Raw genomic sequence first — 65,674 nt, 5'->3', positions numbered from 1 at the left:
CCATGTTCTTACAACTTTGGATGCCCCAAATCGCACCCACTATGTCCTCAGATGAATGCATATCACCTAAGAACATCAAGTGTATCTGAGAATCAAAGGGCAGAATTTCCTATTGAAAGCAAGAAAAGAAGCAACGTCTCATGGCCTCTTGTTCTATTGCAGAAAAATGACACTGACTTTCACCTACTCAGGAGCATACTGAAATTGCTGCTGTCTGATAATTTACTGTAAGGAGATTAGCTTTTGGGGGGGGGGGGGTAATTATTAATTATGGAATTGATTCTTGTCTCAGTTTTTTTGCATAAATACGTCTTTGGGTGCACCAAACTGATGTAACTAAGGGGAGAAATACAAACATTTCCAACCTTAACTCTCATACCTAGTTTTTCTCTGGAGACTTAGGTTTTTTAAAACAGAAAGGGGAGGTGTTATTTTGTATCATCAATTGTCAGAGCTGGCATTATATATGTATACACTTTTACAATTTTGGGTGTGGTTGGGATCTTCAGGGGCCATGGTCATTAAAGCAATAATTCGCCAGGTAAAGGGATGGATGGGTCTCTTTCCACAATACCCCAACACTTGTTTGTGGTGAGAGCTGTAGGATTTTGTCCTTTGATAGCTGAATATGTGTAGTCTAATGTTGGAAATAACTTGACTGAGCTGCAATGCTTGAAAGGTGACTTGCAAAGGCTTTTTTAAATAAAATGGCTTGCACCCTTTGTTCCCTATAATATATAAAGGAAGCCTCAAAGGCTGCCTTAAAATATTTTAATTTTTGATATCCGGAATATCAAGTCTGATCTCCCCTGGTTTTGCAGGAGCCTGTTTGGGGGAAGGGGCCTGTGGATATTAGGTTCTCTCACCTGAAGGGGCTAGGGATGTTAAATATTTAACACTATATTTGGAGTTAGAGATGTCAAAAAATGCCAAACTTCAAAACAGGCCCCTTCCCAATTATCATTTTATAAGCTCTTGTCATATCCTAATTCCACTAGTTCTCCAGCACTCCATGGAGTTCCAGGGTAGACAATGCCTGCATTTCTAATGTTTAAAAAAAAAAGCAAGCAGGAAAAAACAGTAACTGAATGGGTGAGGTGCTTAATCCTCAAGAAAAGAATTTTCCTCCAATTTTGTGTTTAAATCTGTTTAGGTGTAGTTATTTAACAGTCCACAGAAAAATCCCCTCACATCTGATTGCTGAACACTGTGATGTCATCCTGCTTGTTTGCGTTCCACTGGTCCACAAAATCTTAAAGGAAAAACAAGGCAGCAGTTTTGGGCAAGGACTCTGTGTGTACGTGTACATGTACATACACCACCTAGTATGAGGAGTGACAAATACAAATTATCTGAATTTCTAATGTACAAAACAGAAATGTGTCCCTCTTAAAAAACAAAACCAACTTTGAAGAGGGGACAAATCTATTTTTACCCTTTGCTAGTCCCCTTAAAAGAAATAATTTCCTACCCTGATCCTACCTCCCAAGCATGCACTGGTCATTCTCATTTTACCATAAAAGACAGTATTCATGTGGATATGAAGTTTCCTATCCATTTTTTGTGTGTAGTCAATATTTTTGAGTAAATTCAAAAGAAAACCCATTGATAAACAGAGGGATCCAGTTCCAGTAAGAAGTTAAGGATTGGCTATCCTAAAGCAGTGCTTAATTTGTGCCAGGGCTTGCCAGGGTTGGGCCCCGGCACCTCTAGGCTTGGCAGTTCATATCCCCAGCACCCCAGGGTTTGGTGTGTCAGGTATGAAAGTAAAAAAATTGCTTGAGTCCCGGCCCCTAATTACTTGAGCTCCGGCACCTCTCTCGTTACAAATTAAGTGCTGTCCTAAAATACATAATAGACCCTGCATCTGAATGCCTGAATCATTCTTTGCATCAAGACTTTCTACCACCTCAAAGGATTCCAAAACTTATTCCAGCTTTGGTGTAAGCAAGCAGGTGTAACTTTATTAGCCCAATAACAAATAAGAGCTAAGGTTGCCAATTTTGGTTGGACATATTCCTGTAGGTTTCATAACATGATGTTATCTTCAATTCAAGATTAATCTTTAATTCCTGGAGACTCCAGGACAATCCTGATGGTTCATCTGAAAGCTGTTTCTCAACAGGATGGTAAGCACTGAAATGAAACACTGCAAAATCTAAAATGAGCCAAGGTTTCCAAAGGCCTACAAATCACTTAAGTGCATGGGAAAGAATTATAAGGTCTGATTGGTCAATGACACCCTTAAGCCACCTTTTTCCTTCCAATTATTACATGTAGTGCCTGAATGTTTTTCTCTCTCTCTTTCTCATGAGTGTCTGTGCACAGACCTGTCAGCTTTCAACTTTACCTCTGACATTATTTCAATTATACAAAAATCTCCTTCCAACATAAAGGAAAAGATGCTTATGTCAGGAAGGACACAATGGAAGTAGGTTCAGCTTCAAACATTATTCTCTCTGGACCATGTCACCTCTAGACTTGGTGCAAAATGACCTGACTATGCTGCCCTTCAGCGCATGCTGCAAAATCTCCCCCAGACCAATTTTTTGGTCACATTTGGTGGGGGGGTGGACTATACAGAGAACTAGGGAGTCCAGGATAAAATGGAGAATTTGTTTGCTCTTTGTCTGACTCTGGCTGGATTTTGTTAAGGGATAAGGACTGACCGGAGACTGTATCAGTTGTTTTTTATTGAAACTAAATTAAATAAAATGGAGCCAGAATTCAAAAGCTCAATGGCTTGACTCATAGACTCATAGACTCTAAGGTCAGAAGGAACCATTATGATCATCTAGTCTGACCTCCCGCATGATGCGGGCCACAAAAGCTGACCCACTCCATTTACATGGAGGTATCTGTAAGACTCAACTCCCAGTTATTTTGAGCAGATATTCAACCCCCCCAATGTCTAGTAACAGAAAAAAATTAGCTTTCAGCCTTCCTCCAGGGGCCTGATTCTCCACTGCCCTTGCATATGGTGTAGTCATTTACACCTGTGAAAAGTCAGTGTAGAATGCTACCTTTCTCTGACCTGGTAGGGTCTTGCATTCACTTTGCACTCGTGTAAATGGCTGCATAAGATTTAGTTCTGCCAGGGAAGCTCTTCAAAGGCACAAAGAGGAGTTTGGGGCTTAACTGCTCTTTGTGATGTTGAAAATCTGCCCTTGAGTGTTTCAAAGCACATTACAAAGTAGTCAGTTAAATCCTGGTGATGCTGTGACTGTGCAGGCCAAGGGACTGCCCATGCACTCTGAACTGAATACAGTACCACCAGGGGGAAATATTGGCCAGGGCAACACTTGTGCCAGTCCAGAAACACACACAGTGTCATGGGATAGCTAGTGTGCAGCCAGCAAACACAGGGATGGATCAAAGTGACCTATATGTAAAGTCTAATCTGAAGGATAGCATGCCAAGATACATTAGCTAGAATCTTCCAGTAGCTTCATATTGTTACCAAAAAGTTTGTAAGGATTTCTAGGGGAAAGATGCATGACTGTAGCTACGGACTAAATATCTCCTTGCAACGGATAGCTATCAATTTAGTGTGCACAGTACAATTCTACTTCACGAGGTCTGTGGCACATGGACAGTAACATAAACAATGTAAAACTGGTGTTGGAAAAGAAGCTTTACTCCCCTCCCCCCACCAACCCATTTACAGACAACTGCTAATCAACTTCATAATGACTTTCAATGTGCAGTGGTGAAACAATAGCTAAACATCTCTTGCCTTTGTGACTCAGCCCTGGTCTACACTACAAACTTACGTCGGTATAACTGTTGCTCAGGAGCGTGGAAAATCTACTCATCTGAGTGATGCAGTTATACTGACCTAAACCCTGGTGTAGACAGCGCTCAGGGAGGTGGCACGTCTTCACTAAGCACTACACTACTGCCGCTGCAGTGCTGTAAGAGTAGACAAGCCCTCATGCCCAGTAGAAGCAATGGCTTAGACCCAGGGCTATGGCTGAGGAGTACCCAGAGCCAACTCAGAAGGGGGCTGCAAAGGTGGCCTTTGTGCTCCCAAAGCTGAAACAGTTTTTTTTTCTTTCGAGGGACAACTAATGAAATAACAGGGACAGGAGTGCAGTCAAAGGGTCAAAAGAAGGGAGCCTGACGGGGACACCGAGCAGAGAACCCCTGACCACGCCCACTGCTCCTTGAAGGCTTCAAGGGAGCGAGTGGACGTCGCCCAGAGGAACTCTGCCCAGATACGTGAACAGACAGAGGATCGGATCGGTTGTATGCTGGTCAGTCCGCAGTGCATCTGAGCAGCCTAAAGACCCAATCTAAGGACTGGTCAGGTCTGGAATAACTTAGAGCCCTGGAGGATTGCCAGAGTGCAGTATCACTTTTGCTCTGCCCTCTTTCCCCACCTGTGGCTTCTACACCATGGCTATGAGGGGCAGGTGCTCCACCATAGACTGCCTATGTGACTTCGGGCAAGTCCCTTAGGCCCTGTCTACACTACTACAATCCAAGTTACATGAATAACGTAAGTGGAGTTGATGTAGCGCAGGTCGACTTACTGCGCTGTGTCGACGGGAAATGCTCTCCCGTCGACTTACCTTACTCTTCTTGGTCCAGTGGAGTACTGGAGTTGACCGGAGAGCACTCTGCGGGCGATTTAGCGGGTCTTGTAGACCCACTGCATCGATCACAGCAGTATTGATCCCTGGTAAGTGTAGACATGGCCTTAGTCTCTCTGTGCCTGTGAATTGGGATAACACCACCTCCCTACCTCACCGGGGTATTGTGAGTATAAATCCATCAAAGATTGTGAGGCATTCAGATACTATGGTAATGGAAGCCATACAAGTACCTTAGATTTTCCATGAGAACTAAAAAAAAAAAAAAAAAATCATTTTAACTCTCTTTAGATTTGTCTACATCTGTTTTGTGTGTCTGTTTGTTTACCTCAGTCTTGAGCCTTGTTAATGTCCTGAATGATTCTACAGAGAACAGGACTAACCTCCCAATCTTGGAAGATATCAGGCGGTCATCCTTCCCTTTTATCTTCCAGCTTCTCAAAGAATGGGTTGTTCCCAATGAGTTTTCCTCCAGTGTACAAGCTGATCTGTTAATGTACACCTGAATGCTGGGAGGCACAGTGGTTGAAGCTAAATAATTTCAGCTACTCGGTAATTTATTAACCAGTAAATGCTCTTTAAATTTTAGACTTATTATGCAAATTTGCTTGTGTGTATTACCTTAATTTACTTTAGACAAGCTTTCTTTGGGAGTGTGTGTGTGTGTATGTATGTGTGTGTGTGTGTGTGTATATATATATATATATATATATATATGTGTGTGTGTGTATAGTTGAGAATACCACTAGAGTTACTGGGGATCAATACCAGAAGGCAAGAGACAATCAAATGGCCAGTCAGATACTGTTTTGGACTATAACATTAAATAATGGAACAATACATGCTAGGGAGAATCAAGAAACTGCTTTTCAATATTGTTTAAGAATAGTGCTGCTTGAACAATTTGTCAGCACTACTCAACAATAAAACCTATTGTTTTAGTAAATCTGATCTTATGCAGTCTTGTTGATAGTGTGCCATTCATTATAGAACTCCAGAGGCAATGAAAAAACTGAAGTAAAGCCAAAGCTCTTGTGAAACTCCATGAAGTGGAGCGTCAGCTGGGTCAGATACCGTTTGAGGTTAACAAACACTGCAGAATGTGACATGACCTTGAGTGTAGTAAAACTGATACCATAATTAGGGGATTTTTATCTCCAGTGTTCAGTATTTTAGTTCGTTTTACAAAACAAATTATTATAAGAGTTCTATGCTAATATGCATTTATTTGAAAATGACATAATTATAAATATTTGCACAAATTCTGCCCATCAAAATGGACTGCATCAGCAACAGGAGATGAATTTAAAAGTTAGTTATATCCAAACCAAAACAGGGAAGAGCACCATTCACACAAAGAGAACAAAGTTCTGTAAGAATTCTCATTTCAGTGTTTGCCATTGAATTTCAGGCTTGTAAGCTGTTTGGGGCAAGGATCAATGCCCCTTTTTTGAGACTCTACTGTACTTAGCATACTTTGGGCACTGCCAAATGCAAACGATAAATACTATAAAAGTAATGGTAAGCTAAGATGATCTGCCTAAAGCAATTTAGTGTAATGGCTATATATTTTCTTCCTAATGTTCAACTGCCAGCAAAGAGAGCTCTTAGCAAATATTTTGGCCTTAAACTGTGCTCGTATGCTACTGAGCCACTCATTTGATGTACATCATTGCAGGTTCCTAACCTGAGATTTCCCAGAAATAGTTTTGTGCCTATAAATGTAGGGCCAAATCCTGCTCATCCTCCTCTAGCACGATTCTCCTTTTGGTGTCAATGGGATTACTGAAAATAAAGCAGGCAGGATTTGGCTCCTACTGCTTAGATTGCATAGCTATGGATATGACTTATGGCTCTACGGCTAGCTAAACAGTGACTTCTATAAAAGGGATTATTGAAAAAGATATAAATTCTGTTTTCATGGTTAAATATATTTCAGTGCAAAGAACCATGCCTCTAGTGAGGATTGTACCATTACTATCACACCCAGGTGATGTGTGTGGTATATGCCGCTGGGATAGCTGAAACAGTGTATTATGAACCCAAACACTATACCGTTGACTGATACGTGGCAAACTGATTTGGATAAATGAGGTTCCTCTCTCCATTTCTTTATTCCCTGACGTTTTGCTAGGTAGGACATGCAAACATGTATTATAGGGTGGTGTTGTTTTTTAAGTGAGAAGACATAGCTGCTCTAAAACTAAAGGACTATAGCTTTACAGGAAAATCCAAGAAGCTGAAGCATATCCTTCAGTTGAAGGCCCAGCGAACAAACAACTGGTACTGCATTTTATAACAACTTCTGCCTGAAACAGACTAAGCTCTGCAGGTGGATTCTTAAACTTCAATGCTTCAGTTGAAACACTAGGTGACCCATGGCAAAGGATTAAGAAAAAATAAAGTGCTTGATTTATTTCTATTTGGTTGCTAAACATAGGTCAATATTAAAGAAACTCGCATGCTTTTATTTTTTAACATGTTGGGCTCAAATCTGCCTCCATTTATAGTGAGTGGAAAAACTTTTGATGACTGCAATGGGAATAGGGTCCAGGTCCTTTCTGGTTCTTGATGAGATATATAGCTTATCTAGGCCTAGAATGCATTATCTAAGCTACAGAGGATCAGCTGTGATCTAAGTAGTTTCAATACTCTTGTTTTTACATGCACATGAATTTTTACCAGCATGGTTTTAAGTATGTAAGTTGGCACCAGTCCTGCAAATAATGGGACTGTGGATTGATGTAAAGATCCATGTGTGGGCACACCAAATTGTTGGATTTGGGCCTATAGATGTACACTAAAACATATGATGACAAAACGCAAGTATTCTCTGGTTTAAGACCTTGTCAGTTTTTCTACTGTGAGCACTTCAGAAATGGACAGAATAACTCTATCCAGCCTATTCAGGCTGATCAACAAACAGAAGAGGATCTTAAATATATTTGCTATGGTACCTTTTCACTAGAAAAAAGATTTCAGGACTGAATTTTAGTTTTTAATCAGACCTCTTTTCTAGATTAAACTGACTTTTACCCCCTTTTTGGGGATAGAGTAGGGGGTTTGCTGTTTACTAACCGATACTAAGTTAATTGCCTGGAGTTTTGGAAAAACTCCATCTCTAGTGTTTATTTTCTTCTGGGCACTTGGTGCCTCTTATCTTTGGATGTAGGAGACCCTGGAGTATCCTGGAAAACTGCCCTATTTAAAACCAAAAACCATATTTGTGCCTCACCCTGCATTTCCATATAAAATAGAAATGTGAAAACTAAACTAACTAAATGTTTTAAGGCCCCTTTATTCTTACAACTATAAAATTTGAAGTCAAGTTTATCTTAAATTACAAGCAAACAGTCTACAAAACATACATAATTCTTTAGTCAACTACTTCAGTAGAAAATAGTTCAACATTTTCTGCAGGAAAATGATTTTTCTGATGAATCAACATTTAAAACAGGGTCCATGATATTAGCCCTTTCCTAGTTTCTTGGCTTTCATGCTATGTGTAGAATGGCCATAAACTGTATTCCTGGTAATAACAATAATCCAAATACACCCTATCCTTTTAGGTTAAGACTTTCAAAAATGACGACTGATTTTGGGTGCCTTCATTTTTTTTCTATAGATGCAGCATCCTGAAACACCTTAAGGGGACCTGATTTTTGAGGGTGGGTAATCAGCACTTCTGAAAATCAGGATCTTTTAAAATATCTAGAGTCGGGCACCCAAAATCACCATTCTGAAAACCTTGGCTTTAAACTGCAGATTTAAAAAATCCAGCTTCTGTTCCTTTTGTAAATCCCTGTTTGTAAGGTGCTTGAGGGAGTAAATCCAGGGATAGTTGCTGGCGTCAGCACTTTCTAATGGCAGACACAACATAAGCTCCTAATAAAGAGCTACATCTTTAAGCCAACTACTTAGCTGGGTTATTAAATCAATTTAATTAATAATGCAGACTTTTGGTCAATAGTAAAAAGATTTTTCTTGCTGAAGATCTGCAAGAAATGAAAATCAACTGGCAACTTATATTTGTGAGAGAGGGAATCCGAGAGATCTCAATATTTTCCTATAGCCAAGAAATCATGTTTCATACAGTCCTCAGCTAATTTGAAGTTCACTGTCCCATCAAATGCCCAGGCTGTAGTTAAAGAATGGGACAGTCACAGTCACTTGTGCAATGAAACCTCTGGCAACAAAAACTAATGCTAATCACATGTGATTAGAATTAATGTTCTATGTGACCAGTTAGGCATACTACAGCACTCCAAAGTCAGTCATGGCTAGCAAAGTCTGTTCAAGGCTTCTCCAGTTCTTATTTCCAGTGGTGCTGTTCTTGAGTTATTGAATGAAATGAATAAAGCTGAGGGTAAAAACTCCATGACACCAAGTTGGAAAAGGAACTATTCACTGTGCAAATAAGTAACAAAATAATCAAACCCCTCCTTCTCCAAGAGTGAATTTGAGTCAGTACATTTAATGTTTATCTTGGTAAACAAGCAGGCAACCGGTATTGCTCAGACTGATTTCACTATTTGAATGATGATTTTTTAAAAATCAGCATGACAGCCCACTTGGGCTTGTACCAACAATATTTAGCAGTCCATGTGCCACATTTTACTTTCAAGGAGAGAGCTTCCATGGTGGTCCAGTGTCTTGGACAGGTGACTGCTGCTTGGTCCCATGTTTAAAACATTCAAGCATTTTGATACTTGAAACACCTTTGCCACAGCCACTGTCTAAACTGTCTGGTGTATGTGGTCATTGGTGGAATGCTGAGAATTTAAAAAGACTCTATCAAGGTTGACTGACCTAAAAGCAAAAATAGTTACACCTTTGACAGCTATTCCATACTGAAGGGTTTAGAACTTCAGGTATGTGGTGGTTTCTTGTCTAGTTACCTTCCCCTGCCCTCCAACAAACAGATCCATGCTGCTTCACTCAGATTCATAACTTACTGAGAAGGTTGCAGCAAAGAAAATAATGGGGGCAAATACAGAGTAAATGTCAAGGAAGGTTGAACTTTTAGGTCTAAACCTCAACAAAGTCCCTTTTTTAAAAGTAAAAGACAAAATCTTGATTGCATTGGTGTCTAATGTCTACAAAAATGCTGGTCTCTCAGGAGGAGGATACAGCTACTGTGCTACTCAGCCTTAGGGGGAGACATCCCTCTAAATTCCAGTAAAGTCAGGGATACTACCTAGCTTGTATCAGCAACTGCATGGCCCCCAGCCTTCTACTATGTCTTTGCTGTCAAGTTTGATGCTGTCTGTGTTTTTCTCATTGAACATGGGGCCTCCATGCCTTATCATGAGCTCCGTTGCCATCTTCACAAAAGCTTCCTCCACATTGCTGGAGTCTTTCGCAGACGTTTCTATGGCACAGATGATATCATAGTGTTCAGCCAGATTCTGAGCCTCCTCCAGCTGAACCTCTCGAAGGTCACTTAAGTCAGACTTGTTTCCTGGCAGAAGAAAGTGGAATTGTTTACAGATTAACTTTTTTATAATTACTGATGTCTGTGCAAATGTTCAGGAGGGGGCGTGAAGGAGAAAAGAGACAATAGCAGGAACCATGGGAGTGGGTCAGGAGTTCAGCAGCAAGAGCCTTTGGTGAGGCAGGGAAAATGGGCTGGAGGTCAAAGCCAAAACCGTTGCAGGGGCGGGGAATAGGGAACAGAAGGTAAAAGTGAGAGCGAGTGCAAGCTGTTGGTCAGCCTGCAGGAGCTGGATGCAGAACTCTGACCCATGCCATTATATAAAATTAAACTAACAATCACTCTTTGGACTCTAAGACTACCATTTAGTCTTCTGGTGCTTGTATAGCAGGCATGATGACACAGTCGTTGCCCCTGAGAAATGAAATTACACACACGGACTGGCTTTTCAAAGATCAGGGGTGCAACTGTGTGCCTAACATTCAACTTGCACATACAATTGCGATAACTGACCGTACAAATCAAGTGCACAATGGTGCATGCATTTTCACCCCTGCCTGACTTTGAAATTCAGATCTACAAGAACGACACTGAACAATGAGTGAAGTTAGAGAACGCAAGCTCTAGCAGGGTTAATAAAAAGTGAAGAGCAAAGAAAACCTCCTATCTAACATAATATGAACTCAATAAATTTTAAACTTCCAGGAACTGTCGTTTGGTGTGTCTGTACCTTGCCTAGCACAATGGGGTCCTGGTCCATGACTAGGGATGCCAGATGGTATGTAATACAAGTAATAAATAATAACACAATGTGGTGTAAATGGTATATGCTGGACTGAAGCTATGACTGGTAATTGAATCAGTATTTCTATTTCTTCAATGTACTCACCAGAAAGTAAAGTATTTAAAGGACAGAATGGTAGGTTGGCAGTCTCAAAACTAGCTCCTTAGAAGTTGGGACTAAACATGTATGCTGAGGCAGTGATGTCTAATCAGGAGAGTGGAACCCAGAAACCTCTGCGTTAGAACCTTGTCTCTGACAGTGGCTCCCCATAAACAAATAATTTAACTTTATTACATCTGTTCTGACTTCTGTAAAAGGAGGATAAAACTCTTACCTGCCTCACAGAGGTGGTCTGAGTGGTTAGTGTTTGCACAGTGCTTTGATGCTGTATAGTTTTATTTGAGTTCCTCACTCATCCAGAAAGGGATTAATTTTCCAAACTCACCAATCAGTAACTGTACTATGTTGGAACCAGCATACTTTCTCACATCCTCAATCCAGCGAGGAATGGACTGGAAAGAGCTTCTCTTGCTGATGTCGTAGGCTAGGATTGCTCCATTGGCGCTTCGGTAGTAGCTCTGTGTGATGGTTCGGAATCTCTCCTGGCCTGCTGTGTCCCAGATCTGCAACTAAACAAAATAAAACATGCAGTGAGATACTGGCTATTCACACATAGGGAACTGGTCTTGCTTTTCAGGTTAAGTCCTTTCCTCCTGAATGAAATGTGGCAGGATCAGGATTTAAACACACACTTGGCTCTGCTGGTTAACAAGACAGGAGTTGGTTCAGTGACCTTATAGAAAATCTATGCACAAATGTAGTGCTTTTAAAAATTTCTCTTAAAAAAAAAAATCCTGTGTTCCTCAGCTGAGATGAGAATTATGTACTCGGTAACATTTTCATACTTGGCTGCCTAAAGTTAGCACCAAAGCCATAATTAGGCACTTATGCAAAAGTGACCTCATTTTTAGGGGTGCTAGTATTTCCAACGCCCAGTGAAGTCATAAGGAGCTCAGACTGCTCGGTACTTTGAAAAATCAGGCTAATTTTGCTTGGATATTTAAATATTTTACCTAAAAATCTTCCTTCTACACAACTAGGAAGATAAAGAGTGTCACAGAACTGAATGTCTGTCAGCCATCCTCTTCATTTAGGAAGCTGAACAGACATTATGCACAGGTAGTAATAGGCCTGTCTAAACTGTAATGCTCTCACTTAAATCCAGTAACATAGGAACTGCCATCCTAGATCAGATTGATGGTCCATCTAGACTAGTACAGTGTCTGAGTAGTCAGCATGGGGTGCGTCAGAAGAAAGTACAATAAAACGGATGGTGGACAGTATAGAATAACCTGCTCATGGAGAAAGTTTCTTCTTAAACCCTGTTACGTATTGGTTGTCTTACCTCCTGAAGCATGAGAATTTATCCCATACTGTTTTTTAATTTAAAGTAACTGAATATTCTCATTCACTATATCAATTTCTAATCCTTTTTGAATGTTATCAAGCTCAATATATAGTAGCAATGACTTCCACAGTATTTTCTTTTCAGTTTTAAATCTTTTGCCTTTCAATTTCACTGAATGTTTGTTTCCTTTTCCTTGTATTCTGAGGGGGTAAATGGGAGTGTCTAGTTTACTTTCTTTGTACTATTCATTATATTATGTACCTCTATCATGACTTCTCTTTTTTTTTAAATCCCCTCTCTAAGGTAAACAGTCTCAATCTTTTCAATCTCCCCAGGCATGAAAGTCTTTCAATTTCTGAGCCCTTCTATTTCTTTTAGATTCTTTTTGAGATGACATGACCAGAACGTAACACAGAAATCCTAGTCGGGATATACCCTGGATCAGTATTGTTTTCCATCCCATTTCTTATGCATCCTAACATTGTGGATGTATTTTTTTTTTTTTTAACCACTGCTGCATACCTGAGCAGAGGTTTTGTTTTTGCTGTCTAGGATGCCCTGGTCTTTTTCCTAAGTGGTAACAGTTTATTTAGAATCCAGTAATATGTATATTAGTTAAAATTAATCCTTCAAATTAACAGGTTATTAGAAATCTTGGTTAGAGAGCATTTTCAGACGAGTGGAGAAGGGCAGAAGGTATATTAGAACACATCCAGGATGGAGAAGAACTCCAGGCAATGGTTGTAAATGATCTGGAAATGATGGATGCTATGTATGTGAGGCAGTAACTGGAGAGTTGTAGGTTATGTAGGTAGTTTGTGACTTATTGAGTGTCCAGGGAGATTGAAGTGTTCTCTGACTGGTTTTTGAATGTTATAATTCTCGATGTCTGATTTATGTCCTTTTATTCAAAATTGTAACATTCAAAAACCAGTCGGAGAACACTTCAATCTCTCTGGACACTCAACAACAGACTTTAAAGTGGCAATTCTTCAACAAAAAACCTTCAAAAACAGACTCCAATGAGAAACTGCAGAACTGGAATTAATTTGCAAACTGGACACCATCAAATTAGGCCTGAATAAAGACTGGGAAACTAATTTCCCCCTACTGTTACTCACACCTTCTTGTCAACAGTTTGAAATGTGCCACCCTAATTACATTGCCCTCATTACCACTACAAAAGTGATTTTTCCTCCCTTGGTATTCTACTGTTGAGAATAGCCCACTTCCACTTTAATTCAATTGTCTCGTTAGCAATGACCCCCCACTTGGTAAGGCAACTCCCATCTTTTCATGTACTGTGTATATATACCTGTCTACTGTATTTTCCACTCCATGCATCTGATGAAGTGGGTTTTAGCCCACGAAAGCTTATTCCCAAATAAATTTGTTAGTCTCTAAAGTGCCACAAGTACTCCTCGTTGTTTTTGCTGATACAGACTAACACAGCTACCACTCTGAAACCTCCCTAAATTGGGTTGTTTCCTTCTAGAACAGGGGTGGGCAAACTTTTTGGCCCAAGGGCCACATCTGGGTATGGAAATTGTATGGCCATGAATGCTCACGAAATTGGGGGTTGGGGTGCAAGAGGGCGTGAGGGCTCCGGCTGTGGGTGCGGGCTCTCAGGTGGGCCTGGGGATGAGGAGTTGGGGACGCAGGAGGGTGCTCCAGGCTGGGACCGAGGGGTTCCGAGGGCGGGAGGGGGATCAGGGCTGGAGTACGGGGGTGGGGCACGGAAGGGGTCAGGCTCCGGGCGGCACTTACCTCAAGCAGCTCCCAGAAACAGTGGCATGTCTCTCCTCCAGCTCCTATGCGGAGGCACGGCCAGGCGGCTCTGCGCGCTGCCCTGTGCGCAGGTGCTGCCCCTGCAGCTCCCATTGGCTCTGGTTCCCGGCCAATGGGAGGGGCGGGGGCAGCGCTTGAGGTGGGGGCGGTGTGTTGTGTCCCGTGACTGCTCCTACACGTAGGAGCCGGAGGGGGGACATGCCGCTGCTTCTGGGAGCCGTGCGGAGTGGGGCAAGACCCCAACCCCGCTCCCCGGCTGGAGCGCCGTAGCGGGGTGTCATAACTATAAAGGGAAGGGTAACAGCTGTCCTGTGTACAGTACTATAAAATCCCTCCTGGCCAGAGACTCCAAAATCCTTTTCCCTGTAAAGGGTTAAGAAGCTCAGGTAACCTGGCTGGCATCTGACCTAAAGGACCAATAAGGGGACAAGATACTTTCAAATCTTGGGGGGGGGAGAAGGCTTTTGTGCGTGTTCTTTGTTTGGGAGTGTGTTCGTTCTCGGGACTGAGAGGGACCAGACATCAATCCAGGTTCTCCACATCTTTCTAAACAAGTCTCTCCTATTTCAAACTTGTAAGTAAACATCCAGGCAAGGCGTGTTAGTTTTCCTTTGTTTTCTCAACTTGTAAATGTACCTTTTACTAGAGTGTTTATCTTTGTTTGCTGTACTTTGAACCTAAGACTAGAGGGGAGTCCTCTGAGCTCTTTAAGTTTGATTACCCTGTAAGGTTAATTTCCATATTGATTTTACAGAGATGATTTTTACCTTTTTCTTTAATTAAAAGCCTTCTTTTTAAGAACCTGATTGATTTTTCCTTGTTTTTAGATCCAAGGGGGTTGGATCTGTATTCACCAGGAGTTGGTAAAAGGAAGGAGGGGGAAAGGTTAATTTCTCCTTGTTTTAAGATCCAAGGGGTTTGGATCTGTATTCACCAGGGAATTGGTGAAGGTTTTTCAAGGCTTTCCAGGAAGGGAATTCATTGAAATGGTGGCAGCGGAACCAGAGCTAAGCTGGTAGTTAAGCTTAGAAGTTTTCATGCAGGCCCCTACATTTGTACCCTAAAGTTCAAAGTGGGGATCCAGCCTTGACATGGTGGTAGAGGGGTGGGATCATTTTAAACCCAAAAGCCAGTGAGATTTTTTTTTTCCTTCTAGCTGTTTGGAAAGCCGAGCTGGAGGTAGATAGATGCATATCTTATCTCTCCTTGCCTGAAGGCAGAGGTGTTAAGTTTTTTTAACAAGTCCTTTGTTAAGAGAAGTGTTCAAATGGGCAAACAAAGGTAAAGGGAATTTACAAGCTGAATTGTTTTTTTTTTCTTTTTACATCCTCGGGAGTAGCTAGTTAGAAAGTCTCTGTTAACTCAGCAGCAGCCAGAGCTGAGAGCTTCCCAGTTTCAGTCAACTGCAGAGGGGGTGACCCAGCACAAGAAAACAGGAAAATGACTACAAAAGAAGAAAAAGCCAAAGAGGAGGCCCACAAGAGAGCTATGGAGCTGAAAGAAAAAGAGAGAGAGCTGAGAGAGAAGAAAAAGCCAAAGAGGAGGCCCACAAGAGAGAGATGGAGATGAAAGAAAAAGAGATGGAGGAGAGAGAAAAAGAAAGGAAGCATGAACTGGAAGTAGCAAAGTCTAAGCAGAATGCACCAGGCAATCATAACAACCCCCCTCCAGGTACCACATCCCATCCCAGAAAATTCCCCACCTACAAGGCAGGCGATGATACTGAGGCCTTCTTAGAAAATTTTGAAAGGGCCTGCCTTGGATACAGCATCGCTGCAGACCAGTACATGGTAGAGCTGAGGCCGCAGCTCAGTGGACCCTTAGCAGAGGTGGCGGCTGAAATGCCTAAGGAACACATGAACAGTTATGAACTTTTTAAAAACAAGGTCAGACTCAGAATGGGGCTAACACCCGAGCATGCCCGTCGGCGGTTCAGAGCCCTCAAGTGGAAACCCGATGTGTCATTTACCCGGCATGCCTACCACATTGACAAAAACTGTGATGCCTGGGTATCAGGAGCAAATGTTAAATCTCTGGAAGATCTGCTTTCCCTAGTAAAAATGGAGCAGTTTTTAGAGGGTGTTCCTGAGGAAATAGAAAGGTACATCCTAGATAGGAAGCCCAAAACTGTAACTGAGGCGGGGGAGATTGGAGCCAAATGGGTGGAGGTGGCAGAAAAGAAAAAAACTAGTAGCAGTTGGAGCGAATATCAGAAGGGGCAAGCCGAAACAAAACCTTACCACCGGGGACAACCCAAGGCCCCACCCACATCCCAAGGGAAACCCCAGACGCCTTCTCAACCCACCACACCAGTCTCCACCAACCAACATCGCCCCGGTGATACCTTAGCAGGGCGATGTTTTAAATGTAATGAACTGGGACACATAAAGGCTCACTGCCCCAAGAACCCCAACCGATTACAGTTCATTACACCCCAATCACCCCAAAGATCCCCAAACCCAGATGCCTCTCTCATACCCTCGGAGCGAAGGGAAACCTTGAGAGTGGGCGGAAAGAAGGTTACCGCCTGGAGGGACACTGGGGCTCAAGTGTCAACTATCCACCAATCCCTAGTGGACCCCAAACTCATCAACCCAGAGGCTACAGTGACAATTCAACCCTTCGTGTCACAGTCTGTAACCTTGCCTACAGCCACGTTGCATGTCCAGTACAAGGGCTGGTCAGGAATGTGGACTTTTGCAGTCTATGACAATTATCCCATTCCCATGCTGCTGGGGGAAGATTTGGCCAACCATGTGAAGCTAGCCAAGAGGGTGGGAATAGTCACCCGCAGCCAGGCTAAGCAAGCTTTCACCCCCATCCCTGTTCCTGAGCCGTCCACCAGGGCCCCGTCTGTGTTACCGGAGACACAGACAAAGGTGGTGGAACTGGATCCCCTGCCAACGACTGCAACAGCCGTAGTGGATCCAATCCCAGAGACTCAGCCAAAGCCAGTCCCAGAACCGGAACTGGCAACGCAACCAGCACCAGAACCATTGCCAGCACTGAGTCCAGCGCTTGCAAACCCATCTACAACTCCAATGCCAGAGGGCACCAGCGAGCCTGACCTGGCAGAAGCAGCAGATAACCCTACCCAAGAGGCTCAGCCAGAGCCTGAGATACCACATAGTGCACCAGCGGACAGCGGTTCACAGTCAATGGAAACAGCCCCAGCACCTGCATCGCTTCCAGAGGGACCAAGCCCCAGTCCACAGTCCAAGGAGGAACTGATGTCTCCAGCATCAAGGGAACAGTTCCAGGCCGAGCAGGAAGCAGATGACAGCCTTCAGAAAGCTTGGGCGGCGGCGCGGAGCACCCCACCGCCTCTCAGCTCTTCTAACCGATCCCGGTTTGTTGTAGAACAAGGACTTTTATACAAGGAGACTCTTTCTGGTGGGCACCAGGAAGACTGGCATCCTCAAAGACAGTTGGTAGTTCCCACTAAGTATCGGGTAAAGCTCTTGAGCTTAGCTCATGATCATCCCAGTGGCCATTCTGGGGTGAACAGGACCAAAGACCGGTTGGGGAAGTCCTTCCACTGGGAGGGAATGGGCAAGGACGTTGCTAAATATGTCCAGTCTTGTGAGGTGTGCCAACGAGTGGGAAAGCCCCAAGACCAGGTTAAAGCCCCTCTCCAGCCACTACCCATAATTGAGGTCCCATTTCAGCGCGTAGCTGTGGATATTCTGGGTCCTTTCCCAAAGAAGACACCCAGAGGAAAGCAGTACATACTGACTTTCATGGATTTTGCTACCCGATGGCCGGAAGCAGTACCCTTAAGCAACACCAGGGCTAAAAGTGTGTGCCAGGCATTAGCAGACATTTTTGCCAGGGTAGGTTGGCCCTCCGACATCCTTACAGATTCGGGAACTAATTTCCTGGCAGGGACCATGGAAAACCTGTGGGAAGCTCATGGGGTGAATCACTTGGTTGCCACCCCTTACCACCATGAAACCAATGGCCTGGTGGAGAGGTTTAATGGAACTTTGGGGGCCATGATACGTAAATTTGTAAATGAACACTCCAATGATTGGGACCTAGTGTTGCAGCAGTTGCTTTTTGCCTACAGGGCTGTACCACATCCCAGTTTAGGGTTTTCACCATTTGAACTTGTGTATGGCTGCGAGGTTAAGGGGCCATTACAGTTGGTGAAGCAGCAATGGGAGGGGTTTACGCCTTCTCCAGGAACTAACATTCTAGACTTTGTAAGCAACCTACAAAGCACCCTCCGACACTCTTTAGCCCTTGCTAAAGAAAACCTAAAGAATGCTCAGGAAGAGCAAAAGGCCTGGTATGATAAACATTCCAGAGAACGGTCCTTCAAAGTAGGAGACCAAGTCATGGTCTTAAAGGCGCCCCAGGCCCATAAAATGGAAGCGTCGTGGGAAGGACCATTCACAGTCCAGGAGCGCCTAGGAGCTGTTAACTATCTCATAGCCTCCCCCACCTCCAACATAAAGCCTAAGGTATACCATGTTAATTCTCTTAAGCCCTTTTATTCCAGAGAATTAAACGTTTGCCAGTTTACAGCCCAGGAAACAGATGACACGGAGTGGCCTGAAGGTGTCTACTATGAAGGAAAAAGGGATGGTGGCGTGGAAGAGGTGAACCTCTCCACGACCCTTGGACGTCTGCAGTGACAGCAGATCAAGGAGCTGTGCACAAGCTTTGCACCAATTTTCTCAGCCACTCCAGGATGGACCGAATGGGCATACCACTCCATTGACACAGGTAATGCTCACCCTATTAGAACCCCACCCTACCGGGAGTCACCTCATGCCAAAACTGCTATACAAAGGGAGATCCAGGACATGCTACAGATGGGTATAATCCGCCCCTCTAAGAGTGCATGGGCATCTCCAGTGGTTCTAGTTCCCAAACCAGATGGGGAAATACGCTTTTGCGTGGACTACCGTAAGCTAAATGCTGTAACTCGTCCTGACAACTATCCAATGCCACGCACAGATGAGCTATTGGAGAAATTGGGACATGCCCAATTCATCTCTACTTTAGACTTAACCAAGGGGTACTGGCAAGTACCACTAGATGAACCCGCTAAGGAAAGGTCAGCCTTCGTCACCCAGGCAGGGGTGTATGAATTCAATGTACTCCCTTTCGGGTTGCGAAATGCACCCGCCACCTTCCAAAGACTTGTAGATGGTCTCCTAGCAGGATTGGGAGAATCTGCAGTTGCCTACCTCGATGATGTGGCCATTTTTTCTGATTCATGGGCAGAGCACCTGGAGCACCTGGAAAAAGTTTTCGAGCGCATCCAGCAGGCAGGACTAACTGTTAAGGCTAAAAAGTGTCAAATAGGCCAAATCAGAGTGACTTACCTGGGGCACCAGGTGGGTCAAGGAACTATAAATCCCCTACAGGCCAAAGTGGATGCTATCCAAAAGTGGCCGGTTCCAAAGTCTAAGAAACAGGTCCAATCCTTCTTAGGCTTGGCTGGATATTATAGGCGATTTGTACCCCACTACAGCCAAATCGCCGCCCCGCTGACAGACCTAACCAGAAAGAAACAGCCAAATGCAGTTCAGTGGACTGATGAGTGTCAAAAGGCCTTTAACCAGCTTAAGGCAACACTCATGTCTGACCCTGTGCTAAGGGCCCCAGACTTTGACAAACCGTTTCTAGTAACCACAGATGCGTCCGAGCGAGGCGTGGGAGCAGTTTTAATGCAGGAAGGACCGGATCAAGAATTCCATCCTGTCGTGTTTCTCAGTAAGAAACTGTCTGAGAGGGAAAGCCATTGGTCAATTAGCGAAAAGGAATGCTATGCCATTGTGTACGCGCTGGAAAAGCTACGCCCATATGTTTGGGGACGGCGTTTCCAACTACAAACAGACCATGCTGCGCTACAGTGGCTTCATACCGCCAAGGGAAATAACAAAAAACTTCTTCGGTGGAGTTTAGCTCTCCAAGATTTTGATTTTGAAATACAACACATTTCGGGAGCTTCTAACAAAGTGGCTGATGCACTCTCCCGGGAAAGTTTCCCAGAGTTAACTGGTTAACAATTGTTCTTGGAATGAAACATATTGTTAGTTTTTATATAATCAGTAGTATGTCTAAAGGTACATGTGTCTTATTAACTCTGTTTTCTCCTAGAACTCCAGGAAGAAATCACAGCCAGTGTGGAACCGAACATCCAACACTATCTGTGATTTGGGGTGTGTGTCATAACTATAAAGGGAAGGGTAACAGCTGTCCTGTGTACAGTACTATAAAATCCCTCCTGGCCAGAGACTCCAAAATCCTTTTCCCTGTAAAGGGTTAAGAAGCTCAGGTAACCTGGCTGGCATCTGACCTAAAGGACCAATAAGGGGACAAGATACTTTCAAATCTTGGGGGGGGGGGAAGGCTTTTGTGCGTGTTCTTTGTTTGGGAGTGTGTTCGTTCTCGGGACTGAGAGGGACCAGACATCAATCCAGGTTCTCCACATCTTTCTAAACAAGTCTCTCCTATTTCAAACTTGTAAGTAAACAGCCAGGCAAGGCGTGTTAGTTTTCCTTTGTTTTCTCAACTTGTAAATGTACCTTTTACTAGAGTGTTTATCTTTGTTTGCTGTACTTTGAACCTAAGACTAGAGGGGAGTCCTCTGAGCTCTTTAAGTTTGATTACCCTGTAAGGTTAATTTCCATACTGATTTTACAGAGATGATTTTTACCTTTTTCTTTAATTAAAAGCCTTCTTTTTAAGAACCTGATTGATTTTTCCTTGTTTTTAGATCCAAGGGGGTTGGATCTGTATTCACCAGGAGTTGGTGGAAGGAAGGAGGGGGAAAGGTTAATTTCTCCTTGTTTTAGATCCAAGGGGATTGGATCTGTGTTCACCAGGAGTTGGTGGGAGGAAGGAGGGGGGATGGTTAATTTCTCCTTGTTTTAAGATCCAAGGGGTTTGGATCTGTAGTCACCAGGGAATTGGTGAAGGTTTTTCAAGGCTTCCCAGGAAGGGAATTCATTGAAATGGTGGCAGCGGAACCAGAGCTAAGCTGGTAGTTAAGCTTAGAAGTTTTCATGCAGGCCCCTACATTTGTACCCTAAAGTTCAAAGTGGGGATCCAGCCTTGACATGGGGCAAGCCCCAGATCCTGCTTCCTGGTGGGAGCTCGAGGGTCGTATTAAAACATCTGGAGGGCCGGATGTGGCCCCCGGGCCGCAGTTTGCCCACCTCTGTTCTAGAACCTCTTGGTCTTACTTCCCTAAATCCCTCTACAGTCCTATACAAGGACTTAGGTAGCCTCTTGCAGGACACTTACATTGCTAACTTTTTACCAATATTACAATGACTATAGGCTGTGCTGTGCATACATGTGTGACTAATTTACCTTCCTTGGGATCTTGTATCTTGTCAGCTGTATGCTGAATGAGGAAGGCTATTATTTTGACCAGCACAACTCACCTCTTTTAATTTAGAAAAAAAAAATATTAAGGAAAAACTCACCTTGAAAATTCTAAAAATCAAACGACTTCATTTAAAAAAGTTAAGGTTGCTAAGTGGCAAGACTGTTTTGTTAAGACAGAATCAATAAAAAACCCAAGCACTTCAAATCAAGGAAATTAATCGTTGATCCAAACCAAATGCAATTCTTTCCAATAGTCTCAAATACATACATGTCACAAAATCCTATTGAAAAAGAAACACGAATACTCGCTATATGTACACATTAGTCAGCCTCAAATGCAAGTCATATTTATAATTTTATGAGGAACTGACAGTTACACATTCTCCCATTAAATTACATATGCAACATTATTGGCAAGAAACAGCAATTACAATTTCTTTACCAAAAATTCTACTCTTAATAATGACTGCTTCTCATTAAAAGTATCCTTGACATTTTTTTTTAACACTAAAATCAAAATAAATACATAAAGGAACTGTACAATCCAGAGATCAGTGTTAAGGATGTGATAAAATATTTTTATATTTCATAACAATGTTGTGTTCACACAGGCAGTATAGGATATGAAGCTCTTAACTATTTCCTTTTAAAGTGCTTAGGTTTTGTAAATGATGTGATAAGAAAGTGCAGTTGTCACTTAGCAACCTTAACTGTTGTTTAAACAATTTTTGTTTTTGTAATTACATTGGCAACAACTCACATTAAGACAGTGAAATAGAGAGGTTGGTGAATAAGGGTTCAATTCAACTGAATACATCGAGAAGTCCAAAACAGCTATATATTGAGAGACTGGCAGGACGTTTTTAAGCAATTATCACCAGGAGCAAGTGGGTACAGGGTAAAGGAGGGAGGATAAATACTCACTGTTCTCAGGAAGTGTGACAGGATATTCTCATTGAACAAAGCAGAGGAGCTGCCCTTGTCACCAGTCTTGTGATAGTAATTTTGCTACTGAATGTCTATTTATTACATGAGTTGGTTATTTTGGTCTGTTTTTTGCTTTGAGTTTTGTGGCCACCACAGGCTTTAGCATTGGCTGGCACTGGGCTACATTGTGCTAAACAGAGTGTACTACTTTGACACACAACCACCTACTTGTACAGGAGTTACTCCTATTGCACAAATAATGAGCATACTGCACACAAACAACAGAGGTTCCTCCGGTTCTTTATTGCTGCATAAAGTTTAATGGCTTGAATGCTGAATAACTAGCAGATAAACTGGGTAAAATGCACATCCAATGCTGTGTATGTACGTAGGTATGTTACTTTGAATATCCAACCGTGATGCTAAAGCAGCAGTGAAAGAGACCCTTTTAAAGATCAGTGCAGAACCTTTCCCCCTCAAACCCCTCTTTTTTTCCTTTCCTCCTTTAACATTTTGAGAGCAGATGGATCAAAATGTTACAAAGAATTTTGCCAGCTGCAATTACAAACCACACAATCCAAAAGATGGCGGCAGTGGCGTAGCCAGGTTCTAAGAGCAGGGGGAGCAAACATTAAAAAGGTGCCCCCCTTTGGCTCCTCCTCTGGCCATGTTCCCCCATGGCTCCTCCTCCAGCTGCTCTGCCCCCCCCATGGCTCCTCCGGCCACGCTGCAACTATGCTGCGCCTCCCCTTCACGCCTGGGGTGCAGCAGCCCCCCCCCCAGTTCCAGCCCCATGTGTGTGCAGGGACCAGAGGGGATTACCGCCTAGATCAGGGTTATAGGGCCTGGCTCTGCTCAGGGGTTCTGACCCCTCACGGCTGGCCGGGAACGCAGCTCCTGGCGGGTCTGGGCCCCTTGGGCAGTGGGGCAGTTTGGGGGAGACTCCGCGCTCCAGGCTGAGTGCCGGCCGCCCCGAACTCATCCCCTGCTTGCCCGGCTCAGGCCGGGAGGCAAAGAGCCAGAGGCTCCCGCCTAGGTTGACATTCTCGCAGCAGCCCCTTGCCCCTCGCACCCCCGTTTAGCCGAGCTCCTCTTCTCCACCCCCTCACCCAGCCTGTCCCTCGCTCTCCCCCCGCACAGGAAGCTGAGCCGGGGCGGCGGCAGCGGCCACTACCGGGTAGGAGCTGCAGGTGATTCCCCATGTTGTTGGGCTCTCCGCCTACTTCCTCCACAGCCTTCGCTGTTTACCCGGACAGGAGTCTGGGAAGCCGCCGGGCGGGAGGAGGAGCCACCGGGGAATTGCTCTGACCTGCAGCCATGGTGAGCCGCGACACAGCGACCCCTAGCGTCCAGCAGGGCGAGAGCTACCGGGAGAGCCGCGGGCCGGGCTGGGCACCCCTCACCGTGTCACGTCCCGGGGCGGGACGTGAGGAACCTTCTTTGTGCTACCGGCAGCAGTGGGGTCTGGTGCAAGGCCGGCGCATGGATCCCGCTCAGAGCGCGGGGCCACCGGTGCCACTTCCCGACAGCCGGGGCGGGGGACGGGGAGGCTAATGGCGTCCCCCGGCCAGCGCAGCCCGGGACCAGTAGAGGCCGCCTATGGTGGTGAAGTGGCCTGCCCGGGCGCGCTTCAGGCAGCAGCTGATCGCTCCCCCCAGGGCTGCGGGTTCCCTGTGACCCCTTCATCTCCCCGCACCAGCCTGGACTTGGGAAGAGAGATGGACGGAGGCAGCCTGCAGCGAGCACAACAAGCCGTTACTAACTAAGGCACCGCTTTTAGAAAATGTGCTGCAGGGAAGCGGCTGCTTCCCCTGCACCCCACTAGCTACGCTACTGGATGGCAGCACATCAGGTATCCCTCAGGGATCGATGTATTATCACCACTTAATATTACACAAGAAAACAGAAGTGATTGTAAAGAAAGCCTGAGAATGGAAAAATACGAACAAATACATGCCATACCATCCACATATTTCAATTTGGATTTAGCAATTCCATACACATTACCAATATTTAATAGAATCCATCAATAGTCTCTTGTTCTCTACAGCAAACTCTCTTCTAAGTAGTTATAGCTAAAAATTCAGCAGTTTGTTGTTTTCAGCATAAATTCTTAGTTTTTTCAATACCCATGTACTCATCAAATCTAAAACTATTTTTATTTCTTACCAACACACACACTGAAAATTCCCCTGCTAATATTCACATGGGGTTTCCAGTTCCTACCAGTTTCCATCTCCCAGTATGGTGAACTATGTGCCTATTATAATGTAAAAAACATTCAGAAGGGCGTTTTTTACTTTTTTTTTGTTGCAATCTTGCAAAACAGTAAATTATTTATCCCAGGTGAGCTGGCAAGTTAGGAAGTTTTTCCTAATGTCCAACCTAAACCTCCTTTGCTGCAATTTAAGCCCATTGCTTCTTGTCCTATCCTCTGAGGTTAAGAAGAACAATTCTTCTCCCTCCTCCTTGTAACAATCTTTTATGTACTTGAAAACTGTTATCATGTCCCCTCTCAGTCTTCTCTTTTCTAGACTAAACAAACCCAATTTTTTCAATCTTCCCTCATAGCTCATGTTTTCCAGACCTTTAATCATTTTTGTTGTTCTTCTCTGGACATTCTCCAATTTGTCCACATCTTCCACCTAAAATGTGGTGCCCAAAACTGGACACAATACTCCAGTTGAGGCCTAATCAGCGCAAAGTATAGCAAAAGAATTACTTCTCATGTCCAGCTTACAACACTCCTGCTAATACGTCCCAGAATGATGTTCGCTTTTTTTGCAACAGTGTTACACTGTTGACTCATATTTAATTGTGGTCCACTATGACCCCCAGATCCCTTTCTGCAGTACTCCTTCCTAGGCAGTCATTTCCCATTTTGTATGTATGCAACTGATTGTTCCTTCCTAAGTGGAGTACTTTCCATTTGTCCTTATTGAATTTCATCCTATTTACTTCAGACCATTTCTCCAGTTTGTCCAGATCATTTTGAATTTTAATCCTATCCTCCAAAGCATTTGCAACCCCTCCCAGCTTGATATCGTCCGCAAACTTTGTAAGTGTACTCTCTATGCCATTATCTAAATCACTGATGAAGATATTGAACAGAACTGGACCCAGAACTGATCCCTGCGGGACCTCACTCATTATGCCCTTCCAGCATGTCTGAGAACCACTGATAACTACTCTCTGGGAACGTTTTTTCAACCAGTTTTGCACCCACCTTATAGTAGCTCCATCTAGCTTGCATTTCCCTAGTTTGTTGTGTTGCTGTAGCAGTTTAAATGTAGACATAGCCTTACATCTGTTTGTCCTCTCCTCTTCTCCCCAGGGCTAGAAGTGTGTTCAGGGGAGTGTTCTGTTTTGGATTTTATATACATTACAAACACATTGCTATATCTTTGTTAGAAAAGGCAAGGTCAAAGAAATGTGCCTTGCACTTAGAGTGAAAGATGGTGAGGCTTCTAATGATCCTTTGTTCCTTTGGGACATAACTCCACACTCTTGAGCCAGTGTCACATTCCAGGGAGTAATCCAGACTAGTGAGGGGTTGTGTCACCACCTGCCCTGCAACTTTGGGTGCCTCACAATGCTTTGCTGCTTTAGCTCCCAACCTGAACCAGTCATAAACAGCCAAACAGATGCAGGCCACACGCTGAGTGTCTGTATACCTGCAGCCTGCCAGCAACACTCCAGTCACACTCTGGCTTCCACCAACATTGGTTACCACTTGCAGGGTGACCCCAACACACTTCCAGTCCTGGATTTCCCCAAAAACGTGTGTTCTACTTTGTCCAGCTCTCTCCTGGACAGTTCAGATATTAGAAGTCTGTTACACTGGTAAGGGGTCAATAAGCAACAGTTTGCTACTTTAACTGGAGTTACCCAAACAGTTCAGTTAAATCAAACCGAATTCAGTATTGTGTGTAAGAATAAAACAAATTTATTTAACTACAAATCCTTACCATATGTTCCCAGCAACAGGGCTGACCAAATTCTCAGGTCAGAACCCCTCCCCGAAGTCCAAAGCCTGGTTCTTTCATCATCTTGAGGCAGGGGGGAGAGCACAAATACCTAGAGTGTTTTCCCCCCACCCCCACTTTTATACTCCAGTCACCCTTTGAAAAGCATTTTCCTGGGGGTTACCTCTAGATAAAGTTCCTTCCCACTGTGAGGACAAAGATATGGAGTCTCGTGGTGAATGAGCTTCCATGTTGTTTGTTAAAATGCAGATCGATCTGTTCCTGCCCCCTTTCATTGCCAAGAAATGGTTACTTGACTGGTGATTGCCAGTCAAGGTTGAATCCACTTGGCTTGAGTCATTAGCTTGTCTTTTGTACTTGAGAAACAGGTTTAACCCCTCCCAAGACTTGTCTGGTAAATACATTTCAGTCATAATTTTATCTTATGTTCATAACTTTATATATAGTGTCACTGCACACATTTCACCATGATATTATTGACCAGTGAATTATTAGTTTTCAAATGATACCTCTCAAGGCATATTTTGTACGAAGATTATTACAATGCTGTATAGGGTATAATTACATGGTGCACCCGTGATTACTGGTCACAGATAGCCTCCAAGAAAGTTCCTATTCAACTAACCGAAAATGGACAACGTTTACATAATCTTGTCATTGCAGAAAATGGTAAGTTTCTCATTGGCCATAACAATACAAGATTAGGTCAACATATGTCATGCAATGTACATTTAGAAGAGAATTTTATTTGTGAAATCAGATAGCAAACTAAGCAAAATGAATATTTTTCAAGTTGTCAAGGACAGATTTTTTAGCACCGAGAAATATGTTGCGTAGCAAAGGTGCATGTTGAACAAACACACACAAAAAACCTGAAAATAAAGTTGTCTTGCCTCCCCTGCTCCCTATATAATTTACTAAGCACTGGCTTCCTTTCCACTTTGTATTCCTGTGATATCCCCACTCTGGCACTTTGAGTGTAGAAGGTGGGGGCCCGCAAGGATTTTAAAAATTAATATTTGCCACTCCAGGCTTGTATTAAACTCCCAAGGTTACAGCTTTTCTCTGACCTTGGCTTGGTAAACGCTGCCACCACCCAAGTGCAAAACCCCCTTTGGAACCCAGGAAGACGCACTTGGGAATTCCTTCCTGTGGGGTACCCTCAAGCCCTTTCACTCCCCCTCCGGGGAAGAGCTGAGAAAGAAAACAAAGGAAATTAGCTGTTGCCACCAGCTAATTCAGGGATTCTCAAACTAGGGGTTGGGACCCCCTCAAGGGGTCACAAGGTTATTACAAGGGGGGTTGTGAGCTGTCAGCCTCCACCCCAAACCCTGCTTTGCCTCTAGTATTTATAATGGAGTTAAATATATAAAAAAGTGTTCTTAATTTATAAGGGGGGGGGTCGCACTCAGAGGCTTGCTATGTAAAAGGGGTCACCAGTAAAAAAGTTTGAGAGCCACTGAGCTAATTAAACAACATGCACAAACCTCTTAGGAAACCAAAAATCCAATCCTGTTCTTTAAAAAAAAAAAAAAAAAAGAAATCTGGAACTTAGGCTTTTGGTAGATTTTAAAAGAGCAATTCCAAAAATTAAGCACCCAAAACAGCTTTCTTGGGGGTTCAGCTTAAAGGTTACAAGCAAACAAAAGCATGTGGGGTGAGCACAGAGGAGTCCATTAGCCATAAGAAATAACAGAAATAAACCTAATCGTGTCTTTCTAAACATTCCTGATCTACTTACACATTTGGGAGTTCCAAATAAGTAGTTCTAGGTATGATCTGATGATTTATCATCATACCTGGCTTAAAGCTTCTCATAGCATAACTGCTCCCTGTTCCCTTCTTTCCCGGAGAAAAAAAAACAGAGCAAAGGGGAAGTTGTTTCCCATTTTAAAATGTTCTAGCCTTCCCATTAGCTCTTTTGGTCAGGTGCCCACTCCCTTTCCTTCACCTGGGGGACTTTTTAAAACCCTTTACAGGTAAAGCAAGCAGCCAACTGCCACCAAGAGGGACTTTATAGCTAACTTGCTTGCTGGGTGTCCATAAAAGGGAGCTACGCTCCCCCCCCCCCACTTTCATTTATCACAATTCCTAAAGAAGTTGGAGATAGTGGGGGTGCATGTTCACTTTGTTTGTGCAACAGCATCAGTGATATTTCATCTCTAGGAAGTATTTAATTGTTTAGCACTACAAACACAGCAGGGGAGTTTGCATGTTATGAATCCCGCAGAGAGTAGAAACTTTCATATAATTTCTTTGGTAATGGATGCAAAGGGTATTTCCTCCTAAGTGATTCTAAGCCAGCTTACCATGTTTAAGCCCTTTCATATCAAATGGCAAACAACAGTATAGATTTCAGTACACCAGCAAATTCCTGTATGTACTTGGAAAAAGCTTTACCAAAACAATTTTTGTAACTTAATCTGTATGATCTTTCCCAACAAGAACAAAATCAAGGTTTGATCAGGCAAGACCTCCTTTCCACTAATGCATTTCAATTTAAAATTCTATTAATATACAGAACAGCGAGGGGAAATAAATGAATGGCTCATCCTGTCATGTGACATTCTAAAAGAAAAGAGGTGCCAGGCTGAATTCCAGTTTGCTGGGAACGTTGCACTCCTGTTTGCTTCAATACCAGGGGTGTCAATTTCATTGAGGAGAGGGCCAAATTCTACCTTTGTTTATGGTCTGTGGGCTGGGGTAAAAAGAGATCCAGGGGAGAATATGGCCTATATATAGTAACTCAGGCTGAGATCCACAAAAGGACTTAGGTGCCTAAGATCAAAATTTAGGCACCACTGATAGTCAAGACCCTGATCAGCTGCTGCCTAACTTTGGAAGTGCCTAAAATCCAGCAGCACCTACATTTTTGCCATAAAAGTCCCCTAAGTTTCTGCTACTGGGCATGCACACAAGGTACACAGGCGCCTAGCTCATGCTGAAGCCCCAAACCACCTCAGCATCCTAAAACCAGGTGAAAACAAGCATTGCCTGGCCTACGTTGCCTGCAGAGTCGGATCTGGTAGGCATCCTCAAGCACGCCTGACTCTACACAAAATGGTCAGGGGTGAGAAAGAGGGCCTCCCTGATAACCTTTAGTTCAGTGGTCAGAGCACTCATGCAGGAGGTGGGAGACCCCAGTTCAATTTCCCCCTCTGCTTGAGGTGGAGAAGGAATTTGAACATGGGTTTCTCACCTCTCAGGTGAGTACCCTAACCATTGGTCTGTACAGTTATGCTAACTTTCTCTCTGGCCCAATGCACAATTAATGTTCCATGTGGAATGGCTTCAACAGGAGAGACTGAGAGGGCCCCACACCAGACTATCCCAGAGCTCAGGACATATGGGAGATCCCCTCCGCCGTGCAACCCTGCTTTTGTGTGGAGTTGGGTATGCTTTGCTGCCATTCTAATAAGAAACGGCGTAGGCGCCTGACTCCAGAAGAGGGTTCCTGGCTGTGGATCCCAAGCAGATATTGGTGCCTCCTTCCAGCTCAGATTTAGGCACCTAACTCTTGAACGCGGCTTAGGAAACACTCCTCTCCTCAGTATCTGCTTTGGTGGATCCCCACTGGCTTTTGTAGATCCCATTCTGAGGTGATATCTCTCCCCTTCCATTGTAATGGGAACCTAGGCACATAACTTAGGATCCGTGTAGGACACGACTATTTCTGTCCTTTGTTTCTCTTCCTTCCCCATCTTTGTGTCTCTTCTGTTCTTCCCTCTATTTCTTTCCGTGCTGCAACTCCCAAATCAGAACCCCTGGGATCTTCACTCCCTCCCACCGTTCCAATTGATTAAATGACCAGCGATTAAATAGTTCATGTTGCCACTTGTGTGTGAAGTCATTGGGCTTTAGAACTGACACTCCAGATTGGGGTGAGGAAAATGTAACACTTAAGACAGGGTGTGATGAAGTTTACAGACCTCTCGCTGAGACTCAGGGAGTGATGGAGCAGTACTGGTCCAAGATGACCCTGCTTCTCAGCAGCTGCAGAGCATGCTCCAAATGTAAGACCTGCTTAAATGGGGTCTCTGGCAATCAAGCCAGGGAAGAGTGAAGAAGAGGCTGTCTGCAGGAAGGAAGCCAGTTAGTAGCTTCTGGGACAGAGAACTTTACAGGGAAAGGCTCTGGACTGGGGGTAAGGCCTGACTGGGCAGGCAGGGGCCACCTGAACCCTCTTTCTCTTGTCTTCTCCCTGATAAGGGGGAATAAATGGACATTGAGAAGGGAACTCGGAAGCTCCCATTGACTATCTGAATAGTTGAGAGTGTCTGAGGCTGAGCAATCCTCTGCTGGGAGGGAAGCAGAGTGCTGTGACCACACCCCAAACAGAGGAGAGAAGAGAACAGGGGGGGTAGGAAGTGGCCTGGGGAGGCTTGCCTGCAGTATCAGCTAGAGGGGACTGACAGCCGGTGGAGAGGGAGGGCCTGGGCTCCCCTATCCTTCCCTCTGCCCTCTGTTTGATTGGGAGGACCCTGAGATCGCTGGGGGATGATAGATTTTCACTCAGCTCCGAGGCCCTTAGATTGCCCAATAAAGCCATCTTAGGACTTTGGAGACTGTTGAACCTGCCCACTAGGCATGCTGGTCCCTAAGTGCTGCCTGCTACACACTGTTTCAGGCTGTCTGCAGATTCAGGCAGATGTCACTGCACTAGTTGTGGTTTGGTAGCATTTGGAAGGGCTGAAACTTCCTGTTTTCTTTTTAAATGAAAGCTGAGAATCAAAATATATGCCATGTAATCCACACGGAAGCATCATGTAGGCAGAATCCAGCCCATGGGCCTATGTTTGATAACCCTGCTCTACACGTGTGAGCTCCACAATTGTGAGTACATTATGTAATACATACATAAACTGATGATGAAATAATCAATTAATTCTTAAATACTGATAGGAGACCAAGCCCAATAACCAAAATGTTGAAGATTTGAATTTTTTCAAAATATTTATCAAACCAAGGAAACCCATGAAATCACGTCAAAAGGACTTGAAGGAAGTCATCATACTGACTCCAGTCCTTTAGACCTCATTGATACTGTCTCCTTTAACTGTATCACACTCCCATTTTCCCTATCTCATTGACATAATAGATTTTATCAGTTTTTTTTTTTTTTAATTGTAAGCTCATGGACAGAGTCTGTGCCTCCTTTTATGTTTGGAAAATGACTCCCACATTGTGGATGCCATTGAAAGTAATGAATAATTTGAAAAAGCCACGGCAGTCTATCATACCAAGGGAGCCTTTGTCATGGATCGATTCATACACTGGAACTGTATTCTAAAAATCTTTAGCTATTTGCAATTAAATAATCAGCTATTTGGTTATTTGACAGTGCCCTAAACTGCGTGATTAGGCAGAAATTTAAAAACTGTCAAATGAAGGATTGGGTAGCTCTGGGGAGACTACTCCTGATGGCTGGTTGACGGCTTTTTCAACATGTGAATTACTAAGTCCAGTACTCCATAAAAAAGGATTCACATTACAAAAGCTATTTCCCCAGTTTAAAAAGAAAGCTTCTTTCTCTTCTGTTGCTTTAAGAAAGACAAACAGAGGGAACTGACTACACAAAGGAAATAGTAATATTGACTACATACAAAGTGCTATCAAATGGACAAAGTAAGCAAATGGGGGGGGTATTCACTAATCTTTCAGTTATTGCAATCTTAATTGTTACTTTTAACAACAGTTGATAAAGTTTTTAGAAGTGTGATTCATAAACTGTTGTCCCTTTAAATCAAGGACAATTGTCAGTCTCACAGACTAATGCCCTGATCTCTCATTCAAATCTTTGCAGGCAGATTTCTGAAGATAGAGATCTAGGGGTGTGCAAAGGTCTACCTGAACAGATACAACAACAGAAGTGGGGCCGCTGCTTTTTAGTGTAAACTTATTTTATAAATGAAATCTTCAGATACCCAACTTCAGAGCTTGTGTTGAATGGACAGTTACAGGCAAATGCACTTTGCCTGCTCATCTGAAGGCCACTACTTGTTCTGAACTATTGCCCTGCTATTGCTTTAATTTTGGCATTGACTGTTTAAATGAGAAGATTGAGAGGTTCTATTTAGGACACAGCAATTTAAGGAAATCCAACAGGTGTTTATATAGAACTTTAAAATGTGTATCAGCTGATATGTGCTTTTCTCACAAACCAGTAGGTGAGTGAAGTTTTAAAAACGGCCAGTCTAACAACTAATCCCAAAGATTAATGTCAGATTTAATTCATGTTTTTTGTAAATTTCCTGCCAAATAAGTCACTGTTAGGTAACCTAAGGGAATTTCCACCAGTGTAAATGATAAGTAAACATAAACAAAGGAAATGTTGCTACCATGCTAATAAGGACTTGTGGATTTGTATTTTGTTCTCTCTCTCAAAAGCTTTCTATTGCTCACTCAGAACAAACTACTGTTTTATTGATGGGAGTGTTACCATTTACTTCAATAGGGAGCAGTTAGACCAATGCTGAACACTCTTAAAATCCCACCATCTGTCCTCATGGGTTTTAATCTGGTTAGAGGGATACAGTTAGGTCCTGTATACTATACTTGTATACTACAACTTTTAACCACGCTGCACTGGGTTGCCTGGCACTGTTGTTGCTAGAAATCGGGCCTATGTTTTTCATCTTTAAAAGAGTTAGTTGAAAAAAATCAGATGAAATGTTTAGCAGAGACTGGTTTTTGACAAAGTTCCAGTCAGGCAGGTTTCCTATATATGCTGAGCTTATATTGTCAGAATAAGGAATCCTCCCATCACAAACTGCACTAAAACCACATTTGTCGAGTATGTAATGCCTATGAGCTTCATGGTGTCCCATTTAACTCCAAGTTGTAAGTGTGGTTACAAAATGAAAATAAAATGCCTCCCTATTCTCAGCCTCCTGTAACATGCTGAACAAACCTATTTAGATTAGATCCTCAAGAGCTGAATACCTGTAGGTAAGTTTCGAATCCAGAGCTGGATCCAAATTTCACAATCAGTCACTATCTTAATAGGCCAAACAAAAGACTCACATCCAAACATTTTCAAGTTCTGGGCATGTTCTGATCTCTGGCTCCATCTCTAATTCAGACCAAAATATAGTGCCAACTACAGTATGTCTACTAGCTGGATCTATTAGTACACCTTACTAAATACGTACTGTAGATTAATTTGCCTGCTTGAAATGCCTATTACTGCTGAATTAGAGATTCTTTTTCTTATTGTCAGTACTTCTGCAATACCTAAGGAGTCTGGTTTAGTCCCTGGGCCGGAGCTGCCCAATTCTCAGTGTTCCTAGCAGAGATACCTGGCATGAGAGACACATTTGTCACTTTGTGTGTGTCTGGCATTTAAATTGAGCCAAGTTTCAATCTTAGAGGGGAAAACCCCACTTCCTGTGCCTCCTAACTTGGTGAAAAGCAAGAAAGAGGAACTAATATAAGATTAAAAAAACACAAAATGATACTTTTTGCAGGGTGACTTGAAACATGAACTGCTTACCCCAGCTGTACAGACAGAACTAGAACCAGAAAGACAAAACACCTGCAAAGGAAGTAAATGCCCTAAACTTTGAGCTGTCCATAGAAACCATACTCCTTACTGTAAGCTCATCATTCCTCTCCTCCCAATAACTTTGATCATTCTCTTCTGTCACCTTTTTCCTACTTGCTAGGATTGTTGCCCATTTTCCTCACCAAAGCTACTCTGAAGGAAGAAGCAGTCATTAGAGGACCTGGCCCCCTACCTTGGCACACAGCTGTGAGACAGACCAAAATACAATTGTAATTACTATATTTATATAACTCTTTCATATTAAAGAGGCCTTGACTCTAGGCTGTGACCAAACTGAGCTCTGCTCAGCCTCTGGGGGAAAGGGAAGGAAATGAGCAAAGATGGCTGCATACTACCTGGATTCTGGAGGTAACTGGATGACTGGGCTAGTCCACAGAATAAATTAAGCAGCCCCATAGGCTGTTCAGCATCAAAGAATAAACAGTTGGAGTGCAGTGTGCTGCAGCCATGCTTTCCCTCTTCTGAATTGCCCCAAGAGTTGGTCTGCCACTTCTATGCCATGGATACAATGGAGCTATTTCCCAGTGGGTAGCTATGCCACTGTGGCACCTGTATGCCCACATAGCTGATATACACAGGAAGAGCAGAGGCCAGAATTAAGGCCACTGAATCATTCTGTTTTGTAAACAGGATCCTCCAAATGGCTTTTTGTGTGTGGTTCCTTGTACACTGGGATCTCAATGTGACAAAGTGCTTAGAAAAAAATCTTAGTTTCATATTAACTACCAGCCCTGCAACCTCAGTCTGGGATCTGAAATTCAAACTGTGTTCTTTCTAGCTTGTGCATTATCACCAATAACCTGAACCGACTGAGATTCTTTATTATACTCAGTTATACCTGAACTGTCTTGAAGAGTCTGCAGTTAGAACTTAACTGATACTGCTGAGGTGTGAGCAGAAATCAGTCCAGTTCACTGTGCCATTGTTGACTCCTAAGCAGTATATGCAATAAAGATAAACTTATTTTTGTCACACACATATATAGTAGATGTTTAGAGTAAAAAAGGTATCACTTTTGAACACAACAGCACTTTTAATTGTCTGTGCCAGCTTGCACAGGGATCCCAGCACAGAGCATTGAAATTCAGCCACCTCTGCAGGAAGCGGTGGCAGTTGTTTCATGGCAATGCTATAGCTAAGTTTAGAAGAAGTATACAAATTGTTTGTAGGGATCTCACTGCAGAGGGAGAGGTGGAGTGAACAGGCATGGGGCAGTAATATGCTAGGGCTGTGATGTTTGCTGCCAGCCAGGATATCCTCTTCCTCTCCCCATCCTCCAATAACGGCGCTGTCAGGGCAGCTCAGTGCTGACGTGACAGCCATCCTACGGGCTCTACTGCTCTCTCCACCTCTGCTCAGGTGACCACATGGTACCACCAAACAAAGGCCACTCTATGAAATGCAGAATTATACTATTTTGACAGCTGTCTCCCTCCCTTCCCCTGCTCATGTTCTACTTATGGTAGAAACCCCCACCTCTGGGTGCCAGTCTTGGCTGGAAAGCAGGCTGCTCGGATCAAAGGCTGCTGAGTGCCCCTGGGCGGATATGGGTCCTAGCTTTTTAGGAACCACCTGAGGGGCATCACTTCGGATACAGGACAGGGATGGTCCCTCTCAAGAGCTGTTACCTCCCCCCCCCCCCCCCCGTGCCTCTGGGGCTCTCTCCCGCCTGCAGCCCCGCGGCTCCGGCTCTGCCCCTGCTCCAGCCCACCTTGACCCGCTTGCCCTGGATCTCCAGGCTCTTCATGGTGAAGTCCACGCCGATGGTGCTGCCCTGGCGCTCGGCGAAGGCCCCGGTTTTGAAGCGCTGCACCAGGCAGGTTTTGCCCACGCTGGCGTCCCCGATCAGCACCAGCTTGAAGAGGAAATCGTAGCGCTCCTCCGGGTCCGGGCCGGGGCCTGCCGCCCCCAGCGTCGGGGGGCCGGGCATGGCCTGGCCGGGCTCGGCTCCTTCACCCTCCGCAGCGGGGAGCCGGGCTCTGCGCAGCGCCCGTCGCTCCGGGCCTCAGCGCCCGGCAGTCAGCGCCCGCCCCGCCGGGCCGGGCCTCGTCTCGGACCCGCCTCTGCGCCCGCCCTCCCTAGCATGGCCCCGTCAGATGGCGCGCCTGGGCATGCTCGCCAGCCAGTGCCCTCCGCCCGCCACGGGGCCGAGGGAGCCGAGCCGGGCTGGCGCTGGCGGGCCCCGCGGAGAGGGGGCGGCTCTGGCCTTAGCCGCAGCCTAGCCCGATGCGTGGCAGAAGGGGAGCAGCCGCCTGTTAGGGCCCTGACCCAGCCACCGGCTCCTCCGGGGTTACCGGCTTCTAGGCGTAGTTTGGGATTTTAAAAGATAAACCCGCGTGCCCAATGGCATACAGAGCAGAGGCATGAAACTGGGGGAGCTGCCCACACCAAGCATGTTTTTGATTCGTACTATAGTAACACAGACGTGGACCAGGACTCCATGGTGCTAGGCCTTGTGCAAACCCAGAAGGAGGAGAGCTGCCCCCTGGGAGTTTACAGTCTGTCATCATCAAAGTTGCTCCATGGCCATCTGGTTACTGGCTTTTGAAAGTATGGGCCAGATTCTCTGCTGGTAACCTAAAGATGATGCTGTGCCCCTTTACACCAGCAGACAATAGGGTCCTAGTTTTGTCGTTGAGTAATTCAGGGACTCAAGTGGGACAGCAATGGATAGAGTAGGAGGGAAAACACTGATATAAAATTATTCTGCTTAACTGCCAGGGGGCAAATTTGTCACATACACATGGGAAAACACTATTTAATCTAGGATGCACATTACTTTTCTCCTGAATATCATTCCCAAACAATATTGATAAATTACACCAGACAGAGTATCTTTTTTTTTTTTTTTTTTTTTACAGTATCAGAGGGGTAGCCGTGGTAGTCTGAATCTGTAAAAAGCAACAGAGGGTCCTGTGGCACCTTTAAGACTAACAGAAGTATTGAGAGCATAAGCTTTCGTGGGTAAGAACCTCACTTCTTCAGATGCAAGGTTTTTTTTTACAGTATTCACAAGTGGGTCATAATTGGAATCATAGACAATTTCTAAAATATAGTTTCATCCGCAAAAGTTAAATTTGTATAACTTTAAAGCTAAACAGTAGCTCCTTCAGAAGGGAATAGTAATTCTTGATTGGTGAGATGATGCACCAGGCAAAAAGTGCTCCCCCTTAAGACAAGTGCAGAGAATAGGTGGAGGAAACTGTTTGTATGTGACAGGTGACAGATAAATGTGTCAGAAACTGTCCCCAGATTATCATCAGCTCAGGTCCAGAGGATGCAATTTCTGAGGGAAGTCAGCGAAGCATGTCAGAAATTGTATCCCCTGGAATATAGTTGAGGATAAGATGGGGGTGGCGCCCATCCATAAGAAACTATGGGCTGGTCCACACTAACCCCCCATTTCGAACTAAGATACGCAACTTCAGCTACGTTATTCACGTAGCTGAAGTTGAACTATCTTAGTTCGAACTTACCGCGGGTCCACATGCGGCAGGCAGGCTCCCCCGTCGACTCCGCGTACTCCTCTTGCCGAGCAGGAGTACCGGCGTCGACGGCGAGCACTTCCAGGATCGAGCCGGGATCAATTTATCACGTCTAGACAAGATGCGATAAATCGATCCCAGAAGATCGATTGCTTACCGCCGGACCTGGAGGTAAGTATAGACGTACCCTATATCACCTCAACCAGGAGCTGAGGAAATAGGAAAGCCAGATGCAATTTCTGACAGTGTTCCCTCTCAGAAATTGTATCCCCTGAATCAGGGCTGAGCAGGATGCATTTTTTGATGAGGGTGCAAAAACAGATGTATAACCAGATGCAAAAACCCTGCCTTCCTGCCATTCTTGAGTACCCAACTCAGCAGCCCCCCTTGGTCTTTACATCACCCTTGACCATTCTTCAGCTCTATCTCCTCCACTGAGCTTCCAACCCAACACTCCTTTACCTTCTGGATTTTTGAAGGAAGAGTTTGGCAATAGCAATCTGCCCTCTCATTACCACTCATCAATTGGTGGTGGCCTGCCCCACATCTTTACTGTTCAGGTCTTCACAGTCCCTCGAATGTTATGAAGAAAAAAATTTTTCTGGCAAGGGACAGTGCCCTTCTCATCTAGCATTGCAGGTCCAGGGAACAACTCCCACCCCCCTCCAAGCATAGGCTCATCTTTTGTGGGAAAATTCCTATTCTATATGGATAGACAGTCTCCTGCATTGTGGAAAAAAATCCCTCATTAATGGAGGGGCTTCTAGGGGCCTAATGCTCAGCTATCCCTCCCAGTCTACAACAGGGTTGCCCAGGGGAGGAGCAAGTGGGGCAATTTTCCCCAGGCCCCGGGCCCCACAGGGGCCCCCATGAGAATATAGTATTCTATAGTATTGCAACTTTTTTTTATGGAAGGGGCCCCCGAAATTGCTTTGCCCCAGGCCCCCTGAATCCTCTGGGCGGCCCTGGTTTACAACTCTGACCAAACAGCCCTGCCACTCCCCCACCCAACATCCCTCCCTTTATCTCTCCCAGCCAATCCTCTCTTCCTGCTGCCAGATCCCACACATCAGCTACTCTCTCTGCCTAACAACCTTGTGCCATTTAACCAGATTTATGGCCTGGGTGCTGGGCTCCTCAAGCACAAAGCTTTTTTTTTCTCCTTCCCAAGCTTCAGGGGTAGCTTTCCAGATGGGCTGGTTTTATTCCTGCCTGCTTGGGGAATGGGTTACTCAGATTGTGGGGTAGAAACTGTGGAACCTGACTCACACTAAGATATCCTGTTTGCATCAAGATGCTTCCAGTAAACATAAAGAAAAAAGGGTGGGTGGCAGTGTTAGATGACGCACTAGTTTGGGGGAATTTCCCATAGCCATCATACATGATGTATCACAGTAGTGAATCAACTTCTTTCTCACTATGTTTATAGGCTGAGGTCTAAAAGAAAAATAAACAGTTCATTTTCATCCCATCCATTATGAGTAGTTCTTTATGTAGATAAAAAGCAAATTAAAGGATTTAAAGGCGATTCATTATTAATAATGTTTAATGAGACCTACATAAACAATGGCCAAGTCCTGCAATGAGCTAGCTGTGTGTGAAAGAATCTGCCCTGTAGGATCCAGGCTACTCTGGATATTAAATATCCAAATAGTGTACTGATAGTAGTATATATGATTAGGCAAGTGCAGTTACAATATTATCTGTCAGCTTCATTTACATGTTGTATTAACATGCTGGCCGTTGTTTGCATGACTGCAAGTGGGGGTGTGGCTTATTTCCAAGCTGACATAATATTCAGTGCTATATTTTTGCACCCTATGCAATGTGTTGTGTTGCCCAGACACATCTTTAAAAATGGCAACACTGTGTTGGGGCTAATTAAAAGGTAGCAATCTGCGAGGCAGTTATTTGAGATAAATAAGACACGTCTCTTTAGCAATCTGAAAATCTTTGCCTGTGTTTTTCTCTGCATATTAGTTTGAGTATCTATAAAATACAAAATATTGTTTTAATAGACATGCTTTTTTGTTTGAGAAATGTATGCCAGAAGTAATTGAGATGTGTTAATATCATGGGACATTGTTAGTGAAGAACTTTGACAATACCTGTCCTGAGAGTATCTTTTTATTTGTATCTAGTGTGTGCCAAACTTCAGCCTCTGTTATATCCATTAAATTTAGAGTGACCAGATAGCTAGTGTGAAAAATCAGGACAGGAGGTGAGAGGTAATAGGAGCCCATATAAAAAAGAGCCCCAAATATTGGGACTGTCCCTATAAAATCGGGACATCTGGTCACCCTAATTAAACTCCACTGAGAAGGCCCCATATCTGTAATTACAATTAGTAGAATTAAGAAGGTTGTAAGGTGAATGTGTTTAGTGGCATTATCCAAGAGGGCACAGAGTGAGGTTTGTCGTCACCTAGTTGTGCCAGAGGAGGGCAGCTTTAATTTATGCCTGAGCAGAGGAGACTGACCAAGCAAGGCTGCCTTGGACTGGTACTGAATCTACACATTTCCTGGGTTTCCTGGTCACTACCCTTCTTAATGTGTCTCTACTTTTTTTAGTGCGGGTTCCACCAGCTGACTCCAGACTCCCAGCAGAATGGAAGTTGTAGGCACCTTGTATTGTTATGACACCCCAACCCCCTCAAGGAAGACTTTCTGCTAGTGGGACCTGCAAATGTGGGTTAAAAAGCCAGTGTAACCCTAAAATATTGGCCAGCCAGGGAAAAACATTTGTTAATAAGGAAATAAAATATTGCTATAATGTACAGTGTCCACTTAACTCATTTCCATTTTACATTGTGGTATTGAAATGATCAATGTCTGAGTCTAAACTACATTAGAGAAATAGATTTCTTAGGAAAGAATGTCACATAGTCTGCCAATTTAAAAAAAATGTTGTATCTTGATTGGAAAATTAGATGTATTACTTCTGTGCAAGCAGAATTATGCATTTAATTAATCCTTATACTTACAGATCAACACAAGACTCTGTAGCTTGCATTAAACTGTCAATTTTGTTAGAATTGTTAATTCTATCAAAAATCCCCAACACCGCATAAAAATAAATATTTATATAATAAATAAAGTAATAAAATAACTTGAGTAATTCTGTATGTAGGATCTTTCATTAGTTCCACTGAGTCTTAACAATTGTAAAATAGAAATATTTTGAATGTTAAAAATCTCTATCTTTGTTTAGAAGCTGCCTTTGATTAATCCCCAGTCTCCACCATTGTTAGCAGCCACACCTTTTTCCATGAAAACTTCAGAGAGAACAAACTCGGCTTGATTCACTCCCAGTTTGCACCTTGCTACATCTGAACAGGGATTCATCCCTGAAAGAAGGGCCGGTGTTGATACTTCTACCATCCTCTGCCAAGTGAAAGCAACACTGAACTACTGAAGGGACTACCTAGGAGGTGGGCTGAATCAATGCATCTTGTGAGTGCCTTGGCCACTATCTCCTCCTCAGCTAGCGGCACACTACTTTGTAGGCAAAGCTAGTTGATTGCAGACCCCACAGTAGCTTGAATTGTACTGGCTTTGCTCCAGGTGCAGCTTGCCTGGTGGAATTTAGGGCTGCCAACTTTCTAATTGTACAAAACTGAACATTCATGCCCCGCCACTTCCCAGAGGCCCTACCTCTGCCCTGCCCCTTCTTTGAGGCCCTGCCCTCCCTCACTCCATTCCCCCTCCCTCTGTCACTCGCTTTCCCCCACCTCACTCACTTTCACTGGGTTGGGGTGCGGGAGGATGTGAGGGCTCTGGGGTGGGGCTGGGGATGAGAGGTTTGGGGTGCAGGAGGGGGTTCAGGGCAGGGCAGGGGGTTGGGGTGCAGGAGAGGGTGTGGGATCCAGCTGGGGGTGCGGGCTCTGGGGTGAGCTAGGGATAAAGGGTTTGGGTGCAGGAGGGGGCTCCAGGCTGGTGCCAAGGGGTTTGGAGTACAGGAGGGGGTTTGGGCTCTGGGAGGGAGTTTGGGTGTGGGATGGGGCTCAGGGCTGGGCAGGAGGTTGCGGTACAAGAGGGGGTTTGGAGTGCAGGCTCCGGCTGGACAGTGCTTACCTCAGGTGGCTCCCGGAAGCGGCTGCCGTGTCCGGCTCCTAGGCGGAGGGGCCAAAGGGCTCTGCGGACTGCCTGCGCCCACAGGCACCGCCCCCACAACTCCCATTGGCGGTGGTTTCCGGCCAATGGGAGCTGCAGAGCCAGTGCTCTGTGTGGGGTCAGTGTGTGGAGCTATCCTGGCCACCCCGTGCCTAGGGGCCGCTTCCAGGACCCATGCAGAGTCAGGGTGGTCAGGGAGCCTGCCTTAGCCCCGCTGTGCTGCTGACAGGACTTTTAACGGCCCGGTCAGCAGTGCTGACCGGACCCGCCAATGTCTCTTTTTGACCGGGTGTTCCAGTTGAAAACCAAATGCCTGGTAACCCTAGTGGAATTTGGCCTGTGAAGCTGCCGTTGTTTTGAAGGTGCTTTCAGATTTAAAGTTGCAAGGTGGAGTAATTAAGTTCACACCTGTGATAGGGTGTCAACCCCCCCCCCCCCCAGGACTGGAAGGGGTTAAGGGCACCAGGTAGGACTATTATCTCCACAGCTGCACCTGGAGGAAGTGGGGTGGGGGTGGGGAATTGATTGCAAGCAGGTTCAGCTGTGCAGGAATAGGCAGAACCTATAAAGCTCGAAAGTTGGCAACCTACCAGGGCTGTTAATAAAGAACAGTCATTCCCTGGGAGGAGGGCTTGGAGCTGGTACTCCCAGGGAAAGGAGAGAACTAAGCGTGGTGGAAAGTAGTCTAAGGAAGAAGCAGTGAGGGCTGAGAGAGTAAAGCTCAGAACTGCTGGGTTGAGGGTCTCTGGAGTGGAATCTGGAGTAGAGGGTGGGCCTGGGTTTGCTACCAGCTACTGGAAGAGTGGCATCTGAGGCAGTGAGTGGGAAGACTGCCTAGGAAGGAAAGACTGATATACCTCAGAAGGGGGGACCACTGAGTGACCTGGCTGGAGGATTGAGTCATGAAGAGGATGCTGGGGTTCCTGGAGCGAGAGGGGCTGCAGACCAGAAAGAGTGACAGCATGCAACAGTGGGAAGAGTGTTGACCTGCTGAGCTGATCATCAGAGTGGCTGGGAGGAGGTGCCCAATTAGTGGTGTGTGGCGCACTCTGTCACAATGTCTAATAAGATATGGGGAATCATACATGAAATACTTCCCTCCCGTGGAAAAACATGTTGGTTTCTGAAAAGGTGTTTTAGCCACATCCTTTGCTGTGCCTTTAGAAGGAGCAGCAATAGGACTTTTATTTATAGAAAAAATGCTAAGTAAATTCCATAACAATATGTAACTTCTGTAATAAGTTTATATAATCCAATGCTATAAATATAGTAACCGATGCTAATAGGTAATAACTTTCACTGTTATACATGTAGATCAGTAGCCAAAGTGGTTAGTGAAAACCATGATTCAGATATATTTTTGGGCTGGTATTCGTTTTGTTCCAAGATAAATTTTGAAAAGTTCAGCCTCTTCTTGCTCACCTGCTATAACATGAAGACATGTTTCTTTCTTGACTTGTTGAAACTCCTTAGGAAGTTAGACTCTGCTTAGGTTAAACTTTAGTTAACTCTGAACAGAGTTTTGAATGCCTCATAGAATTGTGTCTGTGCTTTATATGAGTGTAATTTTATTAATATTGTAAGTGCTAACATTATTATTTAAGAACCGATCACTTCAGCCATTATTATAAACAGCAGGTAAACTGAAGTGGCACAGGCATATGTTTTTACTCCCAGATGGCAGACCATGTGTGTTAGCTTATCTGGAAGGGGCATTTAGGCTGTGCTGGCTTTTTGATTTTTTTTTTTCCATAGGGAGGTTTAAAACATCTATGCTTAGGCTTTTGAATGGGTAATAACTTAGTCCTCAACATTATGCGGTTTTCTTTTAGACAAATGTACTTGTAGTGGATATTAACCAGAATAATTTTGTAGTAATACACTGCTTACTGAACTAAAAACCATGCATATGCTGACTTGAGTGACTAGAACTTCACTTTAACATTAGTGATTATAGATCTCTGCCAAATGAAATCTTGGAAGCACCTGAATAGAGAACTTTAAATGGTTGAGATCTAAAATATTCCTTTTATTCCATGGTTACAAGCAGCAATGGAGTTGCAAAATTATGGGGGAGGGGGAGGGAAGGCAGCAGACAAGAATGGAGGAAAAGAACACAGATTTGTGGATTTCAAACCTTTCCAGATTAAGCAGAGGTTTGGTGAGAAGCGTTTTATATCCCTTCTCTGGTAGATTTGCTGAGGAGTAGTCTATTGCTGCTAGTATGCTTGTTAGCCTTCTCCATGGATGGTTGTTAGCAGTAAGATAAGAAATTCTGATATGCAGTTCTTCTCAACAGTACCCTGCCCCGAAATTTACAACTCAGTCACCTGTGAAGCTGGGTGTCCCACATGAAGAGTGTTGAATTAGTTACCTGCTGAGTTATATGGCAAGGTGGCTACATGAATTTTAATTACATTTGTGGTTCACTGTTACCAGTTTTTAATATTCTAAAGCAAAAGCCACTTCCCATTGTTGGATGTCCTAATTGTAGGTACTGGAGTGACTGCCACAGGAAAAGCCACTTGTATAATTCCTTTGTACAGTGTTTATATGAACAAAATGCAAATTCTCCACCACTTAGTTTTTAAAGACTTCAATCAGCTACAGTCAGACAGCATTTTTCCTTGGAAACTGTCTTCTGTATAGAATGCAAGCCAATCATTTTGCATGTTTTTTTATCTTGAAGGCTGTAAAAGTAGATTTGGCACTTCAGAGAGGCCTATTCAAAGAGGGCCAATTCCCAACAACTTTCTCTAATGGAAATAGAATTGTTAAAGTGCAAGATCGGTGAGAATCACTCTAAAATTCTAATTAGTGATGCTGGTAGAAGCTTGTATTCTTAAAGTTGGGTTGTTTGGCAAATCATCCTAGGTCAGTTACCAATTTGTTTGCTTGGTGTGGTTCCTGGAGGTGTTTGCTCACCTGCATCTTCAGCCACTAGTGGAGAAATGATTCATCTTTAGGAATGTAGCATATAGGAATAAGGTAATATCCCTTTAGATAGTTTGAGCCCTCTAGTGGCCCTGTCTGCTATGTTCCCAAAGCTGCCAGAACATTGCCAGAGCAGCAGTGTATATCGTTATCAAACATGATTATTGGACTCCCACTGTGCCCAGGTGGTTCCTTCATATTAGTATCTTTTGTAAAGAGCAAAGAACACAACAAGGAACAACTCAGAAGCCTGCCTAATTCATTGCTCCACAGCTGTCAGTTTGACCTTTATCCTTCTGAGAGATATAAACTCTGTGACACTAAATTAATCAGAGAATTTGAAACCTGAGCTGTGGCAAGATCTTTGTGTATGTTTTAAGATCACTTGGTACTTTGCTTAGGAATAGAAATTTAGTTTGGTGGCCTGATGAAAACATTATACTCTGCAACAATAACCAGAAGGAAAGACTGTTCTGACTGGCTGCTGACCCTTCATTTAGGTGATGTTTGTAGAGTTTGAAATTCGTTGGAAACCTTCAGGATGAAAGGCTTTCTATAAATAGAAACTAATTATTTATTTAAAGTGATCCAGAGGTTCTGGTATAATATATAGTATGCATTATCAACCTTTCATGACTAATTGTATTTTTGGCTCTTAAGAATTCAGTCCTCTGAAAATTTCAAATTTTTTTAGTGAAGACATTGTTAATTTCTACCCTTACCCTTTAAACCTCTTGGACGCTTCAGCCTAAGATCTAACATATAGTGTCTCATTGATATCTGATGTGTCCTGACTGTGGGACTATACTCTGACCTGACTGTATTGAGGAATGAATTCTTGTCTAGTGCTTTTCCATCTCTGGCTACTCTTTGTGACTCAGTTTCCATATAAACATGGGAATTGCCATACTGAATCAAACCCATGGTCCATCTAATCCAGTATCCTGTCACTGAAGTGGCCACTTAACCAGATGCTTCAGAGAGAGGTGCAAGAAACCCAGCAGTAAATAGTTGTGGAACAACCTGTCTCCAGGGAAAGTTTCTTCCTAGCCCCCCAGTAGTTAGAGGCTGGTTCATGCCCTGAAGCACAAGGATTTACATCCCTTCCAAAATTCTTCATTTTCAAAAATATTTACAATTTTAGCTCTTGTTACCCATGTACGGTCTAATCCTTTTTTGAATCCTGCTTAGCTGTTGATTCCAATGATGTGGCAATGATTTCCACAGGCTAATTGTGTGGAGAAAAATATGTATTTCTATTACTTTTGAAGTTGCCACCTTCCAATTTCATTAAATGCCTTCTTATTCTTGTGTTATGAGAGCGTGACTAGAAGTTCCCCATTTATTGTATTATTTTGTATAGTTTTATCATGTCTCTTGTCTCCTCTATAAAGTAAAAAATCCCAATATTTTCAGTCTCTCTTCATATAAAGTGTCTCCATATTTCTAATCATTCTCATTGCCCATCTCTGACCCTCCTCTAATTCTTCTTCTATCTTTTTCAGATGGAGTGACCAGAATTGAACACACTGTTCCAGGTAAGGGTGTAACTTTGATCTACAGAATAAGATCATAATATCATTCTCCATTCTTTATGCATCCTAACATTTTATGTCTTTTTTGACTGACATTGTAAACTGAGCAGAACTCTTCATGGTGCCCAGGTCTTTCTTCTTCAGAACCCAGTAAGTTGTATGTGTAATTCAAATTATTCTCTGGTATGCATTATTTTGCATTTTTCAGCATTGAAATTGCACTTCTTCTCTGTATAAGTGGGTGTTGGGAGGCATAATGAAATAAAGCTTATTAAGTACTCTGGGATAACTGCATAGATACGTTGGTGCTGGTGGGACCATTTGAGTATCTAGATCTTTTGGCTGGAAGACAATATAAAAGCAGGGTGGGGCGAACATTTTTTTCTTGTCTGCAAAGTTCCATGCACATCAGTAGTACTGTATCCTATAAATATCTGTGATCCCCTGATAAACTGATTCTCTTGTTAGTTAAATCATAGATCATTCCTCTGTGGTGCTTTCTATAACACTTCCCCTCTCAAACCAGCAATCCCTTTCCTCTCTGGCAGATCTTCACCTGTGAAGGCAGAAACAGAACAACCAACATGTGCTATTTCCTTATCCCTAGTCTGCAATTTTCCACGCATTTCTTTGACTTACTATTTTTTTGCAACTTGTAGTATTCTCTAAAAATGCTTGCATTTTTTTTAAAATGCAGATTCTCCTATGTATTGATTGATACACTTTTCCAGGTCCTTACTTAAAACATGTTAACCTCTATTACCTGTATTGAATTGTGTAATTGGGATACATTGCAACTACAGACTTTCCATCTGTTTTTCCGCAGAGGATTTCATATTTCTGCTAGAATGGCAGTCACTATGCCGGGGGGGGGGGGGGGGGGGGGAGGACATGAAACACCCTCAAGTCACCTTCCAAAAGTGAAACATTCTTGTAAGTGCTACTAAGGGAAGTAAAACCCTAATGAGTATTTTAGCTCTACGGAGACTATGCAAACTAGGGGCTTTCTTGTTCATCCTTGCCTATTATACTCTATTTATCGCCTAAGACTTGGTTCTATCTTTGTGAAACATGAGAAAACAATCACTTGCTACATCTAGAAAATAGAGCTGGGGCCCAAGTTGCAAAACTCAGCTTCAGATTTAAATGCCATTTCCTCCAAATTCAGATAGATGACTTTAATATGACATATTTATGTGTGGATGATAAGGGAATAAGCTTGGGTTTAAACAAGTGTTAGAGTCCATGTCTGCGCTATAGTGTAAACGTACTCATGGAGACAGGTCCAAAAATCACTTTCTCCTCCTTAGTGTTAGTACTTTTTCACTCTTTTAATTTTTTTATTGCATACATTCTGCAGTCTATTTTTTTAAAAGCTTAGTAATGAGACCTTACTGTTACTATGGTCTGTTATATTAAATGACGGGTATAATATTTTGGTATTTATAACGTGTACAAGTTAATGAATTGTGGATAAATGAGATTCTACTAGAAGGCTAATCCTTGGCACTTGTCAAATAATTCATATTTTCCAACATGAGTTTTTAAACTTGCAGTTGTATATGGCAGCAAAGCTGGAGAAACTATTTAAAAGCATGCAGTAGATAGGGGCTGGTAAGGAGAGCATTCCCTCCCACCTCACAGTTCAAGATCCCATTAAAATCCCCCTCAACAGTTCTAAAATTAATTGTGAATTTTAATTCTTGGGATCTCCTCAATGCCTTCATCATCCCCTCCCCTTAGATTTATGTGGCTGCAACTCCACTGCACTGTAGCTTAGTTGCTAGACTGAACGAGGCTAGGCTGAGAATACAGCAAATTCCAAAAAGTGTAGTTCTGGTCTGAAAAGTGACAGTGCAAAAATGGCACTGTATAGATTCCATGTTTGTGTGTGTCTCAGACTGAATGTTTTCAGTTTACAGGGAATTTTTTCTCCTGTAAGCTTCCAGCCTTAAAAACTTTGGGATGTGAAGGCAAAGCTGGGCTCATTCCATCTCATGCATCGTCACCAGTAATAAAACTCTGAGGCCAAATTAGACCCAAGTTACATCTATGCAGCCAGGGTCGGCTCCAGCATTTCTGCCGCCCCAAGCAAAAAAAAAAAAAAAAAAAAGCCGCGATCGCAATCGGCAGCAGCAATTGGAAAAAAAAAAAAGCCGCAATCAGCGGTGGCAGTTCAGCAGCAGGTCCTTCGCTCCTAGAGGGAGTGAGGGACCTGCCGCCCCTGAATTGCTGCAGGTGCCACCCCTCTCCCTTGGCCGCCCCAAGTACCTGCTTGGTAAGCTGGTGCCTGGAGCCGGCCCTGTATGCAGCCCCATTTTCCTTTGGACTTGCATAGGTGTAACTGATTAAACGTAGGTCTTGTCAACATGGCACATTAGTCCAAACGAATGGGGTGTAAATTGCAGTGCACACTACAATGTTGTGTATTAACTGGCCTTTGAGGAACTTGCTGGCGTGCACTAATAGTTCTCTACTGTGCATTAATGTAACACTGTTAGAAATGGGACTACATTAACACTCATTGGGGAACTTTTAGTGCACACCAGCAAGGTCCTCACAGGTAAGTAAATACACAGCATGCTAGTGTGCACTAGAATTTCTCCCCCTCAGCTCAAGCACTGTGTTTAGAAGCCCTTCGTAAATAACTCTGTTGCCCAATAAGCAATGGAATCTGGGTTTTTGTCTGTCATATTGCCTCTGCAGCATTATTTTTGACGCTAAAATAGGTAATGTCCCTGCATACATAAAAGGGGAAAATCTTTTCGGAAAATGCTACTTTTATTTACACTGTCACTTCATGGGGTACATTCAGTCTCCATTTCACAGACAGCATGTGCAACATTATTGTTCAATCATTAAAGCGAGTAAATAAGAATGAATAAGGGCCCGTGTTACCTTACTGTAAGATGTTACCTTACTGTAAGACAACAGTATGAACTCACTAATCACGGCACCAGAAATACAATCTCAGACTATGCATATTTTGAAATAAAGGTACTCTTTGGGTCTAAATCTAGACAGCAAATAAAAATACACTACAGTTGGACTATCCTAGCCAAATATCTGTCTTGCCTGTATTTTTGGAATATACTGTGAATTGACTTAAAATTTTGCACTACTGCTGTGGTCTTTGGAAGAGGATGTTGTATGTCAAGCATTAATAATAGATGAAAGATCACATTTCTGATGTGAAACTGGATTTGCAGCTAAGTTCAGTAAGTCTCTGCTTCAAATCTTTACAATGAGACTGAAAGGTCAAAGTAATTTGAGTTTGCTACAAGTGTACTCTATACATCTCTGCAGTTTACCTTCACTTAAACACTTCAAAATTCTTACTAAAGATAATCTTCTCATGGTTTCTATTAAACCGGCAGTCACCAGCAGGATGGCACCAAGGGCCAGACTCAGTAATCAAGTCAGGGCCTTGGTTCTTGTTTATTTTGGGTGCATGCTACTGTGTGTGCAAATGTAAATAGTTATAAGACTAGATAAGCATGTAAACATGCTGGGTCAGGTGAGGTGGGTGTCCTTGAGAGACTGGATTTGTATGTGCAGTAGTATGCATGTAAAGCAAGTGTGCAATTGCGTGTGAACATGTTACAGAGCTGGCTACTAAAAATCATGCCTCAGACAACCAGTGCAATCCCCTCCACTGGCTTGTACTTGTTTTATGACTGTTCTCCTGTACTAAATCATATGTGCCAATCTTTATGAATTCAGCTGTGGTCTCCTGCTGATTTAAACACTGTGCTTTCTTCTGCACATAATCTGATGTTTGTCCCTGATTCTCGAATGATCCAGCAAAAGTCAGTGGGACTATTTATGTACTTATAGTTAAGCATGTGCTTGCATGCTTTGCTGGATCAGGGCCTAAGAACTATTGAATTATTATGTAACCATGCAAAATCCTTTTTATTTTCCCCCAGGATGAGCTAATAAATCTTAGGTGGACCAATGACCTTATGGCATTTTTATGCTTCCAGAGTCTTTAAATGGAGTGCTGTTATAGACTGCTAAATTTAATAACTAGAATGTGCTCTGAAATGCTCTAATTAAGAGGTTTTAAATATGTGAAAAGCAATATTTGGATTCCTTATAAGTCTTCTAATGTTTCATAAAATTGCATATAGTGTAAAAAGAAGATAACTTCTTCACCCTTGCGATGTAAATTTAATAACTTTGGACTGACTCATTTATGGGAGCAAAAACAATTCTCATCAGAATTTATTTCAACTTTTTTTCCCCACAGTTCTCTGTTGACAAAGTATGAAGCAGCTTTATTCAGTATAACTTAAACTGTTACCTTATAATAATCCTTTAAAATGGGTCAATTCTTCACAATTTTCCACAAAGAGTGGTGAGTTTCCCATGGGTCTTGGCTAAGAAAATGAAATATACACTTTCTGCCAGGCTAACAAATATTGTTTTTCAGTGTCCCATGAAATACCAAATATCTGTTTTCCTCACCCCCCCACCCCGGCTACGGTGTTTTAAGGAAACTGCAATTTGAAAGATAGTACCAAGATAGAGAAATTATTTTTGCACTCTTTCCTTTAGAAGTATGGTAGTGAAGTATCCTTATATTGGAGCACAATGGGGTACTGGCCCATGACTTGGGTGCCTAGACACTATATGGTAATATAAATAATTAGGGTTACCATACGTCCGGATTTCCCCGGACATGTCCTCCTTTTGTGTGCTAAAAATAGCGTCCGGGGGGAATTTGCAAAGCTCTCACAATGTCCGGGATTAGCAGAGAGTGGCTGGGAGGGCTGCAGGGAAGTCCCGGGCTGGACTCGGGAGCAGCTGTAGAGGAGCCGGATCCGCCCTGCATTCTGAGCCAGCAGCTGCCTTGCAGCCCAGTCCGGCAACACTGTGCAGGGCCAGACCGGGTTTTGTTGTGCAGGGCCAGACCGGGTTTTGTTGTGCTCGGGAGCTCAGCCACGTGTCCGGCTCGGCTGCACAGAGCCCAACTCTGTTCTGAGCAGCAGGGTAAGGAGGTCAGGGGGCAGGAAGGTTCTGGAGGTGGAGGTCAAGAAACAGGGGGGGCTTTTTGGGGGCAGTGGAGAAAGTTTTGGGCAGTCAGGGTACAGGTAGGGGGTAGGGTCCTGGGGGGCAGTTGGGGGGGGTCTTAGGAGGGGGCAGTTAGGGGACAAGGAGCGGGGGGGGGGTAGGGGGCTGGGAGTTCTGGGGGGGGCTGTCAGGGGGCAGGAGTGGAGAGAGGGATCGGAGCAGTCAGGGGACAGGGAGCAGAGGGGTTTAGATGGGTTGGGAGTTCTGGGGGGAGCTGTCAGGGGGCAGGAGTGGGGAGAGGGATCGGAGCAGTCAGGGGACAAGGAGCGGGGGGGGTAGGGGGCTGGGAGTTCTGGGGGGGAGCTGTCAGGGGGCAGGAGTGGGGAGAGGGATCGGAGCAGTCAGGGGACAGGGAGCAGAGGGGTTTAGATGGGTTGGGAGTTCTGGGGGGGGCTGTCAGGGGGCAGGAGTGCGGAGAGGGATCGGAGCAGTCAGGGGACAGGGAGCAGAGGGGTTTAGATGGGTTGGGAGTTCTGGGGGGGGGCTGTCAGTGGGTGGGGAGTGGTTGGATGGGGCGTGGGAGTCCCAGGGGTCTGTCTGGGGGTGGGGGTGTGGATAAAGGTTGGGGCAGTCAGGGGACAAGAGGCAGGGAGGCTTAGATAGTCCTGGGGGGCAGTTAGGGGCAGGGGTCCCAGGAGGGGGTAGTCAGGGGACAAGGAACGGGGGGAGGGTTGGGAGGTCAGGGGGGGGCGGGAAGTGGGAGGGGCAGGGGCGGGGCTAGGGCGGGGCTCCTCCCATCCTCTTTTTTGCTCGCTGAAATATGGTAACCCTAAAATAATTAATAATAGTTCAAACAATGCAAAGCAGGATGCAGAGCCAGCTGGGGACAGCTTGCCATACAGCAGTCCTACTAGCCAGTTAAGATGGGTAACATTGACTTATACCTGACCCAATTTTCCTGGCTTTTTCTTCATTGTTTTATTATTTGTATTCTGGTAATGGACACTATGTTATAGGCACTGTCCAAACATACATAGATGAAGTCTCTGCCCACGGAGACTTTGTCCATTTCACACATCTGCTCCGTTGAGAGTTTAATACCTCCATTTAAGGAGTTGAACATGCCTGTTCCAAAAATTATAACTCATGGAAAAATTAACTGAATCTACTAATACTCAGTTATAGGTAGGTCCCGACATTGTTAAATATTTATTAGTCAAGGTTTAATCTCTTAATTTGTTTTTTTTTTTAAAGGGTTCAGTTGTAACCTTCTCTTCTGAAAGCACTTCTTTAGTAACTGTCATAGTGCCTTTCCTTCCCCTCCACGTCCTGATCTCAGGGCATAGCTACAGGTACACTTACACAGCAAAACCAAACCGTGGCACCAAGTCTCAGAGCCTGGGTCAATTGACTTGGGCTTGTGCTACAGGGCTAAAATACAAGCGTAGACCTTCTGGTTTGGGTTCTGTCTGGAGCCTGGGCTCCAAGACCCTCCCCCCTCACTGGGTTTCAGAGCTTAGGTTTCAGCCTAAATCTATGCTGCTCTTTTTAGCCCTGTAGTGAGAGACCCACAAGCCCAAGTCAGGTGATCTGGGGGATTAGTCTAGGGTGGTTTGTTTATTTATTTATTTTCTGTGTAGACATACCCTGCACTGCCCTGCAGTTCAGACTACAGGATTGTGAATACCAGTGCACACCAAAGGGCTGTGCTATAATGTCTCTGTGTAGGCACTGCAGGCATGAACTAAAAGGTTCCTAGTTCAAATTAAAGTAGTTCTGTTCACAGAGGGCTAGGTTAATATGAACTTGGAACCTTTTACTTCATGCCTGCAGTGTCCACACAGGGGTGTTACACAACAACTCTGTAGTCTGAAGTTCAGGGCAGTGTAGAGAGGGTACATCTAAACTGTCAGCCAAGTTCTCATTCATGCCTCCAACTTGCCCAGCCCCTGGGAAAGATATGTGCCTATACTTTCTCCACAAGGGATGAGATGAAAATGAAAGCTGAATGCCTTCAGCATAATGAAAGCACTAATGGGGATGAGAATGTAGGACTTTGATACCTCTCATGGTGATCTCTCAGAAAGAAAGGAATGAAACCACTACAGGGAAGGGCCATCCACTTCCCCCAAGCACTCCAGTCTCACCAACACCAATTCAAGAACCACAGTATCAAAGGCAGCTGATGGATCTAATGCACATTGGCATGAACAGGTCATTATCCAGGGTCAGGAGAAGACCCCCAATGACCATTACAAATGTGGTCTCTGTGCTATACAGAGGGTGGAATGCCAATGGACAAAGGGTCAAGGAAGTCTGTGCTATCCAAAAGACAGAGTTGTCTTGCCACAACCTTTGTCAATAAACTTAATAAAGTTTAGATATTGATTTATGTTGTCTGCATCAAAGGATTCCCCCACTCTGCCCCCAAGCATAGGCAAAATACATGCTCCCTTTAAAGCAAATGCCTTCCTTTGGAGATGACAAGGTGCTACTGGTAATCCCTCCTGTCAAAGGACTGAGTACTTTTCTCTAGCTTTCACCAGTCAGGAAGGACAAAGATCTAAAACATAGGTTGTGCCACTAAGTACTCTCCCAAACCCAATTCAGTTAGAACCTCTGTAAGTTACAATGTCTGAAATCCAATCATAGACCTAGTATTTCTCCCTCCAGACATTGCCCTTCTTCCAAGGATGCAGACAAGTTAGTCCAATTCAAATACATTTTTTTTATCTCAAACGTAACTAAATAATTCCTCCCACTAGGAGGAATTTGCAATACCAGCCAGGTAGAGGCAATTCAGATTTACAAGGCTTTCTGCACTTGTATTACTCTTCTATGGTCCAGCAAGGGTACCCACTCTAGGCTTCTAGCTCCCCAGCCATTGCCTCTCTGGGGTGGAGACATGTCTTTCCCTTCTGACAGAGGTAGTTCCGGGCTGAACAGTTCCCTTCCTATACTGCGACATCCCCAGCAAAAGACAGGCTGCCTATGCAGACCTGCTTTGCTTTTCTCTTCAGACAATACACACTGTAACTGCCACAGTTGAGTTACCACACAGCCCTTTATAAGAGAGCACAGTCCTTAAGGTGAAAGCATTACAAAGGGAACATATTAAAAACAATAAAAACCTACACAGGTGCTAATAAGTTCAACAGCTATCAACCCCTTTCTCCAACAAGAGCTCGGGTTGGTGAGAAGTCCTTCAAACCTCTCACAAGAGTGTCTCCTGTGGTCACAAGATGAGCAGAGCTTCAGCTCAGAACCAGCACGCTCATGGTTCTGAGATGCTCTTTTAATCCATTTGTGTCCCTGAAGCCACAGAGAATAGGTGGGCTGCTGGATGATGGGGTTTCTGCTTGATGCACTGCTTCAAATGGTGGATGGCTCCAGAGGTGTGATACTTGCATTTCTCTTGTCCCATTATTTCCTAGGAATTTCCCTACTCTGTTTGTCTAGCACATGGTTTCAAAGAGTCCTTTGAAGTGCATAACACATCCTAGGGTTTACATTAGCCCTTAAAGAAGTTACATACAGTAACACACACATTTGCATTTTTAATACAATGAACTCCTAAAATACTGAGCTTAATTCAATAAGCTTAAACTTAATTCAGGGCAAGCCTACACTACTGCTTAAGTTGATATAACTTCCGTTGCTCAGGGGTGTGAAAAAGCCACAAGTTACAGTGACCTAAGCGTTGTCCACACTGGCACTATGTTGGTGGGAAATGCTCTCCTGCTGACATAGCTCCGCGTCTCATGGAGCTGCAGTAATTATGCTGACGGGAGAGAGCTCTCCTGTTGGCATAGAGAATCTTCACCAAATGCGGTGCAGCTGCATTGGTGCAGCTGTGCTGATGTAGCGCTTCTAGTGTAGACTAGCCCTCAGTAAGGTTAAACGAGGATAATGTCATATCTACCACACATACTGATTGGATTTGGCCATGTATACTTTAGGGGTGCTTTACCAGTATGGGAATACCAGTACACTAGACAGCAAAGTGCTCCTTGTGTGGACTCAATTTATTCTGGCAAAGCTGTGTTTTTTCTGGTATAGTTTACTGCACATTCCTTCCACCCAGGAGTGAAACAAGCTATCCTGTGAAAATGCGGTTTGCTGCTATAACTCTGTCTACACTAGGGGCTTCTGCCTTCACAGCTGTATTACGAAGAAGTGTGGTCCCTGAGTGACATAACTGTGCTAGCAAAGTTGTAGACATGGTCTTAGTAAATGCTGTAGTGGAAGCAAGGAAAACAGCACAGCAAAAGTATTTTAAAAGTCTATTAATACATATGATCAGCTCCAGCAATAGATTTCTGGAAGTGCTCAGGTTCTATTAACCTCTGATGGTGGAACATCAAAACAGCTTCCACACCTCAACAGGAGATGTGTGCCCTGACTTCAAACTACAAGGAGGCCTTTTAGAAGGGCTCATGAAACTTTAACTATGGGCATCACTACTCATTCTGCCCATAACATGTAGGAAACCTTATTGAGACTATGGATTATGCTATAAACAGGCAATGCTGATCAAGATGGAACCATGCATATTGGGATACGTAGTTTCCACTGGCCACAGGTCCATGGTTTTTATTTTTTAAAAATTTTATTACTGAAATTTTCCTCCCCATAAACAAGAGGAGAATAGAAAGGGTGTGTGTGTGTGAGAGAGAGAGGGTGGGGGTGGGGAATGAGACAAAGGAACAAAAGTAAAGGAATAAGAAGAGGAAGAGGAAAGAAGAGCAACATTTTGGTTTGTCTGCTAGGAACTATTCAAAGGCTTCTAAAAAGTTAGACCAAATCTATTCAAATTTGTCTAAGGTCCCTCTTCTCTGAAATGCACTTCAACCTAATGTTTAACATGGGCCATGAACTTAATGATTAGATCTCGGTTTCATTTTGGATGATGTAGGGGCTGCACTGCTGTATCTTGTACATTCATTGAAATAGCTGGTTCTGTCTGTATCTGGAGCATATCTTTTGAATACATTTCGTTGAGTGCCCTCTTAGGACAGTCACTTACCAGGAATTGTTACAGTCCTTTCTTGGAATGGCTAGCAAATATGCAGATCTTAATATTGTGGGAAAATTTAAGGGTTCCTGCTTAATGATCATAATTATTGGCTATTATCACAATGAATTTAATTACACTAGGATTGAATCTTTCCATTAAGAGAAACTAAACCTATGACATCTACAGTATTTTGGTTGAACAGTTTTTTCAGAGTGATGTAATCTGATGAGTCACTTCAGTTTAGTTTAAGAAATCATTTAAAATGTCTGTAAGGTTATTCTTGTAGGTCATGTTTTTGCTCTTCTTCAGTAAAGATTAAAAAGAAATGTGAATAGTTTAGGCTGTACTGGCAGCAAATTCAGGGCCAGAACTTTAATTAATGAAAGTGTTTGCTCTGATGTATTTATTCATGCATCTGTCAGAGCCAGGCATATGCATGTGGTTTTCTAAACCAAGTTGCTGATCTTCAAATGGCTCATATCAGATTGCTGGCACTAGAATTCAATAAAATGCTTTAGTGTGTTGCAGAATTCCATTTGGTGCTTGATTTTTTTTGTGGGGTGTCAGCATATTAGCAGAGTGCTTGGTGGCTTTATAATGGCAAAATTTACAGGATCCATTGAATCCCATTCATAGTTTAATTGATAGGTTGGATGTCTATCTGGAAAATTAACCACTTTGCCAAACTGTAGGTAAGGCATATGAAAATATAGGATGGAAATCAAGCCTGCTACAATTTCAGAAGACCATACTTTGGGGCAGGATATTTTTCCTAGTTGGGTAAGTTCTAGCCATAAATGAGTGACTAGTATGTACATCAGAAGCCAGAATGCTTTTGCTTTCTTAGAAAATTTCTGGTTTAGAGGCTGAAATATTTACAAAATCAAAGTATGAGATGTTTGAGGAACATACTATTAGAACCAAAGAAATGTGGAATAAAGCTTCGAGAGCTTGGTAATGGAGCATGGGAGCAGTAATGTAGGCTCCGGGGCTAGGGTAGGGTTAAAGATGAGATCTAAATTCACAACCTAAGCTGAAACCAGGGATTTCCTGACTGAAATTGAATCAGTACTGATTTTTAAAGATCAAGATCAGTGTACACTCTTGATCAACAGTATTAGAAAAGGCCAGAATGGAAAATGCCTATGGTTTACTTGATCATTTGTATAAATAAAGCAGAGGCCTTTTCTTGCCAACAGTTGTGGTACTGAGCCATTGGAAATGCAGCTTTGGCAGAGCTGGAAGGGGAGCATGCCAGTGTTAAAGAAATTAGTCTGTTAGAAGCAGATTAGCTCACAACACAGAAAAATACGTGTGTGTGAGCAATCTTCTGTTGAGGGATGTTAAGGGCTTAAAGAAACCAGTCTAAATATTTTTGTTTTTATTTTTCCTCATGTTCTGTTCTTTAAAAATCTGCTAAAACATTAATTTGGGGCCTACCTGGTAATGCTAAAGAGTGCTTCAGAAAAATAGCTTCCATTTTTAGCTTAGCAACTTCAAGAAATATTCAAGGAGGGTGTATCTGCAATCTATGAATGAGCAATGAAAAGAAAAACAAATGAAAAACATCCTCTGAATGAAGATTAAGCAAAAGGATAGAATTACATCCCCATTTTACTCTAACACACAACAGTGTTTGGTCTTGTCAATTAATAATCATGGTTCTTGTGCTTAAACAATGTCAGAGAAGAGTGTAGCACTGCCACAGCTAAAAGCAAGGGGCCCCATGTATGCCCCAACTCTGTGGCTATGGAATTTGCCATAAGATCTAACGCTTGCTCCTTTACTGTGCCCCAGAAATTAAGGCCAAGATTTTAAAAAATAGGTGCCAAAAAATTAGGCTTCTAAATCCGTATTTAAGCACCTTAGAAAATCAGGTCATTTGTTTAAGTGCTGAGCAATCAGCATCTCTGAGGCTTACCAACAAGCTCACGCATGTGTGTGTTTGTATTGCTGTACTGGCTGGTAGCCCTAATCATGGAGCAGGACTCCATTGTACTAAAATCTGTACAAACATAAACACAAAAATCATTCACTGATGTGCAGGTGAAACCTGCAACTTTCTTCTCATCCCCTGAAATTTTCCCATTATCCATTCTTTGCAGGCTGGGTGGGATTCACAGGGAGAGGTAGATAGAATTGACTGCTTCAGCCAGCACTTCACTCAGGTGGACAAATGGGTATGCTGCTCTCTTCTCTGGTACACAGTTACCTTATTTCTTTCTTCAGCTACTGCCGGGAGGAGGGGAGAAATTGAGGACCAGAAGGAAAATGTTGATAAATAGGGTAGTGGGGAAGAAGCAAAAACCAAGGAAGGCTGGTAGGTGAGGTGTGTGTGTGAGTGACAGACTGAAATTCAGTTTTCTCCTTACCTGGCCCTGTGAGAAGGGGAAATAGGATGAAGAGTGTTTGAAGTAAGAATGGCTCAGAACAGAGAAAATACTGAAGGCAGAAACAGAGCTGTGGGAGAGAAGGCCTAATAAGGAAAGTCTCTAAGAGAAAGAGAAGATTTTAGAGGAAAATACCCCAAATGCTTAAAAGCTGAAGAATTCTAAAAAATGTCTGGTTAACTGCTCCCTCTTTCCTCCTTCCTTCCTTTGCCTTCTTTCATGCCTGCCCTACTCCCCAATGCCTGAGAAGATCTGCCCATTACAATGTGCCAGGTCCCCATGCTTCTATTTAACTTCCTCCTGAAACCTGCTGCTTCCATGAGCCTAATGAACATTAAAATAACATCACTATGCCCATCTTTAACATATACAAAAAGACAAAATTGAGTTATCAGGATCTTCTCAGTCTCCTGGTGTTTCCATGTTTGATCTGTCTAAGGTCTTGATACTATGATTTGGCCCACATCGGTGCTGCTTTGTGCCCGTGTGGAGCCCCGCTGAAATCCATGGGACTCTGGTTGTAAGGATTTGCCTGTGTGAATCTGATTGTAGGATGGGGCCTTAGAGTTTAGGGCCCAGATCCTCAAAAGTACTTAGGCTCCTAACTTGCACTGAAATCAGTGGAAGTTAGAAGCCCAAATATCTTTGAGGATCCTGGCCTAAGTGCATCAGCTTTGCATCATGTACAGCACCATGCACACTGCCGGTACCTTGATGATAAAGTTGTATGAGATCTTTAGCCTTAAGTGGTTGCAAGTGCCAGGTATGGTTGCTTTTTGATGCAATAATTATACTTCTACTCACAAATTTGTTTTTCCATGCTATTTGTTTCTAGAAAATACCCTGAGCTGCTGTCAACAAAATACTTAAAACAATTATAAACTAAAATTATATAATGTGAAATTGTATGTAAGAAAACACTGAAACTTGCTGCTTCCCTTTCCTGGGATATACTGTCCTAGTGGAAGTTCACACTGTCCCTGTAGTTTTATGCAAAATGCAATGCCCTTTTTATTTTAAATAAAACCTAGTGAAGTCAGTGGGAGTTCACATATACACAAATTAATGGTAGGGTTATGCCCTACGTGTGGAAATAATCATGTTTGAAAAGACTGATTATGGCAGTAAATGGCCTGTCCTAAAGATATCTTAATAAGACATGTAACAACCTTTCTCTTTGTTTCCTGATGAGGTGAACTGGGTCAGCAGGAATCTTTTTTCTTAATCTTCTGTTGTTGTTTTTTGCTGTTTGAAGCAGTACTTTATAAATAAGCTATGTCTCTAAGTTTTCAGGCCCTAAGGAGATATGATAGCAAGCCCTGTACAAGGATCTTTACTTTGTGTGTTTTTTACTTTAGTTGCTCAATTAAAAGACTAACTGTAGAACCTGTTGTAATCTGGTGATCGTAGGAAAACAGGAAACAAGAGAGAGTAATGAGAGGGTAGATACAAGCAAAGTTCTTCACCTAGTAGAAGCTCACAGCTGGGGAGAGGATATACAGAACTATTATGTAAAGGGTCAAAGCAGAGATGGACCTTATCTAAGCATCCCCAATAGTTCTGGTAGCATGAAATCTGAAAGATGGCCTCTAAAAGAAACAGAGATAGCAAGGAAAATAACCACACAAAAGAATAGTAATTTAAGTTCCTGTCAACACACAACTGCTTACTTAGTGCAAAATCTGACACACTTTGAGACAAAACTTGTATTAAAATACTATAAAGAACTAGCAGTAAATAACTGGCTTCCTGCTTGGAAAATATTTCTATAACATTCCACCAGTGATATCCTTGTGGGGAAGGGTGAGGGCCTTCAAGGAATTTCTCCCACTTTGGAGGATCTCAGTGGCCACTAGGTGACAATGTTGATCCAGTTTTAAAGCAGCCTTTTTTGTTGACAGAGCTTTCACTGAAGTCAAAGGAAACACTTTAGGTCAGTGGTGGGCAAACTATGGCCCGTGGGCCACATCCGGCCCACGGGACCCTTCTGCCCAGCCCCTGAGCTCCTGGCCCAGGAGGCTAGCCCCCAGCCCTTCCCCTGCTGTTCACCCTCCCCTGTGGCGTCAGCTCGCTCTGCTGCCAGCGCAATGCTCTGGGCAGCGGGGCTGCGAGCTCGTGGGGCAGTGCAGCTGCAGAGCCAGGGCCTGACTTGGTGCTCTGTGCTGCACGGTGGCACGGCTGGCTCCAGCTGGGCAGCACGGCTGCTTGTCCTGGTGCTCTGGGCGATATGGCTGTAGCGCCGCCAGCCACCGGTGCTCCAGGCAGCGCGGTAAGGGGGCAGGGAGCGGGGGGGTTGGATAGAGGGCAGGGGAGTTCGGAGTGGTGGTCAGGGGGCGGAGGTGTGGATAGGGATTAGGGCGGTCAGAGGGCAGAGAACAGAGGGGTTAAATGGGGGCAGGAGTTCCCAGGGGGCAGTCAGGAAAGAGGGGAGGTTGGATGGGGCGGCGGGGGGCAGTCAGGGGTTCCAGGGGCAGTCAGGGGACAGGGAGAAGAGGTGGTTGGATGGGGCAGGGGTCCCTGGGGGGCAGTCAGGAATGAGAGGAGGGGTTGGATGGGGTGGCAGGGGGGCAGTCAGGGGCAGGGGTTCCGGGAGCGGTCAGGGGACAGGGAGAAGGGGGGGTTGGATGGGGCAGGAGTCCCGTGGGGGGGGGCCTCAGGGGAGAGAAGCAGGAGGGGTCAGATGGGGGTGGGGGCGGGCCACGCCTGGCTGTTTGGGGAGGCACAGCGTCCGCTAACTGGCCCTCCATACAATTTTGGAAACCCGATGCAGCCCTCAGGCCAAAAACTTTGCCTGCCCCTGAGATAACACATCAATAAGATTGATAACATTGCACGTCTCCTCACTCTCTCGTGCCTCAAATCGTCTCTTACGCACATGCATGGTGAACTTGCATGTTGGTGGGCAGACAGCGGCTTTATTTTCAGTGGTTTTGATTTGTTGTTGCTTAACCTGCGGAAGTGGGAGCACTGCAGCATCTTAAGCTGGACACAGAAACTTTTAACATTAGATATCCCATGTATTGTGGTGATAATGCAAATCTTTAGCTCCATGTAAAAAAAAAAAAACTCTGGCAGATTAAATTCATTTTTCTGGCAACTGGCAAATCCATAAAAAAACCCAGCCAGGCTAGTCAAATGTTGGCCAGGTGGTAACCATAAATACATGACAGGATTCCTTCAGTAGACTTGCCAGGAACAAATGGTGCCAACAACCTAGGCACAATTTCTTTAACTGTTCCAACAAAGAGGAAACCCCATAGTTCCCAACTCAGCCCCAGGGGTGGGAAGGAAAGAGTCCCACTGTAACTCCTCCACACCAGCCTGTAAACTGCAATGATGTGTCCTCCTGCTATTGCTATCTTTGGCTCCTGCCAGCAACAGTGTGTGTCTCAGCCCAACTCTGGCCCTCTGATCTCACCTCCCAGGCTGCCTGCTAATCAGCATTCTCTCTGCACCTCCCAGGCTGCTTTCTCCAACCTGCTGCCCTTGCTCTAATGCAGCTTACAGCTCCCCTCCTGAGTTCAATGCCCTCTGCTCTCAGTACAGGGAACGAAAGCATAAACTCTTGGAGAGGAGAAGAGGTGCTTCATGGGAGACCCTGGCCATGGTGCATCACAAGAAATATATTCTGGCTGGGGAACCTATGGGGACATGAGGTAACCAAGCTATAACTCCCTTGAGGCACCGGAACAGCACTTCCTAATCCAAATATTTTGCTTTTTGGTCTAACTTATGGTTTGGGGTATTTGCTTTTGAATGACATTTTCAGTGGAAAATAAACACTTTCGTGAATGATTTTGTTTAATCAAAAACCCAGCTTTTTGGTGAGAAGCAGTTTTGAAGAACATTTTTTGACCAGCCCTAGCTAGCAGGTTCATTATACTATTGTACACAGTATAAATGTGGCAAGAACTTTCTTATTGATCAGCTATTTTTAACAGTCCGAACTATAGATTATGTAAATGAATCATCTTTCAAATGCTCTCTGTATGTGATGAAGCTGCTTCCCTTAAACTCAGTAAAAGAGAAAATTCTGGGTTCAATTTTCAAATGTTGGTGCCACAATTGAGTGTTCAGATACCCATTTAAGGCACCGGACTTCTAATTTGAAGATATAAATGAGGAATTAGTTGCCCACATTGGAAAATCAAGAATGCCACTATAGGAATTATATTCATAATAAATATTAGGATTTATATAGTGCTTTGGTAATTATTTTTTGTTGAATGCTTTGAGGATGCAAAGACTTTAAACACTGTCACTAACAGACCATGTAAATATTTTCCAATTAATAGTTTAATTAATAGTTTAAATTAATTTTAGATTACATTAAATAGTGGGGGTATGACAACAAATTACTATAGTTCCATATAAAGCCACCCATTTGCTATTTATATTGAAATCTTTCCCCAAGGGCAACTTGTTCCATGATGTATCCTCGCAAAACGCTTTCCCAATGGCAAAAGAGCCAAAAGACGGTCCATAAGCAGGAGCAATAATGACATATTAGAACACATGTAGCTATTGACCTTGGCAAAATGGACTTGAGACAGCAGTGGGGAGTTCTATTCAGGTTTCCATTCACTGAATGCAGGTTAGAATGAACCTTTTGTTTGCCTAAAGGTCAAGGCCCTGTTCCTAGGCCCATTTAAACTCCACAGCAAAAGTTTCATTGACTTTAATGGTGCAGGATCAAGCCCCATGTTTCCTAGTACTTCCAAGTACAACAGTGCCACAAATGTGTCCTTGCTGTCAGCCAGCATCAGAAAATTTCCATTCCTCCCAGTGCCTCAGGGTGAAAATCTGTTGTTAATCATGACCATCCTGTGAAGCTAATATCTGAGCTTTTACCACACACTGCAAACCACGGACACATTGTGAATTTGCATCTTACTAAAATACGTTAAAAGGTTCTGTCCAGCGGAAAAGCTTCATTTGTCACAAATGTGGGGCATGCTGTTTCCATTAACAGTATTTTTCTCCCACCATATGGGGCCAGATGGTTGTAGCTATTAGAGGAACTACTCACAAACAAATGCTATACTTGAACTATAACCTCTGGTACGATCAAAAGTATCTTATAGTAAAAATGCTCTTGTTCTTGGGCTCATACAGTGGGCCAAAAGCTACTTCCCAATGTAAATACTCATGAAACAGGTGCACATAGACACTGCAAAAGCAATTTTAATGTGCAGCCACGTCGTTGCTTGTAGTAGTCATCCTCCTCCCCCCCATTTCCATGTTGATTATTCCCGCTAGGATTATTAATGATGACTCCATTCTTGCAGGGCGGTCCATAGGATTTATGGGGCCCTACACAATATTATTAAACTGGTGCCCCTATGCCTGGGGGTGGGTGGGGAAGGCGGAAGGGACAAGGCAGCAAAGGATAGCGAGATGCCTGGCCCGCCTCACGGTGGCGGAGAGTCACAGTTCCCCGCAGAGACCCCCGTACCCTCTCCCTCACGCAGAATGGACATGCAGAAGGTACCTAATTAAAAACACTACACTTGGGAATAAAAAATGTCAGGCACAGGTTTTTGATATGCCCTGAAGTTTGTCAGAGATTTATTTGCAAAAGCTTTGTGGTAAGGGCAAGTCAGCTGTCTTGCTGAATACAACATTAAATATTATGGAATACATGATGCAGCTCTTTTCTGTTTTACATTTTCTTAATCAGTATTTCTAAGCTGATTTTATATTTTAAATGTACTCTTAAGCCTTCATAAAGTAATCATTCCAGATTACTACATATTTAACTTACTGAAACAAAGACATTATTTTAAATTAATAAGTCACAGAGGTTTAGTGTGTTCATAACAACGTTCATTGCTTTTAGAAAAAGGGAACCCACGAAGCTCATGCTCCAATATGTCTGTTAGTCTATAAGGTGCCACAGGACTCTTTGCTGCTTTTACAGATCCAGACTAACACGGCTACCCCTTTGATACTAATTTACTTTGTGTGATCTCCATAACAATAGCCATGTTTATGAAATTTTCCCAACTTGTTTCCCAATATGTTTCCAAAGTCCCGGTTTTTGGGTCTTTTTCTTATATAGGCTCCTATTACCCCCCACCCCCGTCCCGATTTTTCACACTTGCTGTCTGGTCACCCTACCCTTAGGTCCTTTTCTGCAGAACTGCTACCTAGCCATTCGGTCCCTAGTCTGTAGCAGTGCATAGGATTCTTCCGTCCTAAGTGCAGGACTCTGCACTTGTCCTTGTTGAACCTCATCAGTTTTTTTTTTTGGCCCAATCCTCAGGTTTTTTTTTGGCCCAATCGATTTACCTTGGGTCCTCACAGTGCGGGATTGACGGCCATGGCTCCCCCGTCGACTCCGCTTCCGCCTCTCACTCTGGTGGAGTTCGGGAGTTGATGGGGAGCGCATTCGGGGATCGATTTATCGCGTCTAGACGCTCTTCAAGGTGGGGAGGAAGGGTGAAGGGAGAAAGGGATGGACAGAAAGGACAGGAAGACTTTAGAAGCAAGTTTTTTTTACTATAGTAATAAAAATTAAAATATGTATTTTAGATAAGGGTGGTCTTTTGAAGGATTTATTAAAAATATGGTATGTCTGTAGATCCAAGCATTTACGGCTAAAGATGATTGTGCATCTACAAATCTATGTAAGGATTTTTTAGAGATGTGATTTTATAATCTTCACCAACTCACTAATGAAATATTTTAAAAGCAATTTTTAAACTAAGGTCCTGTAGACTGACATGTTCTGAGTAAATATTACAGTCATGCACAACTGTTTTTGTCAGTAAATTCAGAAACTGACAGTATATACCTGGGGTTTGGCAAATGCCTGTTAAATGGCTTCATTACCACTTAAATGGCTCTTTAACAGTTTCAATGTTGTGCTAATAGGTCTGGCAGGCTGGAAGGCTTTTTCACTTTCAGTTACTACCCTGTTTCCCCGAAAATAAGACAGTGTCTTATATTAATTTTTGCTCCCAAAGATGCGCTAGGTCTTATTTTCAGGGGATGTCTTATTTTTCAGAAATGAAAAATGCCTTATTATCGGTGGATGCCTTATTATCGGGGAGGTCTTATTATCGGGGGGATGCCTTATATTACAATGAGAGGCAAAACTGTAAGTAGGCCTTATTTTCGGAGGATGTCTTATTTTCGGGGAAACAGGGTAGATCCCCTCTGTAGTAAGAGTCACCAGGCTGCAGCAGACAGCTGTGGGAGCCTGCAGGAAGGGTCAGAATAGGGATAGGACGAGCCAGGAGAAGGACACTAAAACCCAGTGGTGCCCCAAATTTTTAGGTGCCCTACGTAGCCAAGTATTCTACGTATGCCTAAGAACGGCCCTGCATTTAGGCATGTGCCAATGT

General features: G+C 43.7%; 1 protein-coding gene and 1 long non-coding RNA gene across 3 annotated transcripts; one reads left to right on the top strand and one right to left on the bottom strand.

Moving 5' to 3' along the window:
- Positions 1–6,144: 6,144 nt before the first annotated feature.
- RAB43 (RAB43, member RAS oncogene family) lies at positions 6,145–35,892 on the bottom strand. 2 transcript variants are annotated; one of them, XM_005309089.5, is made up of 3 exons: positions 35,548–35,889; positions 11,259–11,442; positions 6,145–10,056 (listed from the first exon to the last, which is right to left on the bottom strand). In XM_005309089.5, the coding sequence occupies exons 1-3, from the start codon at positions 35,764–35,766 to the stop codon at positions 9,803–9,805; spliced, it is 657 nt and encodes a 218-aa protein (XP_005309146.1). In that variant the 5' UTR covers positions 35,767–35,889; the 3' UTR covers positions 6,145–9,802. The 2 variants fall into 2 exon arrangements, with proteins under 2 accessions (XP_005309146.1, XP_005309147.1); XM_005309090.5 differs by having other exon boundaries at positions 9,703–10,056; positions 11,259–11,436; positions 35,548–35,892.
- A 6,116-nt stretch (positions 35,893–42,008) lies between these two features.
- LOC135972613 (uncharacterized) lies at positions 42,009–50,284 on the top strand. Its single transcript, XR_010589098.1, has 3 exons — positions 42,009–42,468; positions 45,873–45,905; positions 46,451–50,284. It is a non-coding gene; the product is annotated as an uncharacterized LOC135972613 (long non-coding RNA).
- The last annotated feature ends 15,390 nt before the right edge of the window (positions 50,285–65,674 follow it).

The sequence above is a fragment of the Chrysemys picta genome, chromosome 7, assembly GCF_011386835.1.
Source record: "Chrysemys picta bellii isolate R12L10 chromosome 7, ASM1138683v2, whole genome shotgun sequence".
In the NCBI taxonomy this organism is placed as follows: Eukaryota; Metazoa; Chordata; order Testudines; family Emydidae; genus Chrysemys; species Chrysemys picta.
Note: the sequence above shows the minus strand (reverse complement) of the source record. Positions and strands in the feature narration are given on the sequence as shown.

Coding starts and splice junctions, on each gene's coding strand:
- RAB43 (XM_005309089.5), bottom strand. CDS start 35,766: ATGCCCGGCCCCCCGACGCTGGGGGCGGCAGGCCCCGGCCCGGACCCG. Junction 11,443..35,547: donor TCCAGGGCAAGCGGGTCAAG/GTGGGCTGGAGC, acceptor TATTTTGTTTAG/TTGCAGATCTGGGACACAGC. Junction 10,057..11,258: donor CATAGTACAGTTACTGATTG/GTGAGTTTGGAA, acceptor TTCTTCTGCCAG/GAAACAAGTCTGACTTAAGT.